Raw genomic sequence first — 72,089 nt, 5'->3', positions numbered from 1 at the left:
GGGAATTTTAAACTTGAAAGTTGAAAGCAAATGATCACAAAAGTTTTCACGAATGTTGTTGCTCTGTGGTTTGTGCTGTTATGTCTGGAATAAACACGAAACTGGCGAAATGGTTCCGAGTTCGGGGAGGACTGCTTAAATATAATACAAAGGGAAGTATTATGGATATTTATGTACAAGATAAGTCAACAGTATAATGCTATGAGTAATATTGAATGTGGATTATGGTTGGACTGCATCTAAAAGTGTGGTTGCATGACCTCCAAGTACACAAGGGTTCCAAAAGGTGCAGGTACTCACGCACTGCAGCTTGTGAGGGACGTAGATATATTAATGACCTGTGGCTCCGACACTATTGACATCACTGCTACAAAGGTTTTAAGGGATGACCCAGGAGATCGACTACCAGCAGCACAACACAGACCGGAACTGCAAGGCCCTATTCAAGTGAAGTACCAGTGGCCGTGTTGGAAGGCTATTCATAGAGCTGGGGTGGGGGGGAGCGAAAGCTGGGTGTGTTTGGAACCAGACAGAGTGCTGCTTGGAGTGGGAATAAGTGCTGTTCATGTCCTTTGTTCTACAGGAACTACAGCGCAGTGTCGGTGAGGGTGCAAAAGTGGCAGAAGATATTTTTGTGTTTGTTTCTTTCCACCAGGGCCTGGAGGAGATCAAGCAGGCCGTGGCCACTGTCTGAATTACTGTCTCCATACCAGTGATATATACAGGATTGAGCATACAGTCAACTGTTTACAGGATTAGATCTCGCGGCCCCCCAAGATCCCAGGTGACATTGTTATATCATTTGTACTATACATACCTGTTGAAGAAGAGGAGAGACTGGGTATGTAATGTGGGACAGACAGAGGTGAGGAATTTTTTTATTTTTTTTTTTAAGGTTTTAGGACTTGTAGTGCTTCCTTGTCTATCTGTGAAATTTGTCTATGATATATTTACCTGTGTTAACAACAATTGTTGAAATTTACTTACCTGCTGTGTTTCCTATACATTCATTGGGGAGGGTCTGGGTGGTCATCTCAAAGTCCAAAATTACCAGTAGGGGAGAACACATGAGTATTCATAAATGTGTTTGTGGCAGGCTGGCGAGTGGATAGAGGCCCAGAGACAGACTGTAGTTCAAACAAATATACTTTTATTATAAATAACACAAAGTAAACATGCACAAGGGCAAAATAAGGGGATTTAAACACAAATAAAGCAATACAAAAACAAAACTTGCAAAATTAAGGTTTCCAGGCTGGGCAATGCCTTCACAAATACAAAAAACCACAAACACCAACCTGCTTCCTCAGCTCCCTCCTTTTTAAATGAGAAGCAGAGGCCTCCTTTTATGTCAGGTGGCTGGGGCGCTGATTGATCATTAAACTAATCATCTAATCAACCCCAGCCACCTGAACACAATGAACCAAGGCAGGTAGGGGAATTTAACCCCATCCCTGCCAATTTCTAAAGAGCAGAGCTGTGCTCTGCCACATACCTCCCCCCCCACGTACAACGTACACCAGCCACAATTATGTCCCTTGGGTGGGCTGTTTTGGTGGGTGGTGGTGGGCGGGGTTGATGTCGGAGCCCCCAAGACTTCTTTGGTTGAGGGGGCCCCGAATCTCCAAGGTAGCACGGCGACGACGGCGGCCCGGCTCCCTCTTGTGGCAGAGGTGGCGACGGAGGCCCGGCTCCCTCTCGTGGCAGAGGAGGCAGCAGACCTTCGGGAGGCCTAAAAAACAAAAAGGAGACACCAGCGACCCCAGGTGATGCGGAAGCGTCATCCCTGAGCGGTGCAAGGCAGGCATCCTTGGGCCATAGCTCCTCCCCTCTGGGCTCTCGGGAAGGCGACTCACCCCTCTTTATTAGAGTGACCGGGGCACCTCCCATGTCTACCGCCAGGTAATTAACCACCATGAGGGCAACCTCTGGGAAGGACGCTGGGTGGTGTTGTTCCTCCCACTGTTCCCACCTCTCCTCATCTCGACACCACAGCGTGTTGATAACTATGGGGAGATCGTGGACGAGGTCTGCCTCAGGTTGCATCAACCAGTCCCAGATCTCCTGGGACGGTGGTGAAGGTGGTGGTGCTGGAGGTAGTGGGGTGGCCCCTGATGCCCGGGGTGAACACGGCACCTCTTCTTGGGCCTGGTTGTAGGGGCATCCTGCCCAGTTGTGGCCGTCCTCCTCACACCGGACACACCAGTTTTCTGGTGGCACGTCTGGGCAGGACCGCCAACGATGGTCCTCCTTCCTGCACCAGGGGAAGAGGCTGGCCGGGTCCTCCAGCGGTGGCTGCAGCAGCTTACATTTCTTCAGCTGCTGCTGCTTTTCTTGCCTTTGCCGCTGTCTGCTCTTCGTTCCCATTTTTATTTTTTTTTCAAAAAAAAAATAAAATTATCCCAAAAATTCCAAAAATGAAAATAAATAAATACTGCTCTGAGCCTCTAGGTGGTGCTATCCCACTCTGACACCAAATGTAGTAGGCTGGCGAGTGGATAGATAATAGAATATACTTTTATTATAAATAAACACAAAATAAACATGCATAAGGGCAAAATAAAGGGATTTAAACACAAATAAAGCAATACAAAAACAAAACTTGCAAAATTAAGGTTTCCAGGCTGGGCAATGCCTTCACTGGATTCACAAATACAAAAAAAACACAAACACCAACCTGCTTCCTTAGCTCCCTCTTTCTAAATGAAAAGCAGAGGCCTCCTTTTACGTCAGGTGGCTGGGCGCTGATTGATCGTTAATTAAATTAATCATATAATCAACCCCAGCCACCTGAACACAATGAACCAAGGCAGGTAGGGGAATTTAACCCCATCCCTGCCAATTTCTAAAGAGCAGAGCTGTGCTCTGCCACAGTGTTATACTTAGCAGTGTTAATGATGACCCCTGACTTTATCTTACTTCCCTGTCTGTGATGCATTCCAGATGGAAGTGGCTGAGATTACTGTATCCTTTTCTTCTAAGTCATGTGACATGTACTGCACACCCACAACTTTTACATTTCCAGCTATTCAAAGCACATCAAAGAACAGGAACTGGCTGAAACGGTGAGCCCGCATTGCCAAGTGTAACTCCATGGATTCCAGCCAGCAAATCTTGTCGTCAGGGTATTATTAAAGCAAAAGGACCCTGATTAGGGGTCCAAGGTAATATCTGATAATGGGGGTGTTATAGCAAAAAATGGTTAAGAATGCCTTTTCTTTTAAAGGTTCATTTTAAATGTTTTGTTTTTCTTTCATAATATGTTGTTATAATATATATATAAAATATAATTTTGTTTTTTAATGCTAATATGTCTGTAAAAAGGCAGAGGCCCTGCACATGTGTTGTTGAGTTAATCTCTCCCTGTCAGCTCTAAGTGAGAATGTGGCTGGATTGAATAGAACAATTGATGATTAATTAGGCTCCAGCCGCAGGTGTATAAAAAGGCAGTTGGGATCATTTGTTGTGGGAGGGGTTTTGGTAGGGTATGTACTGTGTTGGTGAGACCGTGAGTGAACGATAATGCCCAGCCTGATGGTAAAAGTATTTGTATTTTTGTTTTGTCTAAACCTTTTGTTTTGACCAGTGTGCCTTTTTTCTTTGTTTATTGTTAAATAAAACTGTACAACTGCAGCTTCTGTCTCTGGGTCTGTGTCCTGACATTCACCTGCCTTGGCTGTGATGTTATCCTGTCACAGTGCCCTCTACTGGAGATTCTTGATTGGTGGATGTGGCAGGGTGGAAGATAAGTCCTGCACTTTGAGGGGGCAGGACAAAGCCTTGCATATAAATGTGTAATTTTGTATTTGTTTATTATTATGATTTAGTGCGGCACGGTGGCGTGGTGGTTAGCGCCACTGCCTTGCAGCCCCAGGGTCCTGGGTTCAATTCCATCCTCTGGGGTCTGTCTGTGTGGAGTTTGCATACTCTCCTGTGTTTGCGTGGGTTTCCTCCCACAGTCCAAAGACATGCTGGCTAGGTGGATTGGCCTCTCTCAGTTACCCTATGATGGACTGGTGTCCAGTCCAGGGTGTAGTCCCGCCTTGCACCCCTATGTCTGCCAGGCTAGGCTTTGGCTCACTGCAACCCTCTATAGGATTAAGCAGTTACATATAATGGATGGATGGATTATGTTGATTTATGTATTGTTAATATGACAGCAAAAAGTCATGTTTTGTATTATTATTTGGAAGGATGAGCAAGGTGCTGTCCGACATTATTTGTCATTGTTGTAGTTTTAGAATACCTCATGGGAATGTGTGACTGTCAGCTAGTAATTGTTGAATTAGCTGGCAGTCACGAATAATTATTAAACCGTGCAGACTATGGCCAAGGGGTAATAAGATAATAGCTAGGTAACCCCTCTACCATAATATGAAAGCCATGCACTTTGGCTGCAGAGGGTGGGTGTTCAAAGAGGAGGAACCATTTATTTTGCTCTGTGAGCAGTGTTGTTTAAATATTTGATTTATTTTTGTTAAATAAATACGCGCAGCAGCACAAATCCTGTTTGTGCTGCTATGATTTCCTGGCCCGAGGTTACCGCCCTGACTACCCTGTCACAGTGGAATTTAGATAGCATGTAAAGTACAATTGCTTACTGGATTGTTTGATTATTGTTTAGTATTGAGCAACAGCAGTTTTGCATGTGAGTGAGTGTTCAAATAAAGAGCCAGTAATTTTTCCAGCTAAATTAAACTGACACTGGAACATCAGCAAACATTTCAAAAGAGCCTGGTGACATTGAATCCTACAATGTTTCAGTGTTTATCTGTTGATAAACATTAACATTGCTATGATTACAGTCTCATGGCTTTATATACATAACACTTTGTATACATACAATTATATTTATTTTTTTCACCATTATATGCCGTGATTGAAAACTGTAATCCCAGTATTTAAGCTATAATCCACCAAACTCTGCAGGCATTACCTTACACCTGTTTTTATGTCTCTCACAGTTACTCTCTGATTTCTATTTTATAACCAGTTCGATATCTAATTTCATGTCCACCCCTGTGTTCCTGCTGATTTTAATTTACGTATGAGTCTTTCATGGGGGACTTTATCAAAGGCTTTTTGAAAATCAAGAAAAATTGTATGATAAGCATTGCCATCATCTACATTAGCTGTAACATCCACAAAAAAGCCAAGAAGGTTAGTAAAGCATGACCTCCCTCTTCTAAACCCATGCAGGCTGTCCCCTATAATACTGTTGCTGTATAAAGTCTTCAAACTTACCTCACAATATTGCTTCCATCATTTTGCAAGTTATGGAAGTTAAACAAATAGGTCTAAAATTATCTGGGAGTGTCATATCCCCCTTTTAAATAATGGCACAAATTTGCAAGCTTCCAGTCTTCAGGGGCCCCACCTGTTTCTATAGAACTATTCATGATAGTAGCCGGTGGTCTACTTATTTCTACACTTATTTCCTTACGCACCCTTGAATATTGTTATTTTTGTAGCTCCTGTAGCTTATTTAATGCCTCCATTTCATTGATGCTAAAATCTTCAATTCCTGTGTGTACACAACCAGACTGCACTGGTGCCGTGTCATTTCCTCTCTGGTGAAAACATAAAAAAAAAATTTGCCTAATACATCAGATATTTTGCATTTCATATTCATCCCTCAATACCTTAACCTCCTCTTTCAGTCATTTTACTTTTATAATAATGGAAGATGTTGTTAGGATTATGTTCAGCATCACTGGTAATATTGCTTTTAGCCTTCCTAACATCCATGTTTACACATTACTGTAACTTATGCCTCCAAATATAAAGTTACTGCAATTCAATGTTTTAATTTATTGCATATTGATACACATTGGTGATCACAGTTTTAAATATTGCATTCATTACCCTACTTGTTTACTTATTTTGGACAGTTTTGTTGTTGATTGTAACAGTTTTGTAATAATTCAGATTTGTTTTGGTAGAACATCTCTCTGGCATTACTAAAAAATAAAAAAGGCTTATAATGTTTTTACAAATGTGTCAATTTAAAAGGCAGCATTACATACTGTGTTTTAAAAAACAGTTGTTAACCTTTGCTAACGTGAAAATAACACACACACTATGGGGAAATACTATAAATTGTGGTAAAAAAAAAAATTAAAAATAAATAGATTTAACAATGTGTCCAGCTGGTTTATCACTGCAGCTAATATATACCCTTCCTCAAAATTGTTGTGTTCAATTAATTGAGTTTCCGGTCTGGCAACCTGTCTCCACTTTCACCTGTGAATATTTCTGAATACTTTTAATATCCACTGTTACTCTGTGTTTTTGTTATCTTTGTTCTGAAAAGATTTTTCATGTTGACAGTACTCCTCATGTTGTTAGTGATAAACATTGATCAGATCCAAGCATGCTGGTTAAGTGTATTGTTTCATCTGTGCTGGTTCAACGTCAGTAAACACAAGGGACCCACAAGGTGAAGGACAGCGGCCATTTTCATATTTAAGTCAAACCTGTTCAGTCTGTTCAACCTCCCCCACTCTTGCCTTTCCCACACTGTACTGTGTGGTCAGGCCTTTGGAACATTCACTGTATGTTCATTGTCTAATTTCAATATATTGTAAACAATGCTCCTAATTTTGGGACTGTTGGGAACAATGTTAACTCACAATGTTCTGGCTCAGACACTACAGGACAGGTTCCCTCTGCCACTGGTCAATATATCACAGTGGTCATCACGACACAAAGGCCCACTATCACTGATTAAGAAAAATCATTTACAAAACAACTATGTGCGATTTTTTCACAAAGCTGTTTATTTGTGTCTCCTAAACAATTTTTCCAGTGCTTAATCTGACATTATTACTGTTAAATGTATGCCAAAATAACTGTAAAATATGTTTTTTTAGGTTTTTTTTTTAATTAAAAATATTATTATGGTAATGTTAAATTACTATTCAAATGCATGACTTATAGTTTACTGTGATTCTGGTAGAATTCAGTAATTACAGTTTCATTCAAATCCGTTATAACTAAAACTTTTAATTAAAAAAAAAAAACTCTTATACAATTGTTTACATTTCTTGTAGTTCTGTTATTTCTGAATACAGATTATTATGTATGAGTTTTGTATGATATACTATGTTGGGAATGTGCAGACTCATTTTTGCATTTTGAAAAAATGAATAATTACCCATCTGGGTAATTTATCTCTGAAAGAAAGATAACAATTTTATTAACTGGAATTGCACAGTATTATTAAGGCATTATAGTTTAGATATTTATAATTGTTAATATATGTATATGTGTGTGTGTGTGTGATCATTTGTATATTTATTGTTTGTATTGTAAAAAAAGAAAACAAAACCTGTTCCACAAAAATAAATACAGTAGAATAACTGATTATTGTTTATAAGTGTGTTAATGACTTTGCAGAATGCTATTAATTCTGCTTTGCAGGATTTTTTGTCCCTTGAAAACTATCAAGCTCATTTTACTTTATTTTTCACTAGAGTTGTTACATGCAGTACGGCTGTGTTTCAGTTGGAATATAATAATGCCTTAAATTTGGTTGGGGTTCTGTTTGGGGGCGGGAGCAGAGCTGCAAAAACAAAATGGGATACATTCCTTTTAGCCTATGAACAAAACACAACCCGTCCCTCCCTCAGGTAAACCCAGCCTGCGCCTAATCAACTTGCTGCAAACTTCTAGAAAGAACGTTATTCAAACGGTAGAGATTCACAACAATGGAGAATTTTCAATACACCCGCGACAATGTCCCACTGCAAATCCAAACCGATAACTACGAGCGGCTGAGAGAAGATCGGGGGGTATGCAGCCCCGCGGTGGTGAACATGGGTCCTCCTGTATACCCCCAGGTTCGGGATCACATTGTTTGGTCAATTTTTAACACCATCTATATGAACTTCTGCTGTTTGGGATTCGCAGCCCTGCTTTTCTCAATCAAGGTAAGTACTCTACAGAACACTTAAAAAAATAGAAAAAAAAAAGTTTTCATTGCAAGTATCTTGCATGTTTTTGTGTTGTCTTAAAATTGCAAGGAATGTTATGGTTTTTGGTTATATTATATATATATATATATATATATATATATAACATTAACTGCGACACGATATTTTCTGGCCGCGCAAACTTGTAGACCTTGATCAAATACCGTGCAAATACTTTTAACATAGTTATTTCAAAACGTACACGTTTTGTGGAGAGGAGTAGGGAAGGGCCCCTCACTAGTTCCACACGCTGGGCGAATTCCAATTTGGCAAGACTGATTGCTTCGGGAGGGGTGGAGTGATTGTAATTTTACGAACATCGTAATATTTATAAAATATACTAATAAATAGGCTACATATATATTCATTATAAATAATAATAAACTGTAAAATACTGTCTCCTTCTGTATCTTGACAAAATATTGTCAAGTAACTATGGAAACATAACACTACCAAAGCTGTAAACAATTAGATAATTATCTAAACGTACAAAGGCATTCATGTGGGTTATTGTTATGGAACACTTAACTCGCACACGCAAATTGAAAATTATGCCTTTTTTTCTTTTTTCTTTAAGCTTTATTAACTCATTTTAAGAAAAGTAAAGTAAAGAAAACACATTATAAATGTATTTATGAAATGTTGGTCAAAGTATTACAGCGTCGGCTGTAGTCGCAGTAGAGGCTACGAAACAAACTGTTTAAAATCCTAACCGTTTAATAATGACAGGTTTAGGAGTTAGCGCGGACTTAAGTTGCGCATAGACAAGTAAATGGTGTTAGTAATTGTAAATGCGGTAAGGTGATTTACCAAAGATATCCCTTTTAAGGATAGTGGTGGTGTTTTTTTGTTTTGTTTTTCTAAGTTGTTTTTTGTTTGTATGCTTAAAAAATAAGATGCTTGAACGAAACAAGAGCCCCGTAATTGTATTTATTGTAACGTTGAAATAAAAGTCAGATGACCGCAGTAAGATCACATTCGCTAAACAACAGACTTTATTCACCACAACACAGGCCACAGCCGCGTGCAAGCAGCCCCTTATACGCGAAAAACATGTAATATTTAGACATAACAAGACATGTTATTGGACCCCACAAATCGAACGAGGCACAAAAATAACCAGATCAGACAACATTCACAAGCACCCTGGGGATGCAATCATGCTTCACACCAACACACAAAAGGATACAACACAAGTACAGATCGCTACAGTATTTTATCATGGTACAGCACTTTTTTTTTTTTTTACCATGTTTATTAAAACGTTTAAAATTGTGACGCTTATTTTTTCATTATATTAATATAATAAAGGTCAAGGATGAGAAATTGATAGAAATGTGTGTTTTTGAGTGTGTGAGTTGTGTAATGTACCTGTCATGTGACAGACTGGTCCATAAATTCCCAGATTTTTGGTAATTCACAACGCTCTACATACACAAAAGTGTGAAATGCATGTGCAGGCATCTCATAATATACCCGAATGTGATACACTTAATCAATTTTGCTAAAGAATGCCCATCCCAAGTTTGTACGCTGCTAAAAATGTGTGGTGTAGCAGTTTACATTGTACAGAACAAAAAGTTAGTGCCTTTTTATATTTTGCAAGCACCAGATTTGAGCTGTATATAGCCAACAAAACAAAAGAAAACTTTATCCAAAGTAGCAGCGCTTGGGATTGACCTTATCTTACTTTAAAGACATTGATCTAAGCAAAGTTACTGGAACAGGCAACTGTAACTGAAGATCAGCCCCTTTCAAATATTCACTCTGGAATAGGCACGAGTACGATTGGCAGTTTACATTGCTGCAGGGTACTGAGGAATTCTGCTGTTTAAAAAGTACTTCATTCTCCACTGTGGTTATTGGTATTTATATTGCGTTTTGCCCTTTCAGTCGAGAGACAGGAAAGTTGTGGGAGATCTGGAGGGAGCTCGCCACTATGGGTCTACTGCACGCTGCCTCAATGTGACTGCCCTGGTCTTGACCATCCTCACCTTCCTCATTATGATTATTCTGCTTGCTGTTGGAGTCCTTCAGATCTACAATATTGCCAGGCAAGAAGCCCAGGACCAGCATAACCTGTTCCAAGGAAATGGAAAGTAAAGAAAGAAGGCAGGAACAAAATTACTAGTTTCAGCTGACTTGCAGCTAAAAGTTTTCCTGCAGCACAAGTTTTTGTAATAGTATCTTTGCTTTTTTTAAAATGTTTTTTTGTAATGTTTGTTTTCACACTTCAGTAAGAAAAAATAAGTCCAGCTTTTAAATTCTCAACATGGTTTTCCATTGTATTTTTAGGGAGGGTCGGGAATCGCATCCATTTTGTTCTGTTGCTATGGGTGACTAGGGGTAGTGGCTGTCGTATGATGTTAACGTAGTTCTTTTTATCAAGTTTCTACAGTGAATCCTTTTCTTTCATTATTTTGACTATAATGACCACATTATTTACTACTTTAACATTTTTTTTGAGTACTGACATAAGTTTAAGCAGCAATACCTATTCTTTGGTAACTTGTGAATTTCTAATTATACCTGGTGCCATTAGTCAAAATATAATTAATATCTTTCACTTAGAAGTACAGTAGTTTAAAATGTTGAGGCAATTGATTTGAGCTGAACTTTTGAATTTAAAATCTTTAAATATATATGAAAAAAAACAGGAAAATAACATTAAATGCAAATAACAATCAATGCACACAGCTTGAACAATGTATGAATACAATTGCAAGTAAATAAATAAGTACATAGATAAAAAAAATGAACTGATTTTTTTATATATTTAAAACCAAGCAGTAATAATATTTATAATTAACTCAAAACATGTGTGCCACATTGAATGTGTTTTGATTCTTTCAAGACTAAAGTCTACTTTTACCGAAAACTATACTAGCCACTGTCTTATTATATTACACTGAAGAAGATGGAACTTAAAATATGAGATCAGCAAAATGAACAACAGTGTGTTAAAGATTAAGTAGAGTGGTCCCGAAAATAGCATTACACATCCCCACGTGTTGCTGCAACTGTTGAAATAACGTATATGTAAATATTCTTTTCATTGTTCACATCCTGATTTATTTTTTTTTTTTATTTTTTTTTTTTAACACTTAAATCTTTAAAGTCTGTTTCAAAGATCTTTTCAAAATGTCTGCTCTGGTGCACTAGGGTTTGAGGTCTGTCTTCTAAATCACTCTGGCTTTTCTGTACCACATCATGGATCATTGCCGTGCTACCTGTTTTGACAATGTGGGTAATAAGCCTTACACTATCAGTGCACTAGAGCGGACATTTTGAAAACAGCTTTGAAACAAACTTTAAAGTTAAGTGTAAAAAGTTGTCAGGATATTAACAGTGAAAATAGAAATTACAGGTACGTTATTTAAACAGTTGTAGCAACACGTGGGGAGGTGTAATGCTGTATTTTTCGGAACCCCACTACTTAATCTTTATATCAGGCCATGTGAAATGCTTTGAAGCAATCACGTGGTGAAGACCAACTGCACACTTAGTGCAGATGAACTTGGCTTTGTTTCCACATGCAGCGCATCTTCTCTGAGTGTCAATTCCATCCACAAGATGATCTCTGCTGTTAAAGTGTACATCTGCAGGGACATGGCAATAAAGGACTTGCTGCGGCCGGCGTCCCGTCTGTGGTCTTACTTTGTCAGATGCTAGATACAGTCTTACCACACAGCGCATCTGCGTAGGTATCAAAGTGAACCAGGTACTCATCAGATTGGTTTACCTCCAGGCCCAGGCCCTAGAGTTCAAAACAGCCCTGTCACAGCCCCAATTGTTATACCCCTCTCCCCCAGGGGAGTTCAGGGTTGATGGGAAGAGGCGTCTCCAGCTTCAGTTTTGCTTGGGACCTCCTCCCTTTCGAGGCATCATGAATACTTTCATCACAGACCCTCAGCAAGCCTCGGTACTTCAGAAGTTACTTTTCATTAACATAAGAACCACCTTCTACAATACATGCTTTTATTTTGAATATAATATATATATATATATATATATATATATATATATATATATATATATATATATATATATATATATATAAGCCTGTTGTTATCACTGCTGGACTTGGCAGCCATCAATTCCTTCATTTTGTACAAGGAATGCACCGAGGAAAATATCAGTAGGAGAGATTTCATCTTGAAGCTAGCCACAACGCTTCAGCAAAAACATTTTGATCAGAAAACTGCAAAGCTGTAGGCTGCAGCAGCTCAGCTTGGCTTCTGTGCTGCGAGTGGCACTCACGCAAGATGTTACTTTCATTTTAGATTAAAAACTACTTTTGTTTTTACAATTTTGTATGTGGATATACCTTTTTACACACTAGTTTCTTTTGAAATGTTATAGTTTTTTGTTTTTTTAAGTAGTGCTTTATATGTGGTAAGTTAGAAAATGAACCCTTTTACGTTTAATTGTTCATTTGTTTGATATGAGGTGCTTGAATAAAACTTCTGAGTTGTATCCGATAGTTTGTCTTTCGTTTTAATATTTCATTTTTATAAAAAACATTTTAAACTTGACAGCTTGTACAGTATTACCGCATTTTGACTTTATTTTGACACTCCTTTCAAGATGTTGTAGTGTGGCTAGCAGGAGACGCTAGCATGGTGAGATGAAACAGTTGTTGCCAGTTTTGCCTATGGGATCAACAGAGAAGATCGGCAACTTGGCATAGCCAGGAGGCAAACCTGCTCTCTCCTGACTGTATGCCTTAACAAGGTGAACCATTCAGGATCCCCGAGTTGCATTATCTTTATATATAAGGATCTATATATATATATATATATATATATATATATATATATATATAATATATATATATATATATATATATATATATATATATATATATATATATATATATATATATATATATATATATATATATGTATATATATATATATATATATATATATATATCTGGGGGGGGGGGGGATCATGTGATCCCTGCAGCACTATAAAGCTGTGAGAGTAGCACAATTTCAAACAGTCTACCAGAAAGAGGCTTGATAGTGGATGCATGCTGTGCAGGTGCCACGGTAGCAAGGACATTCACAGGCAAACCGAAAGGAGAGTGGACACCAAGAGACACAGCTATGGCTGCAAACAATAACATATGGAAAGACTTAGAGAGAAGTCATAAATAATAAAGCGATTGCAGCTCACAAAATAATTTCATAAATCTCACCTATTTTGCTTTTCCTTTAGCGACAGTGGTCTCAAATGTGCAGTTTTGAAAGAAACACATGGCACACATGCTTTTTAACTTTAACGTGATAGCTGATAGGTTAAAGGAAGTTTCAATTTCCTCTGTCTTTTTAACAGATAGTATACCCTTGGTTATTTCAACTCAGCAGTGTCTTCGGGTCATAGCATGTTACTGACTGAAAGCATGTCAGTCAATAGGGGAAGCAGCAGACTTGTTTTTGACAGGAAAGAAGCCACTGAAGGGATGAGGACAATTTCACCCTGAAATGATGAAGCAACACTGTCTGAAAACACTGATATCAAACAGGTTTCTTTAACCAAGTTTACAATAATGTGTTTCTTTCAAAACTGGACATTTGAAACCTATGTAGGATGTCGGTACAATACGGGTAAGATTTTTGGAATTATTTATTTTTATCTACAATATCTTTAATGACTGAATAGATTAAAACCCTGGGCAAACTGTGACCTAACATGTTAGTTAGAGGTCATAATAAATGGATAGGCAGCATGTGTCAGTTGAAAGACTTAAACACACAGTCATCAATACAGGCACCGAACGATTTTTTGTTAAAACGTTTGTCTTCTTGAGTGGGATTCTGTCAGTTTTTTTCGTTACTTTCCTTAGTTACCAAAGTATTATTTTCATTGGACTATAAAGTACAGATATAGGCTCCAGAAAGGCTTTTTGCCATGCCTAAACGCTTAATTGTTTTCTCCATAGCAACACTAGGAAACACATTCCTCTTTGAAGCTGTCCATGGAAACATTATTCATAAGAGACATCTAATTGGATTTTCTCAGCCTAACATATATAATAGCTTCCAGCCATCAAAGCCTCGTACAAAATGTTACAAGACTGTTTATTCAAAAGGATGCTAAAAACAACAAAGAAAGTACCTCAGTATGTGTTACTTTATAAACAAAGATTGAGCTTTTTAACTTCAGTTTAAGAACAGGACACACATTTATCAAAGATGTTTCTCTACTTTTCTTCTGGCAAACCTCTTCCCAAAGCCCAGGTCCTGAATATGTAGTCGTAGTCATCCTGTTTTTTGCCATTCATTTTTAATTCCTAAAAAACATTTTACTAGATCAAAATAGCAAGTAGAATCAAATGTATTTTAGATCAGATAGTGTGAGAGAATAAGCAAGAGCGAGGGCCATCCTGTGATCTGGCACATTTGATCAATTATTTTTATGGCAATAAACGGCTGTGCATTAAATGGTGCTGGTGCTTGTTAAAAGAAAGACTCTTGAGCTGATCTAGCCTATATTACATATGTGAATGCAAGGCAATTTGAACTAAAGAGCAGCTCCTGAAGTCATGCACAGTCTTAACTGAGATTATAATGTACGTAAGTAAAATAGCCTTGAATTACTTCAGTTAGTTTTAATTGGCATTCAAACCATTTACAGTACATAATGTAAACTGTTCTTTTGTAGCAACACAGACCTTACATAGAAATAATGCACAAACTGATTAAAGGTATCTGAATCTTGGGATTTATAGAAGATTTAGGTCATTGTGATCTACTTTTCCATGATACTTCTATTTCTAGTATGTATTTTGACCTGTTTACTCCAGTCGAACAAATACCTGTCATCGATTAGCCAGTCAAACTGGTTATGTTGCATTGATCAGCCAAATACACTGTAAAACAAATGTAAAGTGAATGGTTTAGCCATTAATATAGTCAAACCCCAAACTTCCTTAATTCTTCTTAACACACAATATTAATATTAATTTCTTAACTACCATGTTAGTGTGCTTCATTTTGCAGTCCACAGTGAAGTTAAACCCAAGATTAAAATTATCCAGTACAGGGAGCCATTTAATGTATGGAATACCAACATTTATGTTTGTCTGTGCATTACCATTGTATTCTTCTACAGATTCACAAAATCTGATTAAAGGATATTTTCAGTGAAGATGGTTCCCCTTGCATATGGATACAATTACCAACTGCGCTCTTGCAATTAATGTATTGTATCAACTGCCTTGCCCATCTTGACTGAAACCTTGCAACATAATGGCGTGATGAGTATAATGATGTGATATGAAGGTGCATCTAGCACATAAAACAACTGTCTTCCAAGTGGATACAATCCAAACTCCAGATTTTTTATAGTGAAGGAGATGTGTGTTGCAAAGTACATTGAAGTTATTGGTATTCAATCAGTGAAGCTGTCAGGGGTCAACCAAGGCTGGATGATGGGGCACATCAACCCCCATAAGGGAGGTGTAGCTGCTAAGGAGCTAGAGGGGAGGAGAAGGAGAAAAACTTCACGACACAATAATGAGGTAAGTCCTAGCTTCAGGCGATTGGGGTAAACCAGTGCACAAATGCCCTATTCTGAAGCAAGTGCAAAGGCAACTTTTCTAAAAAGGAATGATACTAGCTAGAAACAAGGCAGTTACACGTAAGAAGTTTGTGTTCAGAGTTGTTTCTTGCTTATTTATACCATTAAAATTGTTTAAATCCTTCTACAGAAGGGGTCTGGCTTTTTCTTTAAAACTGGGTTCATAGTCTTACGATACCAGGAGCATGTCCACTGAATGCACAACAAATAACAGCTCTTTGGACTTTTGTGTTAACATTTAACAAATCCGTTGGAAGTCTAGAGTAGCTTTATAATGTTGTAAAATCTGAGTGCAAAAAAACACATCTTTTAATGACATCTCAGTAGACAATATTTGATCCATATTCACTTTAAAATATGGTAGTCTTCAAGTAATTGTAAATTGTGCAGAAAAGAGCAGCTGGTGGTTGGCCAGCTGCAGATCCCTAACTGGACAACAAATCTTAAAAGCCAAAATCCTCCGATCACCAGGCATTTTAACCATGTGTGGAAGCAGGGTCAGGCTTATAATCATTATAAGGAACAGGGATTAGTTTAGGGATTTAAAATCCCACAAGTATAGTGAGGTGTGTCAGTTGGACCTCCATTGCATAACGGAGACGCACTTGCCGTATTGCCTTTTGTACACTATTTGTATGTCCCCGTGCGGTAACATTGCTGGTAGCATCACATAGTTTTTCATTTGTGTTTGGTGTATATAAATCCTGCACACCTGAGTGTCATTGTGTATGTCACCTTTGTGTCTCTCTCCTGTCAGCCCACACCCCAAGTCACAGGCCCCAATATGTTTTTCTCTTGACTGGCCTTAATAGTGAGGTATTACTGTATTTAAAATTAAAGTCAAATAAAAATAAAAAAAATATTTTAACACAATGAATGTGGACAAGTGTAAGACTTCTGAAATAAAGTAAGGAAAACTATGTAAAGCCTTGTGTAGCACAATTCATATAAACAGACACTCTAACCCTGTTGCATCAGTTATTTATCTTTAGCAAGGGTTCATTATTGCTTTGTCATTTGTGCATGTCAGAGGGCTAAGGTTTGTGGAAGATTTTGAACTATACCCTTTGAAGCCAGGATTTTTTTGTCCTGTCATCAGCAGTCTTATTAAAATCATAAATCATAACTTAAGCCTTTTTGGTTCAGCACCACCCTTAGACCACAGTTGCCATTTACAGCAGTTGAAAGATTCAAATATACAACTAGACTAACTATAAACATGGTCTCAGATATGTGTAAACATGCTGGATATATTTCTGAAAACAGGGTCTTTTTAAATGTCTCATTTTCCATTGTTGGTGATTTTTATTGGCCCATGTGGCAAGTGGTTGATTGTGTGCAGGTACAGGTGATTAAATAACAGACAGACAATTGTAATCCAGGTGAAAAGGTGTTTATATTTTGTATTGTTTATATACACCCACGCAAAACACATACACAAGTCAGTTAGTGCATGATTCAGTGCTAGTGGTGCAAATACAGTTTTGTGACAAAGGTGCAGTGTTGTCCGGTTTCGTGCTGGCCCCTGGATACAGCTTCGGAACTGTGTTAACTGTCTGGTAATGTGCAAGACAAGATGAGACCTTCCAGGTTAATAAGTTCTTGCAACTGAGTCTCGCCTTTTTCCGGACTGACTGACTTCCCGAGCCAGGGAAAGAACTGTCAGATCAGCCCGTCAAAAAAACTCTATCCTCGCTTAATCACCTCAACCACTGAGCAGCTTTATGAATTCCAGGGTGTTGTATAAGATAATCCACTGTTTAAAATAGATTCTCTGTCAGAAAAACTTAAATTGGACATTTCACATAAACTTCTTAATTTCAAATATAATTACACCAGTTGAGGTGGATATTACTAATCTTTTGTAGAGAAATAACCATCATTTAGAGTATGAAAGCAGATTTGTACCTAATCTGTGGAAAAAAAGAAGGCAGCTTTTGCCAGAGGAAATATCTGTAATTTAAAATAGCCGCAGTAGGCCACAAACTAAACGAGGCAACAAAATAATGTACTGTACAGAAGCCCTGTTAGAAAAATGGTATTAATACCATCCGAAAACACTTTCCTATAATATATGTGTGCAGTGTTGTTGGACGCTACTATAGTATTTTCTATATGGGAGTAATAAACAACTCTGTACCTCAGTGTTTATGTCTTTCCTCACTTGTGTTTTTCTGTTACCCTCTTAGAACCATTGTGTTTTCTGCTGTGGTACAAATATATGTAGTATTTGTCAAAGTTCAGGGAATGATAATTCTTCACTAACTGCTTACACCAAAATTGGGTACTAAAATTACATTAAAAACAGATTTTCAAAATGAACAAAACCAGATATTGAAAGCGTAGTAGATTGTAAAGACTTTAGTTCCCTTTGCAACGCATGAGTTCTGAAGATTGTCAGAAGCCATTGTATAAATACTGGTCTAATGTACAGTCTTAAGTTGTGTAGTACATTTTATATATATATATATATATATATATATATATATATATATATATACACACACACACACACACACACATATATATATATATATATATATATATATATATATATATATATATATATATATATATATATATATATATATATATATTTTATTTCAGGCGCACACCCTGGGTGGAGTTTACCTCTAATTGCAGGGGTGAATATGAATAACCACCATAGCATCCTAATGTCTACCAGATGACTAGAGCAGCTTCTCTTTAAACTTCCCTGGTAGAGGAATTGTTTCTATCAGATCACATGCTGAATTGTACAGATAAGTCCAGTATTCATCAATGGTGCTCAACCTTTTCCCAACCTATGTGATGCCAAGTATTGGGATAGGAGAGTAATGCATTCATTAGTTGTTGTCATTTAACTCCCAAGCTCACTAAATATATTAATACCCCCATCACTTCAAATATATAGGATACACTTCAAAACAGAGGTAAGTTAACTACACTTAGTTTCACTGTAGTTAGCATTTACTATTATTGCTGTACATATGAGAACTGAACTCCAAGCACTAAGAATATGTATTTAACAATATTTACAAAGTTATTTTCACAACTAATATTTTCTGATATAGTATTGTTACAGTAAAATTCAGAATATTGGCATATCTTAAGATTTACTGATACATGTCGACATTTACCAAGCAAAACGGTAAATCTCTGAAGTAAACATGACAACACTTTACAACGGACATTTACCTGTGAATCTCAAGAATAACCAAGTGTCTATGCTAATGACTGAATGTCCAGCTTTCACGCATTGTAAGCCTCAGGACTCCTGTGTAATTACAAGTGCCACAAAACACTGCAATAAGTAAATATATCTATTAACTGTCATTCTTTGTGGCATTTTGTGTTTTTTTCTATTGAAAAAAACAGGTCCTAAATTACTTAATTTGCATTTAACAGAATTTTATTTTTCATCAAACTACTACATATTTGGAGTACAATATCTTTCAACACCGTTGTGAATTGTTTTATACACACGCGGATCACAACATTGTTCAGTAGAGTTCCATGTTGAACTGGTTTAAATTGCTCTATTGTGCATTACTCTTAGCTCATTAATGATTACTTTGTTAATGGAAAGTGTATATGCAGAAATAAATATATTCTTCAACATTAACTTTTAATTTGTTAATTGACAATTTATATGCTGGAATAAATACATTCTTCGATGATATACCTGCATTTACCAATAAGCATCGATAAATCATAAGATTAAATCGGTAAATTTCCAAAAAGCAATCTATTTCCTGATAATTTCTGACATTACCCATCTTATTCGGTAAATGTTAATGTTTTGAGCAAGCTGCTGCATAAACCCATTTTGCAGGTAAAAAAAGTGCACATGATCCATGGTATTAAAGGAGTGCTAAATAATGTATAAATTTCCTTAACATTTACACTAGAAGATTTAACAGTTGATTGACCAATAACTAAAGCCAGGTAGCATTGGTACTTTTTAATATCAATTACAACATTTATGTGCAGACTACATGTGTATGAAAAAGCACATTTTTACCTGTTTTTAATTGCAATAAAATCTTGATTAGAGAGCATTCACTTGGTAGTTAATCTTGGGCTGTACAGCAAGCTATTAACTACCACACAGTATTGCCATCTAGTCAGCTTTCTATACTGTTCCTTTAAATCTTCTGGCTGTATCGGTTCTCATTTCTTTTAGTATCCCTTCCGGAGATTTAATCCTATATCTGCAGAACCGTGTATCCAATTTTCATGAAACCTGGTAGTAACATTTTTTAATGGGGGGATAGGGGCTGTCTTTGTCACATATTATTGCATTAGTCTGGAGAATTTCTTATCAAATCATGATTAACCATGCTAATTCTTATTCTACAATACTGTTAATATATGGCTAGCAACATTTTCATCATACCAACAGCTTCAATTTAGAATTAATAGTCACAGCAGGAGATGTAAACATGTTGCTCCCAGAATTTAACCCTTGAAGACGCATCATCTACAAGACTAATACATTCTCAGTATAAAAGCAGCAAATCAAATATCAACATTTAAATATTACTAACAGTCTGTTTTAAATACTTTTTGCTTTCACTTTCTAGGACATCGTTGCAATCATTGGGCGTTTTCTTTTAGAAAGAAAATGGAGGCACACTTTCCAATGGAGCTACAGGTTATTAACCCTACCCCTTGACAATGTACTCTCTCGCGGGCCTTCTGTTTAGGGTTCAGCTTGGTCCTAGGCGTTTAAAATGTGTCACTTAATCAGAACCAAAGTTAAAGCCTGCACACCCATTCCTATAAAATATACAAACAGTAACCAGATAAAAGGGAACAAAGCAGTTTAAAAGATCACTAAGTAGCCATTTCTCCACATGTTTTAAAAGTGCAAAATATAACAAAACCACTTAATAATAACCTTTCTCATCTTTGCATGTGGCACATCTAAATATACAGTTTGTCTGTAATTTGGTATAAAGACCGCCCCTAAACCTTGCCACTATAAAAAAAAAAAAAAAAAAAAAAAAAAAAAGAGTAGTCTTTTAGCCCAAAGCACTGGTGCATTTCATGTAGGAACTTACTGCAGAAAGCTATAGGGAAGAATCTGAGACCAAGATGGACAACGCCACTTCTGCATGTCCTACCAACTCCATTTCCATGAATCCACCCAGTTCTACAGTGATCAATGTGAGACCCACTCCTCCTCCACCTAAAGACCATCTGCTGTGGTCTCTCTGCAACACTCTCTACATGAACTTCTGCTGCCTTGGATTTATGGCCCTTATCTACTCAGTGAAGGTGAGATTTTCATATGTGTTTTAAACTGCATGCAGTAGTAATGGAAGATACATGTGTGTCACTAAGGTGGATCCCCACACACGGCTGTAAATTAAAAAAGCATGACGTGTATCAACAGTACAGAATAGTACAGGATAAGAAATAGTTAGTACATAGTTGAATGAAAAGTGGTACTTAGGATTGGTATTCATTAGTTAGTATCATGGGAAAATATATTACTGCTATGTCTTCAGAAAATAAGTTATTCCACATATTGGAAATCAGTCATTGTAATGTTAGTGTGACATACTGAGAGACAGAGAAACATCCATACTATATATTCCCACAATCTGATACTTTCAATAATTGATGTTAAACAATGTTAATAACAAGTTTCATCATAATTAGTTAAACAGTTTTCCAGATATATGCAAAATTGTGAGTGACACAAAAATACAGACAGACAACCCTATACAGATTCTCTAACTCGGGCTAAATAGTGTTTATACAAAGTGTAATCACATTTGGATAAGTGACTTTCAATATACCTTAATTACCATACACTGTAGGAGTCTCTCCAAACAGAGTCAAATATAACATTAATAATTAGTTTAAATGGGCTTATTGCATTTTTTTTAGAAATAAAAAACGTGGACATCTTAAATTCATTGGACAAGATCCACTAAGCAATTTGGGCCCTAATTTCTGTAAAAGGAAAACCAAACTTGGATTTTAATACAGTAGCACTAGCATGTTCAAATCGGAGTTCAAAGAAACTTCATCAGGAAAATTTGTCTTGGCTCATGTCTGTCTGCCGTCCTACACTGAAGACGTCATGAGAAGAAACTGAGGATTAGTTCAAGCATTCTGAGGTAAAGTTTAGAAAGGTTTAATGAATACCAAGCCTTAAACTGATGTCAGATAATTTATTAGGTTTATTTTTCAGTTTTCTGAATTTCTCAGCTTGCCTTCCATATGGTGCCAAACCCCAGCCATCTTGGATTTATTCCTAAAGACTTACAGTAGATACAGAAATGTTGTATTATTTTTAGCAATGTTCTATGAACTCAAAATTAGATGGCAAAACGAAGGCATCAGTAAGAAGGATGAATTACAATGCACAATCAACAGCCACTCAAAGAGTAAGTTGTTTCCTTTCCTATAGATGTGGCTCTAACTTCTCAGATACTGTTATTTTGATTTTAAGTCTGTGTTCAGGTGTTTTCACGCAAGTTCAGAAGCTGCTCTCCAGCTATTGTTGCCTGCTATCAATATTCCGGTACGTTACGTAGGCTAGATCAGTTTTCTAGTGATCTGACTTTGATTTTGCTGGGATTACAGTATTGTGCACTCGATGCCACTGGTGCTTAATAATAGAAAGACAATGGCTAACTCTTTCAATATTGCATAGACTTAGCAACAAAGAAAACCCACACAACCTCAATAAGAACCACTTCCAATAATTGCAAAAGTAATGTAACAATGACAAAAAACCTAGTTGCAGCTACTTGTTCTTTGAGGGAGTGATTTAATGGACATTATAACAAATGCACCCTTGTTTAAAGCAACCGCCTGCCCCCCCCCCCCCCCCCCCACAAATTGTTATAATATAAGGATAAATTTTTAAAACATTAAGCTTTTTTTTATTTTTTAACATGTATTTATATTGGACAGCGTGACAAAGTTTGCATAATTACAGTAGTAGTAGTACCTGAGTTAAAGGGATGTCTATAAAGCCGGCCCATGCAAAATTAAGAAAATTAAAAGGGGGATTAGTAATTCATTTCGACAAACGTATTGGTAACAATTATGTTTAAAAGCATGGAAATCAAACAAGATGGGGACTCTGAGCCCTTTAATTATTGTGAAAGCCTCAGCCACATTAAAATGAATACGGAAAGTACAAGCCACATATTTAAAAGGGAGGTCTTCTATACAAATAAAACCTTTGGTCTCTTTATGACCCTAATTACAAAGTAGTTAGGTTCTTCCCTATTCAATAAAACACACAATTGCAAGAAAATTAGACCTTGCATGTTGACATACATATTTTTGTAAGACCACATCCAAAAACCTGTAAAATCCATACAGCTTTTTGCCTGCGGTGGGTGTTGTTAATCTAAGGATTTTATTTAAACCCTAGTTAGGATGCGAGTGATGCAAGATCCTAGAATTAGAAAGTATATTTACAGGAAGGACAACCAGGCTGCAAAACTGAGCCATCGCCCTGTACTGCAGATGAATCTCGATTCTAACTACTAACCCTCTTAAATCCTTCACAAAACATTCCTGAAAAGGTCCTTAAAGTATTGTGAATAGGGCTGTGAGCTGATGGGAATGCTGCAGTGGCTACTTGCAGCGCTAGAAGGTTATAAGTTCAGCTGATAACATCTTACAGGAAATGACTGACATTTGTCAGGAATATTATTTTAAGATGTAAGTTTGTAACAGGATATTTATTTATTTCTTTTAATTTGCTGGGCTAATGGGTTAAATATGTATAAAAAAACAAGCCGTTGAGTGTATCACAATATGGTGTGTTTCTCACACTGTTTTTAATGTATCTAGATAACTTTTTGCCCAGTTCTTTTGAAACATACTAACACAAGGTATAGAGCATTTCAGAATCTAGCGCTATAAGGAGTCTGTCTGTATGTCATGTTTTTACATTGAGAGAACCTCTTATCCCGTCATAAACTTTAAAAGGACATTCTTAATGATCAAGTATCATAATCAGGGGGTATATGGAGGCATGTGTCTGATTTCCTTTTTTACAGGAGCATGGAAATTGTAAGTCATGCTAATGTACTTTTTCATATTACTGATGGTGCTAATTTCATATTTACAGCATGGTGAGATGTGAAGGTCCCTGACATGCTTATAAATAATAATAATGAATCACCCTTCAAACATTTTTTTGCCTTTCCTTTTCCAGACTAGAGATCAGAATGTTCTTGGAAACATCAAAGCTGCCCACCTCTATTCGCACAAGGCTAAGTGGTACAATATTCTGGCTTCAGGGTGGAACGTCATTATTCCTCTTCTCATCATCGTGCTCGTTGTCACTGGGATTGTCCACCTCTCCAATGCCAAGGGGTCTTATGACTTCTTCGGTGAGGAAGGCTACAATAACTTTGGAAAGCTCTTTAGGAAATAATCAGCATCTGAGGATCCTTCCCAATCACACTGAACAAGAACACCACCTGGACAGTGCCTTTCCAATGAAAACATCAATACAACTTGTATTGAAGGCTTTCTACAGTCATTAAACTTCATATTTCACAACCAGTGGAATATTTATATGTCAAGTTCCCAAAGAATATGTTTTCAAGTCAGTGCAGTTTATAGATGCATAACTTCAACATGTCCCCCTTACTTTTGGGCAACAATTTAAAGTTGCTTTGAACAACCACCTAAAAGATCAAAGGTGGTCTTCAAATCATGTACTTTACCATGGGACGAGCCTGGTGTCCATCTAATGTAGGGTATATAGGTTGTATTTAACACTGAAGGCTATAATCTGTATTATTGCAATACCAAAGCAGACTGTTTGACTTGCAAGTCTAGTAGGTCTGCTTCAGGGTTTGGAAAACAGTTAATTGCATTCAACCAGGTTAAATCAAAGCTCTATCTCTGGGGAAACAGTTTAGGAGAACCACACTTATATTCTACATGGGTTATTCTTCCCCAATTTTTTTAAATGGTCAAATATAAATGGCTAAAGATAAAGAGTACATTATTTAACATTGACAATATTACAACTTCATGTGCAAATACAGTATTATACATGCAAACAACAAAATCAAAAGGGTGGACTTGCCACCCCTACAAACATTAATATAGAAGAGACAACATATACGATGAGGTTTTTCCAAGCACTTAAATTATTTTACTGTAGATTTTATAATTTACTTTTACTCCTTGTGTCCACAGATTAAATAAAATAATGGTGCAAGACTAAAAACCTATCTGTGTTAATGTAACAGTGAATTATTGTATGTGTTTGTCAACCTCTTTTATCAAAGAAACCTTTTTTTTCAGTTTCATAATAAACTAATTTAATGCAGTGACGGAAATTTTACCTATATATTATATATCTTATATATATAATATATTCTATATATATATATATATATTATATATATATATATAGATATATTGAAGGAACTTGAAGGACTTTTTCATAATTTCTCAAATTGTTCTCACGTATTCGTCCGACGTTCGTTACGTTTTGCAATTAACAACATTCCACCCGGTTAACAATAAATAAGTTTTATAACCGTCTGCTATCTTGCGTTGTTTTATAACGTTGTAAATATGCAGGGCGGTACCCAGTTAAACTTCAGACATATATGATAGGCAGCAACAAATATTGCAACATCTTATACTTTCCCGTCATTCTTATCCCTTGAAGGGGTGTATAGGATAAGTTTGGGTATGAGGGAATTACATCTCTTCGGTTTAACATCAGCCAACAACTCACAGTGCAGCAGCACTGCACACAAGAAAACCAAAACGGCTACTGTGGGTTTAATTCATTACAGTTTACAATGCCTGTCAAGTCAATTCCCCTGTGGTTGAATTGTAATAGATGTAAATAGTGACAGGTACATAGCAATTTCATGAAACACTGTCCAAAATGATTCTGAACACATTTATTTTCAGACATTTGTTTTGAATATGCCACTGGGAGCTCCGGTAAGTAGTCGTTAGAATAAACAGACCAGTCCTCTAAAAGGTGGTATCTGCAAAATAGGACCTGCCCTGTAAAGATGTAAAACAGGCCAAGTTAGAGACACAACTGGGGGTATATTAGACTCCATTTCCTTTTTCATTCATGTTGCTACTCCTCCCTCCTACTGCAATGCAAATGGGGGCCAAGTTTGCTCCAGTTGTGTTTTGTTTAACTTTAAATAAAAAATTAAACCGCTTTAAAGCATGCAGCAGTTTAAGATTAGGATTTTTTGATAGTTTGACTGGTGTTTCATTGATTAACATCAAGGCTGAAGAAACTGAAATATTTATTTTACTAGCCTTGCATGCAGAGAACAAGAAATAGGTGATTAAATTAACAATTTAGAAGTACATTATAAGAAACTAGTTCAAAATTGAAGCTATTCCAGGAGCACCCTGCACATTAGTTACAGTTACTTTGCTTAAAGGGAAGCTTTTCCCTCAGAGAAAGAGTGACCTGTTCAAGCACAGAAGTGCAGTAGATGTGTTCAGTGTGTGTCTCAATACTATAGGAGGCTGTGGGCCAGTGATAAAAGAAAAGGGCTTGTAACCAAGAGGTACCTGGGTTAAAATCCCTGCTGACTCACTGTGTGACTTTGAGTAAGTCACTTAACCTCCTTGTGCTCTGTCTTTCGAATGTGATATTGTTGTAAGTGATGCTGCAGCTGATGCATAATTCATACCCCCTAGTCTCTGTAAATCACCTTTGATAAAAGGTGACTGCTAAAAAACCAAATACTAATAATACCTCCAGAGCCCTCTACAGTGGTTGAATTGAGAACATGCACATTAGTAGTGAGTCTACTGTATAGCTTATCTAGAACAACTGTGCTAAGTTTAAAAAGACTAAATTATACTTAATACATTAAAATGACAAGGTTTTTTTTTTTTAACTTTGTCTTTTTCAATGTATTCTAATGTCTATCATTGAGATTATTTCGTTTTTTAGTATTTCTAGACTTTGTAGCTTGTAATGGGGGAAGAGGGCTACTTTTAAAAATTAGAAAGGTTTCCTTACAGATTGGTTTACAATGTAATGTAGATTTCTCATTGGCTTAGGCAAGGTTGTTATTTTTATGCGCAAGATCAATAAAAAAGGATAACCACCTTTTTGTCTTACAAAACCTTTAATTCTGTGTGCATTTTGAAAATAAATATTAAACCAATGCCATTGTCCTTTATTTCATCAGAGTATGGGATGTTCCATCAGTAAACAGCGGTCAAGGCTGGTCAGCGACAGGAAAGTAAAGCCAGAGTCAGCAGCTGTAGTTTTAAAGCAATGTTACACACACAAAACACAAAAACAGGAACAAAGGGGGCCAAAATAAAAGGTTCAAACAAAACAGTGCATATACTTTCAAATATACAAACCTTTGGTATTCAGGCTGGACAATGGCCTTCGCTGCATTGTCTTTTGTCCAATAAAAGGATTTCTCTTTTTTATACCATGTGGCTGGGACTAAATTGGATTATCCAATCATGACCCAACCACATTCCACACTTTTATTTGGCAGAGATGGAATTAACCCCATCTATCCCAAACTTAAGCCCACACACCCCTCCTCACTGAGTTTAAGCCTTCCTGTGCTTACGCCTCAAAAGTACCCTTTTTCTCAGTCATGCCATGCTTAAAAAGTGCCCTTTTTTCTCAAGGATCCCCTGCCCTTTTAATGTCCTCTGCACGTTACTGGTCTGTGTAACACATGGAACTGCTAGGATTTGAATTTATATACACTACCAGTGAGTCTGGGGGTATTCACTGCAGATGCAGAAACACATTTTTGGGTGAAAAGGGGAACCAATTGATGGCAAACGGATAGCACTTGGGTTACCACAGCAGAATTATTTTGCATATATATAATATCTATTAAGTGGGGTAAATGGACAATGAATTACCCATCCTCAGTAGTTCTGCATTTATCAATTATTTAATTCTTTTGCTACCATTATTTATTATCAACACATTTATTGTATAGATTTCTGCAGTAGCAAGTTAACACCTGGAAATATTTTTTGGGGGAGGGGAGGTTGCTTTTAGAAATAGAACACACATTTATAAATTGTGCTTATTTATCACACTGACTTGATAGGGCAAACAGAAAATTTTATATTTTTAAAAATAATTTATATGAAGTTGCCAGCACACAGGTTCTAGAGGCACATCATGCCACGATCAAAAGAAATTCCTAAAGACCTCTGGAAAAAAAAAAGTTGTTGATGCCTATCAGTCTGGAAAGGGTTACAAAGCCATTTCTAAGGCTCTGGGGCTCCACCAAAGCAGTCAGAGCCATATTGTCCAAATGGAGAAAGTTTGGCACAATAGTGAATCTTCCCAGGAGTGTCTGTCCTGCCAAAATCTGTCTAAGAGCAAGGCGTAAAATCATGCAGAAGTCACAAAGAACCTTAGAACAACATCCAGGGATCTGCAAACCTCTCTCACCTCGGCTAAGGCTAGTGCTCATGACTCTACCATCAGAAAGACACTGGGCAAAAATGGGACTCATGGCAGAGTAGCAAGGCTGAAATCACTGCTCACTGAGAAGAACATGAATGCTCATCTCAAGTTTCCCAAAAAGCACCTGGATGATCCTCAAGCATTCTGGAACAATGTTCTATGGGACAGATGAGTCAAAAGTGGAACTTTTTGGCCAACATGGGCCCAGTTATGTCTGGCGAAAACCAAACACTGCAGTCCACAGTAAGAACCTTATACCAACAGTCAAGCATGGTGGTGGTAGTGTCATGATTTGGGATGCTCTGCAGCATCAGGACCTGGACGACTTGCCATCATTGAAGGAACCATGAATTCTGCTCTGTATCAGAAAATTCTACAGGAGAATGTCAGGCCATCCATCCGTAAACTGAAGCTGAATCTGAAGCACAGCTGGGTAATGCAGCAAGACAGTGATCCAAAGCAAAAACAAGCCTATATCAGAATGGTTGAAGAACAAGAAATTTAATTTTTTGGAATGGCCTAGTCAAAGTTCAGACCTAAACCCCATTGAGATGTTGTGGCAGGACCTGAAACTAGCAGTTTATGCTCAAAAACCCACAAATGTTACTGAGTTGAAGCAGTTCTGCATGAAGGAATGGGCCAGAATTCCTCCACGGCACTGTAAGAGACCAATTAATAACTACAGGAAGCGATTGGTTGCAGTTATTGCTGCTAAAGGTGGCATAACCAATTATTTAGTCTAAGGGGGAAGATTACTTTTTCACATGGGGGCACTGGGTGTTAAATGAAATAAGTATCAATTTTGTGTTATTTGTTCACTGAGGGTCCCTTTTATCTAAATATTAGATTTTGGTTGAAGATCCGATAATTCAGCGTCAAATATGCAAAAAAATTGTGATTCCTCATCCACATTGCTCCGGCATGTTTCCTAATTTCATCTTCCTGGAGGTAGTCTTCTTCATCGCTTTATATCTCTTGGGATCCAGTCTAGTATCTCCATGATCCAGTGATGATCTGTTCTTGCTATATGTCCAGCCCACTGCCATTTCAGTTCTTTTGCTCTTATAATAACATTGCATATTTTTGTTTGCGCTCTTATGCATTCCTTCCTTTTCCTGTCTTATTTTCATTCCCAGCATGCATCTTTCCATACTCCAAGTCATTTGTAATTTGAGTCATTATTTCATTGAGGGTCCAGGTTTCACATTCGTAAGTTGCACTGGCAGCACGCATTGGTCAAAGACTTTCTTCTTGAGGCATAAGGGTAATTTCCCTTTCAGAACCATGCTTAATCTTCCAAAGGCATGCCAGCCAATTTTTGCTCCTCTGTTTATTTCACACATTTGGTTCTCTGTTGCCGCGACTAACTGTCCTAAGTATACATAGTTATTGACTTCAAGCTTGATCCCATTGACTTCAATTGCCTGTGGTGTGGTATATTTATTGTACATGACTCGAGGCTTCTTCAGGTTCATTTGCAAACCAATTTTGATGCTAGCCTTGTGTAGTTCTTGTATTCTTGTTTGTAATTTTTCTGGGCACGTTATTTTCTGGGTAAATATGAGGATGTCATCAGCATATATACACACACATATTACAGGACAGTACAGTTTTTGTAGGCATTTCATAAATATTACTGTAGTTATTCCTTGAATGAGGCTACCCAAATAAATGTTGACCACTTTAAATGTTGCTAGTTTTCATTATACATCATAAAATTGACACTAAGCAAGTAACTCTGTTCAATTTATTAAATGTATGCACATCATTAGGTTTTAGCTTTATGAAATTTATTCTCACTTCTGAGAGCTTTGTTTTGTGTGCGGTTAGGTTTCTTCCAATAAGTTGACGATATTTTTACGCACCAAAATTACAGGCCACTCTTCCAACTTTCTATTTTTTCCAGGCAACAAAACACTCCCATATGTGCTTCTCAAAAGATGAAAGACTTCCCTCCCAACAGTCTCCTTTGGCAGTGTCCATAAAATCTCATCCCAGTTCACCAGGATTTAATGCACTCTGTCCCATACATTAATTTACTACTGCAGTACTAAATAAAACTAAAGCAGTACATACTTGCTTACTATGATATCCCTGAAAGGATAAATTTAAAAAGGGGATGATTATCATTTTAATGAGACCCACCCCACAAGTGCATTGGTAAATATCATTTAATTACATACCAAAATAGACTTGCATTCATTTGTTTGTTCATCTTGTATTTTACCCCACAAAATGGGTGTCTGCACCGCAAATGTGTCTGAAAAGACTGGTACATGTATGGATTTAATAAAAAAGTTATATAAGAAAATGAACAAAATACCAGCGAGTCTGTAGCCTGGACAATCACATACTGTAGTATATCAAGAACAGCTCATGCAGGTACTACTGTATTGGGATGGAATTATTCTCTTCATCCATGATATTTGTATATCTGCATGCAAACAACTTTGCTTTATGTAGCTATAGGCGACAAGCAGAAATAGATGCAGTCATGTCACATTACCTTGACATGTTTACAACGCAGTGCTGTAGGGGAATAATTGCATAGAACCATTGCTGTACCTGTCTGTTGCTACTCTGTACTAAAATTATTCACTGAGTTATATGCTTTAAGGCATTTTGAGTTTATGATCTATTAAGTTTATAGAAATAAAGTAAATGTATTAAACTGCAGGTACGTGTAGCTGAAAACCAAACTGTGGGTGGTGTGACAAAAGGAACATGGCAAACCCATCTTTCCACCTAGCCTTTATTGTATTACCTTGTAAATACCTGTCCCCCTTTCTTTGTTACACCAACTGAGTTGGCTCTAGCTTATTGGTTGAAAGGGAAACCACCCTGTCTCTAAAGGTATAGAACACTGTTCAGGTTTCCTAACACTGATGTGTTGAGCTGTTCTCATTTGCGCAAAATAATAAAGCTTTATATCTCTGAATACCTGGTGCAGTTGGCTTGTTTAGTTGCGGACCTGAAAAGTTCCACAACAGTGCACTGAAGCTTGTCAAGGTTTGAACACTTTGTGCATTAAAAACAGTCCATTACAACAATAGGAGGGGCTGTACAATGCGACAGAGGTATTTGGAAACCTATTTTCTATTGAAATAAGTCTCTATTCACTTTCAGTTCACCACAGGTACCCTCTAAGAAACATATGTTCGTGAATAATACAAAATTATATATGAAATTCATGTTGTAAAAATATTTTACACGTTTCAGAACATTTTTCTATTTCTTTAAGTAGACATGTGTTTTCTGCAATAATGAAATACAATGGTTTCAGGTCTCTTGGTCCCAATTTAAATCCTTTAAAAATATATATTTAGATAGCAGAATATTGTATGATGCAAATAGTTTTAAATATTTTTTTAAAAAAAGAACCACATCCTCGTTTCATTTTACGTTTCTTATTTTAAGAAAAAAAAAGGGGCATCTCTAATTTGGTGACCCCCTCATTTGTATATCTGTATTTGTATATTTGATCCTGCAAAAAGTAAAAAAAAAAAAAAAAGAGAGACAATGGAGTACTCATATTTAAGATTAATGCTATCTGTTGTATAGGTGTGTGGCGGAGTGTCCCACCGCTTTGTTTATTATTGTTTTGAGTTATGTATTAATACTACGGCGAAAGCCGTCCGATATTATTATGCATTGTTTGGCCGGACAAGCGAGGCGCCGTCCGCCAGGTTATTGTTTTTATTTTTGAAAACCGCCTGAGGATGCGTGACGGATCAGCTACTGATTATTTAATTAGCTGACAGTCCCACATCCGTATTTAAATCTTGTGCAGACTGTGGCCGAGGGATAATAAGGTAATTTAACTAATAGCTAGTTAACACCTCAGCCAGAACATAAAAGCCAGCAGCTGTCTGCACTCGAGATGGAGAGTGAGGAGAGACGCGAGGGTTAAGAACTAAACTAAAAACAATTGCTAGACGTGTTTGCTAAATCCCAGCACTATACTTGTTTGTTTCGTTCACTGCGGTTTTATTTGTTTATTCGTTTGGCCAACGCGCCCTTTGTTTTGTGTGGGTTTGGTTTTGTTTACTCCTTTTATTTTCTGTTAATCATTTAATAAATATACTGAGCGCCACAGCTCACTTTTCAACCGCCAGCAAAAGCGTGTTTTGGTTTCCGTGTTTTTCCGGGTCTGGCGTCAGCACTAGTGTCATCCTGTTCCTAAGGTAATAGCTTTATAAAGGTATTTTACTTTGACAACTTTAATAGGAGAAAAACAATGATCCAATTAAACTGCAATAGAAAACATATACAGAATAAATACCATGTCATTAAAATTGAAGAAATTCAATATTTAAAAAAAATTGGTTCTATGAAGTAACCATTTCATAAATAGAACTATTGAGATATGTAATGTTTTCATGCAGGAAAGGTCTGACTTGCAAATTGGACACTGGAGGATAGCACAGAGATAGATGGGAAGTTTCTTTGGCAGAAAAGGGACTAGGTTTGCAGCAGTGATCAGCAATAAAATAGAATCTCAGAATTCGATACTATTGAATTGCTACTGTGTAATGCAATGGCATTACAAAGACAACAAGAATTTATTCACAACATTCCTGAAGTAAAAGATTCCACTCTGAATATCACCATGAGTCTCTGCATTCACTTTCAATATAGATCAAACATAACCAAAGTGAAATAAGAACCTGAGCTCTTCCCTGTCGCTTTGACATTAGAAGTCATCCACAATATTTCCATATTGTCCTAGTTTAAGGATTTACAAATCTGGTCACCACTGTTAATATTACTAGCTAAACTTGAGCCCTCCAACTGTTGTACATAAATGTGATCCATACAGGTGATTTTTCTCTTTTAGAGGTAGATGTACTAAAGTGTTGTGGTTGTCGCAAACCAGTTGCAAAGGAGTCAAGGTGAAATGTACTAACATGCGCAATACTGATGGTGACTTTTTGGGGAATGCTTTGCAGCAGCAGTTTCTTTGCAGTTCAGCCTTAGATGAATATGCAAGTATAGGCATTCCTGCATGAATTTGCAAAAAGGGGGTGGTATGCAAATGGGGGGGGGGGGGGGGGGGGGGGGGGGGGGGGGGGGGGGAGGGGGTTCAGTGAGATGTACTAAAACTACCAGCAATTGTGGCATTTACAACTGCATAAATTTGTAAAGAACTTTAACAGCATGTTTAAGTCGTGATTGTTGCTGGCATGTCCCAATTCACTTTCATGTACTTTGTCAGTTATGCTTAATGCATTTGAGGCGAACACCCAAATACCCATTTGCCCCCTAAAAGCAGGGTGTATTTAAAGGCCTTAAAACCAAATCTGACACGTCTGGTTTCCCTACCATGTTGACAGCAACAGACTGCACACGTGCCCCTAACCCCTCCAGGTTAGTCTGAACATCTGTAATAGGAAACACACCTATTCTCTTAACATGCAGGTGGTTCAAAAATAAGTCAACCCTGAAGATCATGTCAAAAGATGAATTTCACATCGATGACAATGTGCCGTTTTGTATTTCATGCAGCAAGGCCAGATTACATTCATAGGCAGGCCGTTATAGAACACATGGAAAGCACTAAACACACTGAACAAAAATATAAAACTCAACATGTAAAGTGTTGGTCCCATGTTTCATGAGCTGAAATAAAATTGATCCCAGGAATTTTCCATATGCTCAAAAAGCTTATTTCTCTCATTGTGCACACATTTGTTTACATACTTGTTAGTGAGCATTTCTCCTTTGCCAAGATAATCTGTCCACCTGACAGGTGTGGCATATCAAGAAGCTGATTAAACAGCATGATCATTACACAGGTGCACCTTGTGCTGGGGACAATAAAAGGCCACTCTAAAATGTGCAGTTTTGTCACACAACACAATGCCACAGCTGTCTCGTTTTGAGGGAGCGTGCAATTGGTATGTCAACTGCAGGAATGTCCACAAGAGCGGTTGCCAGAGAATTGAATGTTCAATTGAGCTGCTTCAATGTAGTTTTAGAAAATATGGCAGTACATCCAACCGGCCTCACAACCGCAGACCATGTGTAACCACACCAGCCCAAGACTTCCATATCCGGCTTCTTCACCTGCGGGATGGACTGAGACCAGGCACCAAGGCATCTGATGGCTGTGGGTTTGCACAACTGAAGTTTCTGCACAAACTGTCAAACCATCTCAGGGAAGCTCATCTGCGTTCTCGTTGTCCTCACCAGGGTCTTGACCTGACTGCAGTTCGGTGTCATAACCGACTTCAGTGGGCAAGTGCTCACCTTCAATGGCCACTGGCACGCTGGAGAAGTGTGCTCTTCATGGAGGAATCCCGGTTTCAACTGTACCCGGCCGATGGCAGACTGTGTGTATGGCGTCGTGTGGGTGAGCAGTTTGCTGATGTCAACGTTGCGAACAGTGTGCCCCGTGGTGGAGGTGGGGCTACAGTATGGGTAGGCATAAGCTACGGACAACAAACAATTGCATTTTATCAAATGGCAAGTTGAATGCACAGAGATACCGTGATGAGATCCTAAGGCCCATTGTCGTGCCGTTCATCCGCCGCCATCACCTCACGTTTCAGCATGATAATACACAGCCCCATGTCACAAGGATCTGTACACAATTCCTGGAAGTTGAAAATGTCCCAGTTCTTCCATGGCCTGTATACTCAGACAGGTCACCCATTGAGCTTGTTTGGGATGCTCTGGATCGACGTGTATGACTGCATGTTCCGGTTCCCACCAATATCCAGCAACTTCGCACAGCCATTGAAGAGGAGTGGGACAACAGTCCACAGGCCAATCAACAGCCTGATCAACTATGCTGAGGAGATGCGTCGCACTGCATGAGGCAAATGGTGGTCACACCAGATACTGACTGGTTTTCTGATCCACGCCCCTACATTTATTTGTTTAAGGTGTCTGAGCAACAGATGCATATCTGTATTCCCAGTCATGTGAAATCCATAGATTAGGGCCTAATGAATTTATTTCAATTGACTGATTTCCTTATATGAATTGTAACTCCAGTAAAATCTCTGAAATTGTTGCACTTTTTTTGTTCAGTGTAAATTGAAACAAGATCCGGCCGAAACAGCAGGGCTATTAAATACAGAAACGGACCACTATGTTTGGATCATTTCGGCGTCTTACAACCGCCAAAGAACAGCAGGAAACTGGTTGCAGATTTTATCTAAAATGTGTATAAAAGCCAACATTCTTCTGTACAAAGTGGATCAACAGCCAGTTCAAGATTTGAGCAAGCATGTTAAGGGAGGTGGTGCCATTTCAAATGAAGACAAAATTGAACCTGGAATGCTGCAGCTCTTTTAACAAGCCATACGGAGGACAAAGACCAACTCTGAGTTAAACTAACATGAATTTTTTTTTTTTTTACAACAGGGAACTATTTGTAATATTTGAAATTGTTTTGTTTTATTGATTATTGGTGCTTTTAATCTTGTAACTTGCTTAGAATTTGAAAAGGTAACCATTTATTTTATTTCTTCAGCAGATGCATTTATCAAAAGCAACTTGCGTGTTCCACTGTAATACAAGGTTACAGTGCAAAGAATAAAGTTAAACAAATAGACACCAGTGTAACAAGAATGATTATAAATACTTATACTGTGCTGTGGCAGGGAAAACTCCTTTTTAGTCTTATTTTACTTGTAGAATAACGCAGATTTAACTTTTTTATTGCACAAAAATCAGGATTCCTGGTAATAAGCAACCCTACACTGTATCCTAGGATACAGCAGACGTTTAGACATCAGACGATCAATTTACATTCAAAAACGTGGTTCTGATACTTCACAAAACACTATCACCTGATTGTCAGCCAATCAAAGTCTGATTGTGGCAATTTCTAGGGACAGTATCTGCTAGCTTGATGAAAAACTAAATTGAAATATTTGCGTAAATGTTTTTAATGGATGAGGAATGGGGAGAATGTTCAGGCTTTTCAACTAACAACTTGGTGTATTCTGGTACCTTATGTGTCTCGGGTACCATTCTTGCCTTTAAGAGAAGCAGGACTACGCTTACCAGAATGCATTGGGTTGCAAGTTGAAAAGCTTGAACTGTGCTGCTGAGCCATATGGGCACCTTAATTTTAATGTACTATGACTATCATATGTATGGTTTATACTTTACAATGAAACTCACTGCAAATCTGCTTGTTTTATATCTTTTACGCAACCATCCCAAAACGAGTAGGCCCCTATATCTTTGTATAATTGCCAAATTTCACAGAAACATCCCAAACCTTAGTTATTTAGCTGACACCAAGGCATCTTACAAGTGTAAAGGGTTACACTTGTAAGGCAGGCTATGGCTTCTACCAACATTTTTCGTTGGCGTAAACCGGGGTAGATTCACAACCACTGAACCCTTACTAATGTTAAATCCTCAATGAAGACAGTAAGAGGAGGGGAAAAAATAAAAAGTCCCTGGCCAATGAGGATTGAAGTTGTGCTCCTCAGGTCAGACAAAAATAGTTTGAAAACACTTTTTTTTTTTTTTTTTTTTTTTTTTAGCCCCAAGACTTCAAGTACAATCCAGATTACTATGGTTGCTTGAATAAAAGATCTGCCAATTTAATTTCAAGACTTTCACCACAGCAATGTATTTGGTTTAACCCTATTAAATCAGTTTGTTTATGGATTGGGAGGTCCACCCGTTGAACACAAATATAGCATTTCAGATATTCTATAAAACGCCAAATGAAATGTAAAAGGAAAAGCTATTGCACACGTTTAACACAACGAAATATGCGACTGAACAAAGACAACAGGAATACAAAATGTTAAGAGGAAAACCAAAAACAAGAAATATAACAGGACTAAGATTTAATTAGGGGGCCAAGCAACAACAACAAAAAAAAACTTTCGATTAATTTTTTTTATTTATTTATTTTTTTTACAAACTTGTTTGATAGGGCACCCATCCTGACCGACAAATGCTACCAAATCAGACAAATAATGTAAAGAGATTATATAAATACAATTAACTAATTGATTTTAAATATAGAAAAAGAAAATAAAACTAAAGATATTACAACAATGCAAAGGCAGAGGTTGCAATTGCAGATTAAGTTGGAAAGAAAAGGGTCCCATACTGCATGAAAGTAAAATTATTATTTCAAACAGATGTGAACCTTGGGGCACAGACTACCCTTATGGCTTAACAGGGGTTCTGATTTTCAGGTTTTTTTTTAAACAAAGTAGAATTGTTTAAATGAAATGTTTAAGCGCAAGGTACAGCAAGAAAACGCAAAAACAATATCATCTTTAAACTGTGTGGTACCCAGCTTGTAGGGCTATTGATTTGACTACACCACCCCTCAAATTATACCAGGAGTAAGGGGAGCTACCAGATCTCCTATATTGTGATCCCTGCTTGAGTCCCTTCATTAAATGAAACAATAAAGCAATGGAAACTGCATGTGGTTTAAACTATCGCACACAGGCAAGGTAATATTTAAAATACAGAAATTGCCAAACAATAAATGTTTGACTTAATACATTGCTAACTAACAGTTATATGCTACGGTAGGTCTAGCCTAATAGAAAGCAAGAGTAGGTTTGGTAAAGCACTGGAACGTCGGGGCAGCCTGTCTCAGGTGCCACTCGCCTGGAGGGAACCAAATCGTGAGTAACTAACCACACAAAAACACCAGAGGGCAGTGTGGTCTGAGGGAGGCTGAATACAGACGTCCTAAGCTTTAGTTTAAAGTTTTTTTACAAACACAACATTGTAGCATACGGCTGTTGAAGCTTTTCTTTTTACCGCAAAAACGTTGTTCTCGAATTTGTTCGCATACAATGTGTTAAACACTAATAGGGTTATATAATCGAGTCGGTGTTTTCCTTTTCTTAGTAGCAAGCATAAAACACGCGAATCTATATACACTAAAGCACAGGGACCACAAATCAAACGAAAGCAAAAGTTACATAGGAACAAAAAATAACCAAACTAAAAGTAGAAACAAAACAGTGGCCAACGCGTCTCCTATAAAAAATAAATAATAAAAAAGAGAAACAAACATGCGGCACCTCAAACAAATTAAAAAGAAACAATTCAGACAGTTTATTTAAAACAAGACTACTACGCTCATTTTATTATACATCAAAAACAAGTAAACTGCCTAAAATCATTTAAAAACAAACCATATATTACCTTGGGTGAACCAAAACTATCATTCTCCTTTCCCGACTGTTCACCCTATAATTACCAATAACACAAGAAAGGATAAAAGTATTTAAAAACGGGAGACCAGCGCACACAAACAAAGCGGGAGCGAAAGAGAGAATTCTTTCTTCCCGTTCAGGGTAGCAGCAGGGAGACCAAAAACATTAGCATAGCAACCACAGCAGTCTTAATTCACTAAATGGAACTGTTGTGTTATATAAAGATGTGCAAATTGTTAAGAGCGCTGTGGCAATAATTGGTGTTGACAATAAAATGGTCTCACCTCCTACATACGGTAGTTTAAACAGAAAAAAAAAAGATTCCAAGACACATTGAAGTATTTTAGTGTGATTCATTTAGAAGGTACAAATAAAAAGCTGTTTCCCGAAATTACTTCAGCCAATTGAAACAAGAGAAATAGCACTATTCAGGGAGTTTTCGGTTTAACCCTAATGCAGAAAAAACCATGGGGGGGGGGGGGGGGGGGGGTTAAATCAGGTAAACCCGTAAAATCAGAACCCGTTCTTAACTCATTTCAGAGTGCTAATAAGGTCAGGGTTACTATGGAACACATATAGGAAGCCATATATGCGCCATCAAAAAATGTCCTTGCCTGTGACCTCTGACCTCAGCTAAAGGTCAATTACAGGTGAAGGCCAAATACAAAAATGTCTTAAGTGCAGTTTTGAAAGGATTGGTCGTTCTGGGAGACAGGAAACTACTGGACTATAGTCCTCCAGGACCAGGATTGGAGTCTTATCTTTCTGCACACTCTATAGAGCAGAACCCCTGCGATATGTTTCCTGGTCTCCACGTATCTGGAATATATATAATGAGATATGTAACGAAAGTTCCATGATACACACAGTATTAAACAATATTACATAAAACAGTCATGTTAGCTTTCACAACCCTTCTTTGTCACAAGTAGCCTAGCTGAGTGATGACCAAACCCTGTCAAATATTGATCAAACCATAAGCCACAGCTATAACAAATATCAATATCGCTTCAAAATAAGGCTTCATGGCCAGCTAACTTTTCAATAATTTGCAATGCTACAAATATAAGGTGGACATTACTTTTATAAAAGTCATTTGGAATCAACTTTCTATGAAGTTGGGTCTTTTAAAGTAGATCTTTAGCGTATTTAATTGTTGATTTTCTACCGTCCCCATCCCTCATCCAAAGCATAATGTTAGCTTTAACTTTTTTTTTTTTTTTTTTTTTTACCTATCCCCCTGCCAACAAAGAAAACGCTTTTTGATAGAAACACATTTTTTATTTGGGGGTAAAGATGGGCACCCCATTATTGAATCTGATGGGATTAAACTATCTTTCCTTATTTATTTGAAAAAATGTCGCACAACTCTCGCAATGCTAGAGATCTTGCAAAAATGACCCACAAATATTTAAATTAGTAATTTGTGGCTCTGTTGTTAACATTTTCTTTTAGTACATATGACAAAATATATATTTTGCATATTGTTGCAACAGAAATGCAAATCATGGTATGTTTGCGCTGCGACTGGCCCATCTTAGTACATCTACCCCTTAGTGTACTGTTCAGTTGCAGGTTGGCTTGTAGACTATAGATATAACTGGCTGCTGCCCCATGGTGGAAGAAGATGAGATTGAGTTACAGATTGGTTTCATAGTGCAAATGGAAACATAATATAAGACTTGCATTCCTGGTTTTAATATGACCTTAATAATCTAGTGTATCAGTAAAAAGCTGAGTACTTTCTTATTTAAGAACATATAGCTATAACTTGAATTCCAGGCATAATGTGCTTCTTCGGAAACATGATGTTCTCAGTGAAGTACATTAACAAACAAAATAGGTGCCAACTTCCAATACCAGCCATGCTTTAGGTAAGTAAGTGGCCCAGGGCTTCTCACTTAGAACTGTCCTGGGAAACTCAAACAAATGCATCAGTCAAGTCATTAGGTTTAAAATGTGTTATGGCTTAGAATTAGACATTTTAAATAGGGCTGTGTGGTCTTGAGGAACATGTATTTTAAGGTTGATGCTTTCAATGAATTTGTAGCCTAACTTTAATTTGGTGGCAGAAAATACTGTAGCCCTAAGGCTTTACACCACTTAACATATTTTAAATCTAATTAACAAAACAATTAGGTAGATGCACTTGTTTGTACTGTAACCATCTTAGTTACTTGTCAATTGTTTTGTAAAGTTAATGGTTTTATTTATACAAAGGAAGATTAAAATAATTAAACAAACCAAAATTACCAAAGCAAACAAAAAAAATCCCTCAAGTTTGATGGTACAATATGGTGTCGTACTTATTTTAAATGTCTTTTGTCCTGTTTCTCTTTCTGTCTCTCACATTCCACTTTTTCAGTAGTATTTCCAGAGTAAAACACTTAACTAAACCAACTAGCAGTCAGAAACTAGAGAATTGTAAACTTGGTTGCTTTTCTGCAAAGGAAAATCTGCCTCTAACCAGTACGTCATCAGCAAGCGCATAAAATCTCTGTTATTCTTTCATGTCTCTCTTTGTTTCGGTTGCTCAGTCAAGCGCTGGGAAGATGAAATGGAAGTTGGCCGCTTAGAGCCTGGCGGAAGGGCTGCCCTTAGCCACGGATTCCCTGAGGTTTCCCCCTAAAAAATAAAATGCGAGTAGGGGGTTTTCCTTACCTGGGTGCTGAGCGGTTCTTATTTAGTTCTGCCAGTTGAGTGGTCGGGTTGGAGAGATGAGGCTCTCTCCCTAAGTGCAGTCATGCTCTGGGGGACTGTCCATGTCTCAGCTGCTGATTTTCATTAAATTCAGTATTTGGGGGATAGGTGGCAGGGTGCCTCCGTGGAGCGCATTAATTATTTATTATTATTTATTCATGGTATGGGGGCCTTGTCTTTTTGGGGTGAGGTGGCCCATAGCCACTTCCTATCTTCGGCACTGGGATGCATGTAACTGTTCATGCTTTTGCAGCCGGCCTCACGTAGGTAGCCTTCGGGCACACATGGATGAAGCCTCCAGCCAAATTTATTTTTCACTCCGGCCCTGAGTGCCCTCCACAGTCATCGGGCCCCGAGTGCATGCACAGCTCATAAATAATCTACAATTGCAATCACATCATTCATTCATTGCCATTCATTCATTGCGGATTCTGCGTGCTGAAAATGTCAATATCAAATATAATTTAGTAAAGTCAAACTGATAATCACACTTTCTGTAATTACATCTGTTGAATATTTCTTTTACCCTTAAATTACATAATTTTTTCATTGCCCACTAACTAGGCTATATACGCATTTCAAATACAACTTAATAACTTATCAAAGCAAATGAACACACGCCTGTGTTCCCTGTAAAATCTTTGTATTAACCCATGTACCCCTCGGCAAAAGCACCAACTAGTGGAACAACCTGGCCATTTGTTATGTACAGTAGGTTTCTATGTACTGTAAGTTGTGTTGCTAAGAAGGATTCAACTAATTTCAAATCCCTTTTCTCCCTGTGTACCAACCGCATTGCTCCACAGGAAGTAATTAAGTTATCCCCTTTGAGATTTAACGTTCTTCTACAAATGGATGCCTTATAGTTCAATTATCATGAAAGACTGCGTTTATTTTGTATAGGTTACTGTAGAATAGCACAGTTGCCTGAGAATTGTCAGCAAAACTTAAAACTGGCTGTGATGGCATTGTTTTCTTTTAATCAGTGTTCTCTTACATCCTGGTTGCCATGGAGTTCTCAATCTAATGAGGGCACTTTTTGGTTGACCTTTCCCCTGTAGAATGAAGCTAATCTAAAAAATTTGTTTTTGCAGATCTATTGAAGTCTGGATAATGTGTTACTATTGGAGGATCTACCATTTACCCAGATGTTAACAAGACCAAATGTGGTACAGGGTAAACCAAAATCAAATACATTTTACAGGCACGGAATTCACCTTTGCATCCATTACAATTAACCAGCATGGGAATATCTTTTTTTTTTTTTCTTCTGGTTTTCACATATTTAATTATATATATATATATATATATATATATATATATATATATATATATATATATAATATATACACACACACACACACACACACACAACACACACACACACACACAGATACACAGCTCGGGGGGAAAAAATTGAGACCACTGCAAAATTATCAGTTTCTCCTGGTTTTACTATTTATAGGTATGTGTTTGGGTAAAATTAACATTTTTGTTTTATTCTATAAACTACTGACAACATTTCTCCCAAATTCCAAATAAAAATATTGTCATTTAGAGCATTTATTTGCAGAAAATGACAACTGGTCAAAATAACAAAAAAGATGCAGTGTTGTCAGACCTCAAATAATGCAAAGAAAATAAGTTCAGATTCATTTTTAAACAACACAATACTAATGTTTTAACTTAGGAAGAGTTCAGAAATCAATATTTGGTGGAATAACCCTGATTTTCAAGCACAGCTTTCATGCGTCTTAGCATGCTCTCCACCAGTCTTTCACATTGATGTTGGGTGACTTTATGCCACTCCTGGCGCAAAAATTCAAGCAGCTCGGCTTTGTTTGGCTTGTGACCATCCATCTTCCTCTTGATCACATTTCAGAGGTTTTCAATGGGGTTCAGGTCTGGAGACTGGGCTGGCCATGGCAGGGTCTTGATCTGGTGGTCCTCCGTCCACACCTTGATTGACCTGGCTGTGTGGCATGGAGCATTGTCCTGCTGGAAAAACCAATCCTCAGTTTGGGAACATTGTCAGAGCAAAAGGAAGCAAGTTTTCTTCCAGGACAACCTTGTATTTGGCTTGATTCATGCCAAAGCTGCCCGATTCCAGCCTTGCTGAAGCACCCCCAGATCATCACCGATCCTCCACCACATTTCGCAGTGGGTGCGAGACACTGTGGCTTGTAGGCCTCTCCAGGTCTCCATCTAACCATTAGACAACCAGATGTTGGGCAAAGCTGAAAATTGGACTCATCTGGGGGTGCTTGAGCAAGGCTGGAATCGGGCAGATTTGTCTTTGTGAAGGGCGCATGAATGTATTTACAGTATAATCATAAATCTCGAAAAACTACTCACTTCTAAATCTTTTGTAGTCATTTTTGTATTACTTTAGTATAAATGTTAATTTGGATTCATATGTTGTTGTTTTCTGACTTTATGTGAAGGAAAAGACACATTTGCCCGTTTTTCCATTGGAAATAGTGATATTTTGAACACTGTCCTGGTAACAAAAGCAAAGTTTGTGGGGAATAATAGCCATTTTCTATACTTTTGAGGCATAAGCAATTAGGAAATAACGCTTACTACCCAGGAACAAAAATTGTGTTACATAGTGTAATGCAATGGACTTTCTGCTGTTTATGTATGTGAACGCATGTCTGATTTTTAGATTACTGGCAACTACAAACTTAGCATGTACTAAAATGGAAAAGACAAAATGTTCATTTGTCATAGATTCTTCACCAAACTTATCATCGATGTCTTGGAATGCATTTACCTATAATCTGATAAACTGGCTAGTATGGAACAGATGGTGATAAACACTTCCAACAAATCACTAATCTGAACAGGTCAGTTCCACACTGTTTTAGATTAGTGGGAGTCTACTGTATTTGGTACGATATAGTGTTTTGGCCACAGTTATATAATATGATATGGTATGTGTGTGTGTATATATATATATATATATATATATATATATATATATATATATATATATATATATATATATATATATATATATATATATATATATATATATATATATATATATATATATATATATATATATATTTGTGTTTGTGCAGGTGAAGGGGTTAGTTCATTGGTGAGACACCCCATGATTTCTGGTGGAGTTTTCTCAGGCTCCAGAGTTCTGCAGCTTCGTACATTGTTGCTTAGGTTCGGCAGTACAAACAGGTTATGCAAGTTAGATGTGCTAGCTACCACACCTCTCGCCCAATTCCAGGAACGTTCAGCGAAGAAGTCACCCTGTACTATTCAATACAATATCCTGCAGTAAAAAACATAACAAAGAAAATCTATCTCCCATATGAATCGGGCATATATCTTACTGTATTATTCCATACACTAACCTGCCATAAAACATGTAAACGGTTACAAAGGACGTTGGGACTGTGGAATTTTGAGGAAAATGTTCATTATGGTTGTTTCATTGTTTTGATCATTGTTCATTTTGCATTTTTGTGGTTTTTTGTGCTGTATAATTCTGAGACTCTTCACTCTGTTCTGTGTTTGCCCCTGTTTCAAATGTGTGTCATCCTGACAGACGGTGTAGCGCTCTGGGATGGGGTGGTGCTGCCTGTCATAATGGGTGATGTTGAAATCATTCGGCTGGCTGGTTGTCCATCTGCTTTAGCTTGAATGTATGCAGGAGTCTGTTTCTTTCAGGTAAATCCCACAACAGTGTTTGTCAGCGCTTCAATATTTGGTCTTCTGGTATCTGTTGTCTTTTGGGGTTGAAACTCAATGATCTGACAGTCATTAGTTCTGTAAATGATATAAATGAATTTAATATCTAGTGTGTTGGATGAAATGGAATAAAACTCTGAACTCCTTGATATTATACAGTCATTTTGTTACTGTTTCAGTAACAAATGCACTTTGTAGAGAATCAACAATCCTAACGTATTGAATGTTTAACTGAATGTAGTCCAAATAATTGCATATTTCATGTAAATTGTTTCTAAATATATGCATGATAATTCATATTAAATGTGCATTCCACACCTTGCGTTAAAACCAATGTAAAACTCTTTCCATGTTACATTGACACACAGATTGAGTTACTGGTCTAAAATATGATGTCTTCAAAAAATGTAACTTGTCTACTAGGTGGAATATCATAGAGCTCATGTACTGAATATAAGAAAACATATTTTAAATTGCTAATTTTGAACAAGTGCTACATATACCTGCATGACAGGGGCTGTTTAATTAAAAGCTACATTGAAAAAAGTCAAACTAAATACGTTTGCAAAGATAACCAGAACAGTTTGTAAAAATTCAAAGCCCTCATTCCCTAAAACTGTTTTGTGCAGCTCATGTGAAGTGAAGACAAACACACATGGTAGTGTTTTCAAACAAAGATGGACAAAGGTAATACAAATGCTTAAATAATTTTGTAACGGAGGAAAAAAACTTTTACCTAACCAGCCACCCTTGTGACCCACTGTTTTCCCGGAGAAAATCAATGGTGCTGCTTAATTCATGCTCAGCTTATCTCTTTATAGTGTTAAACCAACTGACTTGTTATTGCTCTGGGAGTTTCTAAAGAGGCCACAACCTTGCCTGGAAACGCCTGTACTTGTGTAGCTCATACACGCATTCATTCACCGACTCTGTTTGTGCAACCTTTAAAGCCACATCGCACTCAAAATGAACAGGTAACATCTTACTACATTTGTTATAATAACTTCTTTTTTTTCTTAGCACAATAGTTGTATCAAGGTTTTATTTTATGTTAATATTGTGTGCATGTAAATATTAAAATGTAAATACTAGTCTATGTACTAGAAATGTAATGGAGAATACAAACTTGATAGGGTTTTTATCAATTTGTTTAAACCAAGCTATATGTTTTAATAAAATAGTAGATTAAGGTTAATAAATCAGATAACATTTTTAAATAAATGTTTATTATCCTCTCACTTGCTGTAATTGTCAGATTTTTGTTTAGCCTAATGCCTAGATACAGTATTACAGATCTCCATTATTGTCCCATGTGTTTTTTTGCATATTGCAACTATATTCATAAAAAACTAAATGTTTTTTTCATTCATTAATAACTCAGTATTGTTAAAATACGCTACTTTGTTATGTATACATCAGTATATTTTTATATTTCATATAATGTAATCATAGATATTAGTATAAATTTAATATGAAGCAATGTGTTTCTATCTGCAAATTAAAGAAATGCTGTACATAATTATGTACTGTATTACACCGTGTAACAATTTATTATTTATTTTTTTTTTGTTCCTGGGTTAAGTGTTATTCCCTAATTGCTTATGCCTCAAAAGTATAGTAAATGGCTATAATTCCCCACAAACTTTGCTTTTGTGACCAGGACAGTGATATTTCAAAATCTCACTATTTCCAATGGGAAAACAAGCAAATGTGTCTTTTCGTTCACATAGTCAGAAAAAAACAACATATGAATCCAAATTAACATGTGTTTATACTAAAGTAATACAAAAATGACTACAAAAGATTTAGAAGCGTAGTTTTTCGAGATTTATGATTATACTGTAAATTTACACATTTGCTTGTTTTCCCATTGGAAATAGTGAGATTTTGAAATATCACTGTCCTGGTCACAAAAGCAAAGTTTGTGGGGAATTATAGCCATTTTCTATACTTTTGAGGCATAAGCAATTAGGAAATAACACTTGCTACCCAGGAACAAAAATTGTGTTACATAGTGTTTTCGGTGCTCGGGTGTGGCAAAGCGGTTTGCAGTGTGCAGGTTTAGTGGTGATGTGATTGGGAAACAGAAGACAGACAACAAAGTTCATGATCCAAATAGGTTTTACTTTGTAAATCCTGGTCTGGTGACCACAAAGAATAATCCCAGGCAATACACAGCAATGTGCATAGCACTGTTCCAAAACAACGGGTTACAGACCCGAAAGAATAATACAGCTCAAAATGAATAAACAAAGTAGAACACACACAAAGACACACACGTTCATACACAAGTCCAGAGTGAATGCTATAGTGCTCATGGTGAAATGTAATTGATTCATGTGTAGTGTTTTCCAGGTTTAGTGCTGGCCTGTAGCGACAGCTCAATTGGGTTAGCCGTCTAATAATAACAAACAAGTAGATTTCTATACACGACGAAACGCTCACAATAATTCATGTTACTCCTTCCGGTTCAGCTTAACCATAACAGAAGGAACAGATCACCTCACCACATGCCCTTACGCACCGTCAGTCACGCCCCCTTGATTAGCAAGTGCAACTGTTTCTTCTCCACTCTGCGGTTTCCACATCGCTTCCCTTCCGGGTTGATGGCTTGGTGTACCATAGCGCCGGCCCCTTTAGATGACAGAGAGCCACCTAACCCTGGGAATGAATTGTCCGGCCATCCAGTCCAGGGCACTCTGTTCCCAAGATTTATTCTTTCTCTGTCACGTGGGATCACAAAAGATTTCACTGGGAAGCCAGTGTTTGCTTATCAATGTTATTCGCATCTCTATTTACAACCGCTAAAAGATGCTTAATCAGTTCATGGTCGGCCATTGTTTTTTCTGCAGTGGTTTTAACTGAAATCTTGCCATTTAGTTCTCTGTAGCAGAAAAGATTAAATTAGCCCAATAGAAAACATAGATGCCAGTTATCAGATCTAACCACTAGGTTATATATATATATAAGAAGCAAATGTTTGTATCGAAGATATGTAAATACACAACCAGGCAGCAACAATCACTTGCACTATGATGTCACACTGACACATTCCATTATGAGCCATATGGATTCAGGTTCACCGTGGCTCCAGTTTTTTATGAACCCAAGTACCAGACAGAGTATTTGTTAAATCTGGGCTGCAAAATTCTTGCATATCATGTGTAAAACTAGTTTACATTGGTTTGCATAACTGGGTGGACCATGTCTTAATGCAAATCTACATCGGGTTTGGCTCCTCTTTGTCAACAGTGGTATGACATTGTTAATATTATAGCTAGCTAAACTCGAGCCCTCCAACTCTGTTGTACATAAATGTGATCCATACAGGTGATCCTTTGACTTTTAGAGGTAGATGTACTAAAGTGTTGTGGCTGTCGCATAGTCGCCAACCAGTTGCAAAGGAGTCGAGGTGAAATGTACTAACATGCGCAATGCTGATGGTGACTTTTTGGGGAATGCTTTGCAGCAGCAGTTTCTTTGCAGTTCAGCCTTAGATGAATATGTAATTATGGGTGTTCCTGCATGAATTCGCAAAAAGGGATGGAGTGCAAATGGGGGTGCTCAAATATTATAGTGAGATGTACTAAAACTGACAGCAGTTGTGACATTTACAATTGCATCAATTTGTAAAGAACTTTGACAGCATGTTTCAAACAGTCGCAATTGTTGCTGGCAAGTCCCAGTCCACTTTATCTCATGCGTTGCCAGTTATGCTCAATGCATTTGAGGCAAAAACCCAAATATTTCCCCTAAAAGCAGGGTGTACTTACAAGCCTTCAATAGACTGCATATGCATGCCGCTAACCCCTCCAGCTCATTCTGAACATCTGTGTAGGAATAGGAAACGCACCTATTTGCAGGTGGTTTGTAATTGTGCACAAATTAGCACGTCACCACTGATTAACTTATAATAAAAACTCATAGTATACATTTGGCTTATAGGCTACTCATGATAATACAAATTAGTGGTATAATGCAAAATGTGTTGCTGGTCCGTCGAAATTGTGTTAACGAATATCAGAACTTGTCAATGCGGCACCATGATCTATTTTGTGTTAATTGAATAGGATAAGCATAATAATAATTTATTTTAAAATATTTTATTTGCATTGTACAACAATGTATACAATGCAGCAGATTGATTTATTTTGTGTTTCCGGTAGCCTACAGGTTAAAGTAAAAAAAAAATTACGCTAAATCTTTTGATTTTACTACTGTACTGTACTTGGTGTTCCGCATTTTCGTTTTTTATCTTTAAAAAAAAAAAAAGTGAATTTTTGGCAGTTTATTTTACATATTACAATTCCGATAAAATCGGTAATAGTTTTAAATTGAAACGTCGGTGGTAAAAATAAATAAACAAACAAACAAAAAAAAATCAGGCGGGTGAGTAGGGCGAAGTCTCAGTAAACACACTTCACATGTGTAATATGACGCGTACCAGTTCTGATTTTCCCATGTAGCTGGTACTTGGCGGACGTTTGGGCAATCACAGTGCTGACAAACAGCTCCTGAAGGTATAAACATGACCATCACCAGAAAACAAGCCAGGTTTATTCGCTTTCAGATCGTAAAAATAATGGACAGAACTGGGCGGTGCAAGCCATCGGAACATATTGCCATCAACGCGTTCCATAAGTTTACCAAAGCACCACCATTTTCTGTCAAATGTTTACGATTAAGATTGCCAGTGTTTTAGCTGTGATGGACAGTACCGTTGCAAGACGTCACCAAAACATAGCTCTGCAATAAACTGGCTGTCCAGCAAAGCACAGCGCTATAACAAACCCATTAACGCAGTCATTCTACGCTCTCTTTTAAAGCTTGTGTACTGATTGCGTGTCTCGGTTCACTTTAATTATTTTGTTTAACGTGTCGCTTATTTGTCAGCGTGTTTTTTGTCAGCGCGAACATCTAGCTCAATGCAGCAGTATTTGCAGTGCTATGCACCTTCTGCCTCATCTGACCCACTTCTGCTACATTCGTTTTCTTTTAAATATTCATAAACTGATTTACGTTTACTCCCCATTCTTCATCCACTAAAAATATTACATTTTCGTGAACTTCAATTTAGTTTTTGATTAAGCTAGTATACCACGCCCAGCAACTGCCACAATAATCAGACTTTAATTGGCCAACAATCAGGTGATAATGGGTTTGTGAAGTGAGGGAGAACCACGGTTATTTGATCCTCTGACGTCTAAACATCTGCTATATCCTAGGACTATATTGTAGGACTGCTTATTACAGTGTCAGAGTCAAAATAAAACAGCATTTTAATCAAAATATTGTATTTCCTAGAAAATAGTACCAGGAAAATAGACTAAAACGAAAATCGGGTATAATCAGTAAAAACAGATGCCCTGTTAAAAAAAAATCCTGTAATTTTTTTTGTAAAATTCAGAATAAACCTGGAAGGTGGAACACTATGTATACTGTTTAGATTTTTTTCATATGTAATGTGTAGCCTACCCAAAGCACATTAATGTTATTTCATTGCAATGATTTAAACTTTTAAAATACATTGAGCACTATAAATGTATGTGTGTGCGATTTTATTGTATTTTTTTAAAGCCGACGCCTCCTTATGTCTGACAAATATATCCAGTTGTAAAAAGTGTATGGACAAGTTATAGAAATGTTAAGTTTTAGCAATATAAGAAAGTACTCGGCATTTTACTGATACACTGGATCATTAAGGTCATATTAAAACCAGGAATGCAAGTCTTGTCATGTTTCCATTTATACTATCAAACCAGTCTGTAACTCAATCTCATCTCGTTCCATTATGGGACAGCAGCCTGCAACTGAACAATACGCTAAGAGAGATGTACTAAGATGGGCCAGTCGCAATGCAATGCAAACATACCGCAATTTGCATTTCTGTTGCAACAATACGCAAAGTAAAGCAAAGTCGCAATATACTAATTTTAAATATTTGTTGCGTCATCTTAGCGATCTCTAACATTGTGTTGTGCAACATTTTTTTGAATAAATAATGAAAGGCAGTTTAATCCCATCAGATTCTATAGTGGGGCCACCATCTTCATCCCCAAATAAAAAATGTGTTTGTCAAAAAGCTTTTCCTAAGTCATGGAGATAGAGGTCTACAAGTGTAGTCTAAACAGCTGGGTCTTGAGGAGGTGGTGGAAGGTAGAGAGAGACGGAGCTGTCCTGAACTTCTATCAGAAGGGCTACGGAAGAGAAGGAGCTGGCATGGGAGGATGGAGAGTGGATGGAAGGCATGACCATTTGGCCTGTAGAGGAGGAATGGAGGGAGCGAGAGAGGGTGTAGGGAGACTCAAGGGAGTTGAAGGTAGGGGGCAGTGTGGTGAATAGAGCGGTAGGCAAGAACAAGGGTCTTGAATCCTTGCAGAGATAGGTAGTCAGTCGAGTGGTTATGCAACAGTTTGGATTTGATCGGATCATGCAAAATGAAAAAGTCAAAGTCAATAGTCAGAGAAATGTTACAGCTTGAGGTTGCGTGGGTGCAGTAGCTTGCACTGATTCTGCTATCCAGGTAGTGTGTTGCCTTACTAAAAAATTGCATTCCAACATTCCCAAAGAAAGGTGGTTTATTTGCAAGACACAGGTACAAACCATCTGAATGTGTTCAGGGTCAAGCCTGCTCTCCTGAGGCATGGCCATTAGCTGCCAGCTATACAGAGCTCCTATAAACCTGTGGGGTAATCGGTCACTTAAAGAAGCAACAGTAATAATCGCCATCATCCTTTCAAAGTAGAAATACAGACCATTGATCTTCATCTAAAAATAATTTGAGAGTGCAAAATGCAGAACCACTAACCAACCCCTTTTGTACTACTAATTCTGAATAAAAACTACTAGCTTCAAATATTTGTATCCTTTTTCTAACAAAGACAATGACTGCGTGCCATTTACAATGGATTTCTGCAGTCTTGATGAATGACAGGACTGGTTTCACAAATAATCTCATAGTTCTTGACAGTCCAGCAAATCTTATTCAAGACTCTGCAAACAATTTGGGTCCCAAGTTTAGGATTATGGCATTATGTACTGTGTGAATGGAAATAGGGTTTTAAATACATCACAAGAAGAATAGCTAAACCAGCCAATTAACTTCACCTGTCCAGGTGCATTTGAAATCCAACCCAGCACTATTCAATGTTCATTGTATTCTGTATTCATGACTCATTGTAATTTTAACTTATCCAGTGTAATAGGAATAGGCAAGGCCTGAAACAAGAAAAAAAATCTAGGAAGCATGTTCATTTGTATTGTCTTAATCCTTCCCAAGAGCGAGAGTGGTGTCAAATTCCATCTGTTTAAGTCCTGCCTCAGCTGCTTTTTATAGACATTTGGGGATTGTAATCCTTATATTTAATTCTATTCTGATCCCATTTTAACTGGAATTTATTTTTGATCTCTTGAGCCAAAGATTCTCATAACCATTACTTCTGATTTTTCTTTGTTTAATTTATATCCTGAAAGATTATTGGGGATGGATTTTACCGGTTTTAAGGTGTATATACTTACATCACCTGCATACAAAGCCAACTTGTGTGTTTCTCCTGCTATATAAACTCCCTCTATCTTTCTGTTGTCTTATACTTCCTGCTAATGGTTCTATACTGAGGGCAAATCAAGGGAGATAAAGGATCTCCTGGTCTTGTTCCTTTAGGTAAGCTGAAACTCTCCGACAGTGTTCCATTAGCTTTTATTCTTGTGTTTTGATTGTTTACACATTGCCTGTGGCCTTAGTATAAAATCACTATGGAAACCAAACTGTCTACATGTCTCAAATATAGAAGGCCGTAGCACCCTGTCAAACGCTTTTGCCGATTCAAGAGTCAACGTCATTATTTGTTGTTTTGTTGCATAATTCATAATAGAGTATGTTGGACATTGTCTGACAGTTGTTTGTTTGGTATAAATGCTGTTTGGGTTAATTATCATTGGGACAATGTTTGCTAGTCTACTGGCATAATTGATGTAAGTATTTTCTGGTCTCCATTTAACAGGCAATAGCCTATATGATGTACAGTCAGTGGGGTCCTTGCCTTGTGTCACTGTTATGACTGATTTCAGGTAGGAGACCATTATCTAAGGCCCAATTAAATAAACTTAAAATAGGGGTTAGTTGAACTTGTAGTGCCTTATATAATTTTGCCGTCTTTTAAAAGTTTAATCGTTTTTTTATTTCATCTTCAGTAATTAGTGAGAAGTTGCTTATTTTGATCCTCTGTTACTTTGGGAGTTTTTGGAGACAAGCTTCAGTTTTAGACATCATATACAGTAGTTTTCTTCGTTTGTGCTGTATAAGTGTTGATGATATTTAGCAAATTCTACAGCTATTTTTTTCGTTTATCTGGTGTCTTTTTTTTTAATTTTTAATACAAGATTTCTGTTTTTGTTGTTTTGAGCCTAAACGCTAGAATCTTTCAAGCCCTTGGACCACTTTTCATAATATCTGTTTAGTGAATATGAGAGCTGTCAGCCTTTTCTGTATCAACTATTCTAATACCGCTCTCTCATTCTAGCCAACACAATGAGGTGCACCAATGTTGGTTTATGGGGGCATGTCCGTGGCAATCCCTGCAGACTCCAGGAGCGCTTGACGCTGTTTGCAAAACGGAACCATAATCCCGGGTTTTCAGGTTCTCGAATACAGTGGTTTATTAAGCCAGGACTGTACACTTAACAGGTAAAGCGTGCTGCTTTACCAATCCATGATACAGCTACAGCTGAACAGTGTAGTGCTACTCAGACTGTGACAATTAAGAAAAGAAAGTCCAAAGCACACTGTTTTGATCGTGAGCTGCCCCCAACTAAGTGCAGGTTCTGATTTGTCTTTCTTGGTTCTCTTTAGTCCCGCTTGGCTGTTTCTTTTCCAAATCTTTCTCATTGTTCTTCAGCGCTCTCGTTTGTCTCAGCAGCCCTCGCTCATCCCACTACTCTTGTCTCTGCAGCCCCAGTTCTCTTTTGTCTCCACAGCCCATTCATCAACAGCCCTTGTTCGTCACCAGCACACTTGCCTCTGTCTTCACACCTATTTCTCCCCCTGTCCAGGCCACATGCCTGGTGCACCAGCTACAAATCCTAAAAATACACAACTTCTCGCTCTCGATCCCTTGATTGTTGCAACCTCTTATCCCCTGATTTGTGACAACAATGTTGTTTCTGATTGGTGGTGATTCTCCATCTCTGGCCCTGAACACCTGCTGCAGTTGAACCTTGACTCTGGGTCACAGAACCTTCCCGAACGCGGCTGCAGCAGATCCACGGTCTTTACAGTATTTAAGCCCCTTTCACACTGGCATGCTCTACCCGGGTCAGACCCTACCTGGGATTTTAGTGTTTTTTGTAGAAGGATGGTTGACCTTGGTGACGGAAGCAAATACACAATGTGCATACGCAATGCCCCGAAAGCAGCTTGTTACAGACACTTCCATCCAAGTTTCTCTGGATTGAGTCCATCTGCCCAAATGTTGATTAGAGCAAATGTTTCTTCATCCCTGCTGCAATCTGGCTCATGGTGTGTCTCAATCAACAGAAATATGGCTAAACAGAATAAACAGAAATGTTCTTTTCTGAAGTGAAACCTTCATGCAGGCGTTGCTGTTTGTTACTTATGAACTCCCATCATACATTTTGTCTCGCTCAACCCTGATCATAGCATGTCGATGTAAGTATGTGGTTTCACACTACAGAACCTGGGTCACAACCCAGGTAGGACCCTTATATATACAGTGATCCCTTGCTATAACATGGGTCTCGGGACACACAATATGAGCATTATAACTGAAGAGCGTTATAAACAGGAGAGGGGGTGGGGGGTACTGTGGGACACATCACACATCTGACTAAAATACAAAATAAAATAACTCCCTCCCTATAATGCAAATATACTGAAGCAAAAATGTAACTTTCCTTTAGTTAACCATGCATAAAGCACCATTTAATCAACGCTATATTTTTTACAATAAACAAAGTAACATTCCCACTCGTGGATCATTTTAATTAGCAGTTTTTAAACTATAAATAGCCTGGCTAAACGGCAGTCAGGAGTTCAGTTCGAAGCAACAGACAAGCAAACCAAGTGCAAGAAGGGGAGCGGGTTGAGAGAGGGGGAAGAGGGAATGGGTTCACCCCAGGTTCGGAGGCCGGAACGGGGCTGAAGTGAGGCTGAAGCGTCTCATCGCCTGGAGAAAGCCACATCTCCTCTCGCAGTAAAAAAGTAAATACATCAGGAAAGGTAACCACGTAGTAGGCCTAATATTTATATAGTTATAAAACTAATGCTGAATAAGATGTCTGTTAAAGTGCCAGTGCAGCTTTTCTTCAGTTCAGATACTGTATCAAAAGGGAGAGACAGAGACTGATAGACTGAGAAGTTGTTTAGTTTGAACAACACTAGTACTGTATTTACTGTAGAACTACAGACATTTTAAAGTTGTTATAAAGTACATATCGGTGGCAGTATTGTTTGAATACTGAAGCGCAACTACATCCTGAATTTCAGCAGCACACCACTGGATTGGAATGTAAGTAAAGACACATTGGAAACTAGTCCTGGTAAGCATGTTATCCCAATCATGTTATCCCTCGATATATATATATATATACCGAATATATGGCCCTGTTTCACTAGTTAAGCAATATCTTGATCATCACTGATAGCAAATGCTAGATTCTGATGAACTGTATGGACATACTGTACACTAGCACAAGGGGCTAATTGTGGTTAGTGATTAGTCGGGCTAGAATGAGAATGTAGTTTAAGAGGACCTGCTGGCTTCCAAGACTGCAAGATTTTATTTCACTGAAACAAGTTTTGGGTGCATGGGTGTGTTTGTCTTATGTTTCTTGTAGGATACAGAACAAAGAGACATCAAGTCTGATTGACGCCTTAGGTTGTCTAATTATATGCTATGGTTCATGTTTTGCAATACATTCATAGCTGTTAAAAGATTACCTGATTTTTTTTTTTTTCAATTTTAGTAATCCCCTTGTTTTTTGTACATGCAGTACCTAAAGGTTTCCAGGTGAAAATCTGTGATGTTTTGAATAGTTGGACAGCAATGGAATGTATTGTCGTGTGAAGGGTGAGAAACTAACCTGCAAATCAAACAAATGTAATCTGTTTATCTTTTTGTCTTTTTTTTGTTACTGATGGTGGGGTCCCTGACATGCATACTTTATTTCTTTATTGAAATTATTCAGTCCTTTAAAGTTCAAAACACTGTCAGAAATATACATATTCTTTTTATTATGTTTTATTTTTTTAAATATATATTTACCAAGATTTATTTACCAGCTTATTCCCATTTCACCTGGCTTTAGCTGCATGCTTAATGTGTGTTTTCTTTTTCATGTACATTTTTTTCTGTGCCCTCAATGACTCCAGGCAGGCCAACCTTTTATTTACCAAACTAATGGTGCATGCTGACCTTCGCTCCAGCGTCCAGCCGTTCCAGACTCCTCGCCAATGTACACGCACAGGGAGAGCGGGGTTACTGGGTGCAAACAATTGTAGTGATGATTGAATTGGTTGTAAGTCACATGCAACCTGTGGTCTCTTATCTTTAGAGGGAGTATGTAGCTGTCTACTTTGCGAACCCAAATGCCTGTAGAATCAACTAAGTATTCCAGGATCTGGAGATTTTTAGAAAGATGTTTTAAGTTGACCCTACACTCTACTGCTTAATTAATATGATGAGACTCCCCTTACCCTTCAGGCTTTTGTGGCTGGGAATGTTTAAGTAATTATTCCAAACTGGTATTCATTAAACATTTCTGACTGAGGGGTCATTGGTCTAAAGAATTAATCGATGATGGCTTGTGCAGCAGGATAGCATCAGAAATAAGTCGGGAAGAGCTGTGCACGTTTAATTGACCACCACAAAACACAGGAACAAAATGATGACCAAAATAAAGATTCAAACAAAACAAGCAAACGTAGGCTGGGCATTCGCCTTCATACTAAGTTGCAAACAAAACACAGCTACACTCGCCCAACTCCCTCCTTCCACGTAAAGGATTTCTCCCCCTTTTTATAAAGGTAGCCGTTCTTCAATTAGCACTCAGTTACCTAACTGGACAATGGCCACACCTGTGACTGCTGGCAGGGGCAGACTTAACCCCATCCCTGCCAACCTTACATTCCCACACACACTGTTTAAACAGATAGGGCTTGTGCCCTGCCACAGCTCGTCTGTGGGTACACAGTTTATTGATGCACCAATATTTATCTTTTGACAAAATCTGTGCTAGAGTTCAAAGGAAGCCATAAGGTACCTCAGTGAATCTTTTATTGGAACAATTGACTATTTTTAAACATGTTTCAGGGCTACCATTCATAAGAATGCTTTCTTTGTGGGTAAAGCCCTCATGTCCAAAAGCATGGCTTGCTACTGTAATTGAGCCATAGTACTTTTCTAAAGCATGTTATATAAAAATAATTTGCTGTAAAATGTTCAGTATAAGGAATATGTGTGTAAAAATCAAGGTATAACAAAGCTTTATAACTACTTTGGTAGTTGTGCAGTAAATAGTTAGCTTTAATGCAAGCAGGATATGTGGTGTTCCTATGGTCAAGATTCTCCAATCTTGGTCCTGAAAGGCTGGTGTCCCCCTTTTTGGTTTTTCTTGCCTGTACCTTAAATAACTTAATTGGAGCAATTAAGTGCTTATTGGAAGTCAAACCAGAAGGGACACCGGCCCTCCAGAACTAGGATTGGAGACCCTGCTGTAGATGAAGCTTCACTCAGCGGGTTGTGCTGCCCAACGGTCAATGGAAAACAATTACAATGTGGAACACTCATGCCATTTGCCCCGGGAGTCAAGTTAATTTGTAATAATCCCAATATTCCAGAGCTGTATGTAATGGGAGAATAGCACAAGGCAGAAAGATTAGAAATTTGCTTAGGACTCAAGTAAAGTAAACCCTGTTGAGCAGTAAGCATATGGCAGGTATTGTGTTTTGCCTGAAGCAGTCACTGTTAAGGCATGCAGATGCGAAAAAGAATCAAACTGCTAATTATCTGGCCCGTTTCTACCTTTCAGGTGCCTTGTTCTCCAGTCCGAAGTCCAGAGCTTCATTGAGAAGTGCATGGTTGCCGCAGGAGCCAAGCCTTCACATGCCAAATCCCTGGCAGACGTTCTAGTAGAAGGTGATTGCAGAGGTCATTACAGCCATGGACTAAACCGAATGGGTCAGTACAAAATCGCTGTTTCTGTATCTGTGGAAATCACTTTGGAATGGCTAACATCATTTGAGATGTGGATCCACTTATAAGGCATGTGTGGTTTGCAACTGTAAAGTAAGCATTTAGGAGCTAGAAGCCAAGAGGTCCATTAACTTGTAAGATTCAAATTTTAGAAGACTTTCTAGAGATTTCTACAGGCTGTACAGGGATGGCCTAAAGCCCATTTCGCAGGGGACTAAAAATCACGTAACCTGTGGTTTCAAAATTTTTACCAAAATCAGTGAATCCATTTATTTTATCCCAGATAATTAAGAGGACATCGGGACCTTCTGTAAAATGTCAAACTCAGGCACCCTGTCTTTTTACTCCTGTGCGAAGCGACCATGTTAGGGTTATGTTAGAATTGATACAGCATTTCCGGGGTGTTCGCCTCAAAGCAGCACCAGACTTAACAATAAATCATAATAAAATTGTTTCAATCTGTTCGATACAGTTCAGTAAACTGCAAAAATTGGGTATAACCAAGTTGGATAGCAGGGGGAAAACACAAAACATAATTGGAGACTGCATTAGAAATAGTCCCATGTTTTTTGCAAATACAAAATAGCCCAAAATAAAATTAAATGCAACATATAAAATGAAATGCAAATATAAAATGAAAAAAAAAACTTAATCATTATAAAGTAAACATAGAATGACATTTAAGCTGGAAGGTTTATACAAAAAATACTTTGAATAAATACTTGCAATCGTAGATGTCAAGGCTCAGCCATTACCATAGTAATACCCAGGGTCTATATATATATATATATATATATATATATATATATATATATATTATATATATATATATAATCGCTTATGTTGTATTTTTATAAAGGGTATGGCCAGTATTTACTGTAAATAGACAGTTAATTAAAAGGAGTGGCGGACTGTACATTATCGTTACTACTGCTAATGAAAAATTATAGTAACTAAATTATTTTTCTACGTCAATGTTAAACTCAATTTAATAAACATAATATTTTATACTATTAGTTGTTTTATTAGTGTATCTGTAATAAAATATGTGAAAAATAAAACAATTTGTAAAAAATAAAAATTCTAAAAAATTAAAAATTTCATGGGGCTCTAATTAAAAGGTATGTATGGAAATACATATCACTCAAGGGACAGTGGTTATTCTAGCCTTTGGAAAAGAAGGCCCAATGAAATTAGTTGTTTACACCTTGTTCATTGTTTACAAATCATGCACAAAAGCGCCCTCTCTGGCCACAACATCGTATTTCATTCAATTTTTACGACTTTTCCTGATGAAAACTAATCCACATCTGGAGGTTACTAGACGTCCTTTGACAAATTCTGAGGAAACTTGGTTTCTAGTCCTGTATGAATCCCGTTTAAGGCACACCTTCATTGTGTCATTACCTACCTCGGTGTAGGTAATCTGTAGGGCATAGAACAGTATTCTGGGCTATATGTGCCTTGAAGCAATTACAGATAATATATGATATGCGTTCTGGTATTTCTTTTTAAGGTCCTGGATTTGAATAAGTCATTAATGTGTTGCTTCCAGTCTGACTTCATCCAAACCAGTCTTGGAGACCCTTTATGACCTGTCTGTTTATCTAAACTTTATGGTGTCGTTTATCACAGTATAACAAGGTTTGGACGTGAATGGCAGATAAATAGTAAAGCTTATTTGTTCTACTTTAATTTCCTCAGATATGTATGTAAAAGATATCCAGACAGGAATCTGTTCAAAAGATGGGGAGCCCGCTATTGAAAAGGAGTCGGTAGCCACAGCGCTGGTGAATGGTGAAAATGTTCTGGGACCAGTGGTTGGGAACTTCTGCATGGATCTGGCGATTAAAAAGGCAAAAGATGTTGGCATAGGCTGGGTGGTAGCCAAGGGTAAGTATCATCCACAGTGAACTAAAACAAGAGGTATAGATGGTAGTAAAAATGCACTTCTGTACTTGAATAATCCCAAACACTATCAGTTCTATTCTAATACAAGTATAGTTTCTGCAATCTGTTAAAGTAGTGTGGATTGCTGTGAATTTAATGTGTGATCTTTGTTTTTCCAGGCTCAAACCACTATGGGATTGCTGGATATTATGCCATGCAAGCTCTAGAACAAGACATGATTGTGAGTTGCCCCCTTTATTCAAATTAACTACAACATTTCACTTCATCCTAACGCATTGGTTTAATTCTGCTTTTGTTTGTTTAGGGTATGAGTTACACCAACACATCGCCATTGGTGGTTCCTACCAGAGCAAGAGAAGTAAGCAGCTCTTTTTTTTTTTTTTTTTTTTTTTTTTTTGTGTGTGTATGATGCTGTAAGTGGATAAGAGACTTTGTCCTGTTCACTGGTCTGATATACAGTGGCTAATTATGTCAAGATCACAAGATAAATTTGCACAGGATCTCAATTTCAAATGATCGAGATGACAAGATAAATGACCTCAACATAACGTTTTAATATGTCAAGGTACTGAGAGGATTTATCTTGTGATCTTGACATTTTAAATGTACAAATGTAAGACACCGTACAAAAGTCTTCCAAATCCTAAACATTGAAATACATATACAACTTAATTGTATTGATTTAAAAAATATCTATTTTTTGTTCAGTGCACTTTGGGGACCAATCCAATCAGTGTGGCGGCACCTGCTACCAATGGTGACAGCTTTGTACTAGACATGGCGACTTCCGCAGTGGCATTGGGAAAGGTACTGTGAAAATACAGGCTTTGTCAAAAACTGGTTGTCTTTAAGCATATGATATACTTGCACATTTTTAATATAGCCCTGAAGTTGGCAACTTAACCCAGGAATGGAAAGAAGACTCCTATTGTATGACAGTTTCACCCATTCTAGGTTTTAATACGTGGTTGATTAGACAGTAGATAAGTTCAGGTGTACATTATTAAACCCGTAGTAAAACCAGGAATGGATTGAATGGCTATGCAATGGGAGTCTTATTTCCAGCCTTGTAACCTGAGGTTATTGAGTTTTGTATTGTTTTGTGTACCAGCTGCATCTCGAAAGGCAGAACTGGTAATATAACCTATGCAATAAAAACTAATTATGTGGCAAGATGACACAATAACTTGCGTCATCTTGCCACAAAACCAAGGCTTTAATAATCAATTCTTACCTTTTATTAGCAAGACCCACCTGTTTAGACTGCACTTTTAGATCTCTTTAGCTATCCCTCCTACTATGCACTGTATTCACCTGATCTATGCACCACGTTACTCGATCCTCAGCTGACTCACTATCCTTGCACTACTAATATGTCATTGTTGATATAACTTGTAAGCCTAACTTGTTGCATCCTACTTCATATTGTATAAAAGTAGTATTATTTGCACTTACTATAAACTACACTGTTTAAATATTAATTTTGCATTGTAACCCTGTACTGCCCTATTAGGCCTGTAAGTCACCTTGGACAATAATTATCAATATTGTAGGGTTAGGCTCTTTTGAATGTTCCATGTGTAACGGGCAGTGTTGTGTGATATGCTGCAGTTACAGATTCTGACATTATAAGCTCTATAATCTGTAATGCAGACCACCCTGGCACTTCTGCATAGATGCTTACTTGTAGTGTGCATGGTCGCTGGTTGGTGCCCAGCCTCTGCCCTGTTACACATGGAAATTGATCTTTTACCAGGAAGGGGATTAATCTTCTACCTGATACCTATATTCACTGTTTCTGTAACCTTTTATAAATCGAATCCAAATCCGAAATCTTCCCTGCCATTTGACTGCAGGTTGAACTGCATCACCGGAGTGGTGATACCATCCCCGAGGGCTGGGGCTGTGACTCCCATGGTAAGCCGAGCACCGACCCTGGGAAGGTGCTGAGTGGAGGGGGGCTAGTGCCCATTGGGGGCTGTGAGGCTACAGGTGAGTCCAGAAATCTGAAACTTGAACAGTGGTGGCACCAAACGTTAAGAGTCACTGTACCAAGTACCTAACTTTAATTAAACAATTTGGACAATACTGAAGGTGAATCAAATGAAATACACATTTGATAATTCTTTATTTAAAAATGATTCTGGAAAAGGAAATAGATAAACTGTAAAGACACATGGCATGGATTAAATTCATAGGTGTGAATTGAGCTGTTTGGGGCTCAATATTTGTCCTGTTTTTCACAATAGCTTGGGTATGTTCAATAGAAACGTGACCTTTTTGTATCATTTCTTTTTTGTCTACTTGCAAGGTGGTTACAAGGGCTTCGGTCTGGGGATGATGGTCGAGGTGTTCTGTGGCATACTGGCTGGCGCCCAATACAGTAAACACATCCGTACATGGAAGGTTACAGACAGTGTAGCAAATCTGGTATGGAGTGAGATCCACCATTATAATGGGTTAGCAGGGGCCCGTGCATTAAATGAATACTGCACTGTTTGAAACTGAGCTTACAACAGTCTTCATTACCACTACTGGCCCCTGCTGTGTGTTTCAAGCACTGCAGTCATTTGTTTTTTGAGCTTGGTTGTTCCTCTTGATCCATTTGTTTTGCCATAGTTTATAACTGCTACACCCTAGCAGTACTGTGGGGTCCCACCATGCCTGATTGTTTTTTTTTTTTTTTAGTGGAACTGAAGTAGACACACCTCTTTTGAAAGGACCTCATTTTGCCAACCTGTACATGAGTTTTAGAAGGAAGAGGAGGAATGTTCACCACTGTAGACAGGGTTATATATATTAAAGGCAGTTTTGTGTACTGTATGTTTTACACAATATCCAGTTTTATAAATGGCTGAGACTCAGGACTTTCTTGAATCCTGAGTGACTTTCTTCGCAACTATTCAAATGGCTGAAAATACAAAGATTCCTGTCAGTCTGTCTTTGTTCATATTTATTTTACATGTAGTTGATTGTAGGTGATGGTGCTCTTTTCATAATAGTTTCACAGTCGTGCCAGGGATGTATGTTACTAGCATACTGTTTTTTTTTTTTTTGTTTCTTATTCCAATGTAGAGAATATTAAATGCTCAAATCCTGGACATTTTTTACATTTCTGTAAGTTTGGTAAGCTTGGCTATATCTACATATATATTACGTTCATGGCTATATATGTCTATGGCTCTTGTTTTCAGGGCCAGTGCTTTGTTGCTATAAACCCTGAAAACTTTGCTCCTGGATTCAAGGACAGAATGTCTGACCTGCTCACTTTGCACAGAGATTTGGAACCTGTAAGTAACCCATTCGACTAGCCACTTACTGCAACAGCTTCATTTAGGGGAGGGTTTTTAAATACGAGTAATTAGATCTGTTGTACACGTGAAACATGGTATTCACTTTAAATGTAAGGAATGCAGTGTTCTTGGGAAACAATACTTTTTATATTCCAGTATGTATTCATGCATGTATGTGTGTGTGTGTATGTGTGTATGTATGTGTATGTGTGTGTGTGTGTGTGTGTGTGTATATATATATATATATATAATATATATATATATATATATATATATATATATATATATATATATATATATATATATATATATATATATATAATATAGATCACTAGTCAAAGATTCTAAATTTAAATGTCAGATGTATTTGTCAATAAAAAAAATAATTGAAAATTGTATATTTAATAGATAAAACATTTAAAACAACATAATCAAATTTCTATAAATTAGTTTTCATTTAAAGTATTTTATACAAGGAAAAAGTAAAACTGATTTATTTTGTCTTTTTATTTTTTTATAAACACTGCTTTTGATTTCCACAAACAGTATTCAATTACACTCGCTTAATGTGACACGATGAAACATTTTAAACATTAGTTTTAGTAAAATACTGATCTCTTTTGCTTTATCATTCACACTACTGCAATCTTTCCACTGGCTTATAAAAAGTAGCATGATCACACTTTATACAAGATGGTAGTGATGCAGAATCTAAACTGTGCATACAGTCAATAAATATGTATTAACACTTACATGGGCTCACTGCAACCAGTTACAAACATAACATCTAATTTGCTGGAAGCAGTCCTGAATGCTTCCCTGCTCCATATTTCCATGTGAGTGGAGCTCATGGTGTGACTCTTAAATGGCAGGCTGAACCTGGGATCCCAGTGATGGTGCCAGGAGACCCAGAGAGAAAAAACATAAAGAGATGCAAAGAACTAGGAGGGCTGCCTTATCATATCAATGTCATCAACCACATGGTAGGTGCAATTGTTAATGCCAAAGCAGCTTGTAAGTCAAAGAATCTTACTGGCTGGTTATTTACAGGAAGGTCTGAAAGCATGTCTTGCAAACAATTTTCTTTTACAAAGTATTAATCAATCAATTAATTTATATAGGGCTTTTCATACCACAGTATTCCAAAACGCTTTACGTGTCAGTTGAAACAAAGTATGCAGTATCAAGTAGTAAAAATGAAAAAATAACAATAAATAATTGTAATAACAAATAATAATACCAAAATAAAACATGACCTAAGTATTGGCACCCCTCCTTTTGATTTTATTATAGATCTCGGACGTTTATGATCATTCTTAACCAGTACTGTATGTTACATGTTGATGAAATCTGGACCCATTCTGCCTTGCATATTTCCTTCCACTCGCACAGATTGGATATACAATGCTTACTTACATATCGGTCCAAAGCATTTCTATTGGATTGAAAGCTGGTGATTGCAAAGGCTATTCCAGAATTCAAGTTAACTTAGCCATATGCTTTGGGTCATTGTCTCGTTGGAAAATTAAACTGTCTGCCAATCAGCCTTTGTCTTGATCATCTGCTGTGTTGCCAATACACTGTTCTTCAACAGAAGCTGGAAATAACCTATTTTGCTGGCTAATGACTTTATAATGCAGCTTAGTTACTATGTAATGGTTTTCAATTAATTCTTTTTTTTTTTAATTAGTTATATTACATTTTCAGACACTTAATGTAAAGGTGCCAGTACTTTTGTCATGAAAATATTTGAAATTGATTTTGTTGTTTTATAAAGATTGTTTGTTAAACTACAATAAATTGTGCATTTTGGTCTTTGTCATATTAATTACAATGCTTGTGTTTAACATGTTTTCTTCGGTTATCTTAAATTAAGTGTAGGGTGGTGATACTTTTGTCTGCGACCATATTATTATTAAGCAAGATATATACTATTAAAAAATAATACAAGGTGATTTGAGCTGGATTATTAAAATTGTTGTTATTGTTTATGTATGGATTCTTATAACAGACGCCCTTATCCAGTGCGACTTATAAAGTTCTTATAAAAATCTGATCAGTCCAGACAGGGAGCAATAGCAGTTTGATAAGTGGGATCCAATACTGAGAAAGAAAACATGGTACTGTAACAGATAACAAGAGTCAAAAAATGTAAAAGACTGTAAAAGAATTGGAACAGGTAGCATGTACTCATTTTGACACCTGTCAAAATGATGGAGACAGAAGTAGAGAAATCATAACCACTTCCCAGCAAACAGCACAGCATAGATACATCTGTATGAATTCCGTTTAATCTGTGAAGACCCTTTAAACATTTAGCTTATTAGCCATGCTAATGCCTGTGTGCAAATTTAATATGCTTAAGCACAAAAATATTTGAATTGCTCTGAAGGCCAAATTTGAATGAAATGGTTAAGTTTTGTGATAAGTGTGACAGGCTTGCAAAGTGCAGAATTTTTCCATGACATTGTCATGTAGTATCCCAATTCTGCTCATTCACACCTAGCTCTTGTGCATTTCTGCTATATTGGTATTGCATGCGCAGGTGGTTTTGCAAGCCACAAACACATTTGCGATTTGAGCAAAAAAAAAGTTTCCAATTTTGCGCAACTGTTTTATGCTGTGTTTGGAAAATATCCATTTTTGTGCAAACGCACTAATTTTTTGCGAGGCACAAATTTTGCGAGGGGATTAAGCGTCGATTCAAGTATCTGGGCCTTGGAGTTTAATTTGATTCTACTCTTAGTTTTCAGCATCACATTTCAACTGTAGTGAAGTCTGCTTGGTATCATTTGCGGAATATATCTCAAGTCCATTTGTATCTTGCAGTATTTGATGTAGAAATGTTATTTCATGCGTTTGTTTCATCCCATCTGGACTATTGTAATGCCCTATTGGCTGGTCTACCTTTAAACTTATCAATCGCTTACAACAGGTTCAGAATACAGCTGCACGAATTCTGACAGGTACAAAAAGATTCCATAAGATATTACAACTGTTCTTGTCCACTTGCATTGGCTTCCGGTGAAGTACGTTTATTGAGTGAGTTATTTTTAAAATGTTGTTATTGACATTCAAGGCTGTCTCTGGAAATGGCCCTGCTTTCATTAATGATATGCTTTTACCTTCTGTCCCTGGACACCAGTTGAGATCTACTGATGCTGGGCTCCTGGTGACTACAATGATAAAACACAGCTCTTGTAGTGGAAGAGCCTTTAGTCATTATGCACCTGTATTATGGAACAATCTTCCAATTGAAATCTATAAAGCTGACTTAATATATGCATTTAAATCAGAGCTTAAAACACATCTCTATGCAGAGGGCTTTTTGTAGATTGGGATGGCGTATTTTAGAATTTTGTTAATATGTATGTTATTTTTTTCCCCATTTGTTTTTGGATGTTTTTCAATATTGTATTTGTAATGTGAAGCACTTTGGCATGCTTTGACATGAAATGCGCTATACAAAATAAATTTGATTGATAATCTGAAAGCTGCTTTTATTTATATATTGTTTTTGTTTTTCAGAATAAGGTTGCTAAGACCCTGGGTGTAACTCCTGAACTTCCAGTGGACCGACCCCTGGCTTGATAGAGCTGTTCTGATTGCCTTAATTTAGTTTTATTTTTTTTTATTTTTGTATCCGTATGCCCATACAAAAATAGTAATTGTTAAGGCTGCTTAGAACTGTGTTTTTGGATGCACATTACAAATTTGATGTAGACATTTTTTATCCAAACTTTACTCAGGTCAAACTGTTTTAGCTTTCCTGTTATAGTACCTTGGGTAGTTTTGATACAGAATTGGTTCAGTGGTAATGCATTTTTATAACTTAAATACAAACTGCTAAACGAATATCAGTTTCTGTTCAGTTCTGATTCTGGTTAAACATTTTAATGAAATAAATAGAATAATAAAATGTAAAACAGCAATGAATGTGTGTTTTTAAATAAAATTGACTTTCTATGTACCTACATAGATATTTACTGTCCACCCATGGATTTCAATATTATTCTCCTGACAGATTGTTGTTCAGCAGGCCAGTGAATTATATTTTCTTAATCCAATGAAGCACGATTGGGTCCCATTCCCCCAGACTTGGGCAAACTTTCCTACAGAACGAATGGAAGTACACAACAGAAAGATTTATAGAATTTTGTTGGCTGCAATTGTTTTTAGCTACATTTTGACTGCCACAAGCCCTGTTCTGAACACCATTCCTGATAAGGATGCTGTTGCAATGATTGCCCTCCCCTCCGGCTGCATGCAGGTTCATTCAGTTCTCGGAGAGAATGTTTGGAAATAATTTTCAGGGTAGGTTCAGTGAGCACACAGGGCACAAAACAGGAACACATTTCAGCAGTGCCAACTTTTTGGAGTGACTGGAGATCCGGTTTGTTTGGAAAAAGATGACTTAAATACTTATTTGATTCTTTATATATTACAGATTCTTTAATTAGATAACTGATAAAATTGAGAACGTTCTATACAAAACATAACAGCTAATACTTCTGCCTTCTGTGTTAGTGGGTTTAATGAATACATATCGTACCAAACACTCAGAAGTGGTAAATATCAATAATACAGACAGTCTTTGACCAATTAATACAGAACATTTTCTACTGCAGAATTTGCAAATCCTCACAAAGCAATCTATTCCCCGTTATTTATTAACTTGTACACATTGTTCTTTACATGATATTGTGCCTTTTGAATTAGTGGGAGATACCAAACAAACAAATAATAGCACCCACTTGTATCAAACACTAGTCAGTTAATATTATTATCCCAAGCAACTTTTCATTGCAGGGGATTTGATAAACCCTGTCAATATTCATCTCAACAGGTAAATACAGGTTTAGACAATGACCAGTACATCTTCAAGTGATTTCTGCTTTAGTTGAACCAAAGAAACAGAGAAATGTAATTATCAACTGCAAATTGGAGTTTTTATAGATAAAAACAAAGCATCCCCAGTAGCATACTCTAAGGCAGAGTGTTTCAACTGCGGGTTCTGCATTTTATTTTAGTAGTAATGCTCTGGTAAACAATTAACAATACTTGTATTTTTTTATGTATTTATTAGGCATGGCTGCATTTTAGTAGCAGCGATAGGGAATGGTTGAATTTGTTTCCAATGAGTACTTCCAGATTATTCTGTATATCGTTTCTCAATTGGATAAATGTCTTACTTGCAAAAAAAAAAAAAAAAAAAAAAAAAAAAAAAGAAGAAGGAAGCAAACACAAAAAGCACAAAGTGACAAAGTTATAGCGAGTCCTTTTGAATAATTGTTATGTTGGCTTTAATAAAAAGTTTATCGTTATTGAGGTTTTTATCTTGAGGTTAATGTTTTTGATGTTGCAAACATTAAATGGCACACAATTACGCTGAGCTGGGAAGTAAATGGTAACGTAAACATTTACAGTTTTGTATTAACAGTAACTGAACAGAAAGCTAATGTGTTTCCAGAGAGATTTCCAAGTACTGTATTTTAATTTCGGGCATCCAAAGACTAAAGTTTTAAGAATTACACCCATCATTTTTGTACAGCATTCATAGCCATGGAAGGTTCTGAGATCATACAGTATATTAATTAAAATCAGCTTGACAGACCCAGCAAATGTAAATGCCATCTATCAAAGCAACACAAAACTAGCCAGAAAACTAGTTCAACCTAACGTGTACAGCGGGCCGCAAATGACTACAGGATAATCCGAGTTTAACCCTTAGCTGCGCATATATATATATATATATATATATATATATATATATATATATATATATATATATATATATATGAGGCAATTTCTAGGATCACTGTTAATTATTTCGTACTGCACGATCACAAGCAAATATACAAAACAATTACAAACAAAGCATTAATATCGTTCTGTTATATCGTATACACACGCATTGCACAATAATACAAAGCAAATTAAACATCTACATGCTGAAGCAGATTTTATTTTAGCAGGTAGCAATGTAGCAAAAGCCACAAACCAGTGACGTCAGCTCTCTAGCAACAAGCCTTTTATGTTGGGAATTGATTTTCAGTAAAGCGGGTTTATACATTTAACTAACAAAGGAGAGAAAGTCAAAGCCCTCCGCAGTACGAATTAAAACGGCATGCTGCTTTTTATGCGAAAATTTAGAAAAAGCAAGTTAACATACGCGGGTTGTCCCAATTAGACAATTAAGTCCATCACAGTATTGTACTTATAAGATTTTCACTAACTATTTCCTTACAAGACCATACATAAACTAGTTCCACATTTCCATTCTGTAACATACATGTCACAGTCGAATTATTGAAAACACATTACTGTCTCCGGATACATCCGAGGTACGTCTCTGCACAGCTCTTCGCCCCCCTTACACCCGGGAGATATTGCACGTACAGCCCAGTAGGTGGCGCAAGTTGCCTATATACGTTCCTTAAAGGTACAGTAACGAATTAGTAAAGATGGGCTAGAGAATTATTACATTTTGTACACCCTTGTAATTCACTTTTAAATAACTAGATTTGACACTTTTATAACATAATTATGATATTGAAGTTTGGTTTCTAATACAGCTATCAGCATTGTATTGTGTAGCACAGTTTTGGTTATAGGACAATTCGTTTTATTTATTTATTTATTTATTTATTTATTATTAGCGATTGCCTGCTGTAAATTAAACATAAGTGCTTTAAAATTGTTATTGTTGGAAAATCTTTCCTTTTAGGGTGAACTGGTAATTCTTATGTAGATTCTATATATTCTGAAGACTGTGGTTTCCAGTTATAAAATGACGATTGGATAGTTGTGTCTAGTTCAGTGTTTGATAACAGGTCATTTATAAGCTGCACAACTCTATTTCACTATCTGGGTCGAGTTCTTTTTTTTTTTTTTTTTTTTTTTTTAATATGCATTATATGCATTATAAATACTGCAGTTATTGAGAGTGGCATTATTAATTTAGACCAGTAGAGGGCACTAGATTATTACTGTTTATTGTAAAATATAGCTGTAGAAAATTTTAGCATCTTTGATACCCCAGCACTTTAATAAAAAAAATCTTTTGTAAAAAAAAAAAAAAAAAAAAAAAAAAAAAAAAAAGTTTTAAAATTTCAGGTCTGTATTAACACTGGGTATTTTTTGCTAGTGTATAATACGCAGTACCAGACGCTGTCTAAATATCTCAGGTATCGCACACCCCTCCCCATCTGACCAGACAAATTCAAAAGAATGAGATTGTCCCTGGTTGCTCAAACAATAGATAACCTTGTTTGTTCCTGTTCGTGTTCAATCCGTGTCCGTGGTAAATGAGCAGTACAGTAGACTGACACTAATCCCAACCATGCTATCATAATGTAATGCATGCAGATAGGCACTGTAGAAAGCATATTCAGCATCACAAATCTATGATGAGTGCAGTGGCACTGGAACAATTTTTAAAGTAGGGGTGCTGAAAGCCATTCAACTAAACTGTAACCCCGTGTATATGATGGAAGCCATGCAAAGCCAAGGGGGTGCTACTGCACCCCCAGCACCCCTAGTTCCAGTGCCCTTGGATGAGTGTATAACATTTATAACTGTCTGTTTTTCCCCAAGGCTTTTTGATTTAATGTAATCTGTGAAACTATAACAAAAAACAATAAGCTGAAAAGATATTTTATTATGACAAAGACTGCACTCAGTAAGTAAATTTGACCAGGATTCCATAAAAACAGAATGAAGTAACAAAAATATATAAAATCCACATGATACCAAATAAAACTATTATAAAAAAAAACCTCCTAAAGTAACTGTAGCTCAATCTTACCCTCAGGGTGAAATGTCCAAGCAAGTGTAACCCTAACTGAAAGCATGGCTTACAAAGACGTCCACCACTAAGCTGATATCCTTGAAGTCAAGCACACATTATATACCAAGGTACTAGGCGATACATCACGTTTCAGAACGGTGCAGAAAGTAAAAAGGTTCTTTTGATAAACATCAGAACAAAAAACTTAAGAAACTATTCCAACACGACTAGAATGAGAACTGCCTGACATCTGACAGATAAACAAGTGTGTTAGTGTCATAAATGAACTGATTACTGCAAAGTAAAATAAAGCTATAGCAAAGATATCACATCAGTACCATGTGGGTTTCAAGGATATATTTCTACAATTGTCATTCAAACAGTTCTGCATGGAGGTCTATTTTTCTATTATAAAGACTGCATTTCCTGTATTACTCTAACTAACTTACTTAATCTAACTAACTGCCAAAGACACTTTTAACATTGGAAATGAAGATTTTAAATGTATGATAGCGCTGCTGTTTACATAGTAACTGGTGATCCCCAGGGAAACATTGCTTTGTCAGCTGTCCGGGTCATTTCAAGGAGATCTTGTCTGTGCAGGCACCATATGCTGGCATTAAAGATAATGCAGGCAGAGGGTCCTCTGAATCCTACAAGAAGTTAACAGCAAAATGTCTCCTGAAACTTCTATAGGAGGCTAAGAGAATAAAAGTTAGGTTTAAATTGGTGCAAACTCTATACAGTTTGGTGTTCACCATGCAGAGTGTGACAGGCAAAAAGACATGTGGGCCAAAATACTTCGTAATATTGAACATACTAGATACTGTACTTTATAGAACACTGATTCTATCCATATAACACTTTAAATGTATATGTATTATACTGATAGGCATGGACTACATGGGTATTTGTATATATTAAGTGGAGCAACAATCTATACTAAGCATCAAAAGAAACTTATAACTTATATATGACCATCAAAAGAAACGTATCACTTATATTTGGATAAAATTCAGTAGATGTGATCGAAAAATGACAAACGCTGTTTTAGAGCAGATGCAGTGACTTTTTATTATGCCGATTAATAACTGACATCACGAAGATGCTGCAAAATGATCTGTCAATCTTGGGCAGGTGTTGTGACTCTTGGTTTCCCAGTTTGTGGCCTGTTATTGACAGTGTGTTAGGTTACATTGTCTCGCCAGGTTTGAACTTGCTGGTTGTGAGCACCCAAGACAACAAGCCACGGTACACTGCCCTAGTCCAGCCTCCAACATGCCGATTGCACGAAGGTGCTGCT

General features: G+C 37.1%; 3 protein-coding genes across 4 annotated transcripts; all 3 read left to right on the top strand.

Annotated features, from left to right (window-relative positions):
* The first annotated feature begins 7,546 nt into the window (after positions 1-7,546).
* On the top strand, positions 7,547-10,728 carry LOC121330403 (dispanin subfamily A member 2b-like). The gene is made up of 2 exons (XM_041276902.1): positions 7,547-7,931; positions 9,867-10,728. The coding sequence occupies exons 1-2, from the start codon at positions 7,710-7,712 to the stop codon at positions 10,074-10,076; spliced, it is 432 nt and encodes a 143-aa protein (XP_041132836.1). The 5' UTR covers positions 7,547-7,709; the 3' UTR covers positions 10,077-10,728.
* Positions 10,729-19,232: 8,504 nt separating this feature from the next.
* On the top strand, positions 19,233-24,884 carry LOC121329645 (interferon-induced transmembrane protein 5-like). The gene is made up of 2 exons (XM_041275344.1): positions 19,233-20,843; positions 23,758-24,884. The coding sequence occupies exons 1-2, from the start codon at positions 20,661-20,663 to the stop codon at positions 23,977-23,979; spliced, it is 405 nt and encodes a 134-aa protein (XP_041131278.1). The 5' UTR covers positions 19,233-20,660; the 3' UTR covers positions 23,980-24,884.
* Positions 24,885-45,424: 20,540 nt separating this feature from the next.
* LOC121330329 (uncharacterized oxidoreductase YjmC-like) lies at positions 45,425-66,990 on the top strand. Of its 2 annotated transcripts, XM_041276778.1 has the most exons (12): positions 45,427-45,556; positions 55,593-55,669; positions 57,630-57,778; positions 59,498-59,686; positions 59,863-59,924; positions 60,009-60,062; positions 60,413-60,511; positions 61,561-61,696; positions 62,016-62,134; positions 62,899-62,994; positions 63,870-63,980; positions 66,526-66,990. In XM_041276778.1, exons 3-12 carry the CDS (start codon positions 57,676-57,678, stop codon positions 66,586-66,588), a joined length of 1,032 nt encoding a protein of 343 aa, XP_041132712.1. In that variant the 5' UTR covers positions 45,427-45,556; positions 55,593-55,669; positions 57,630-57,675; the 3' UTR covers positions 66,589-66,990. The 2 variants fall into 2 exon arrangements, with proteins under 2 accessions (XP_041132711.1, XP_041132712.1); XM_041276777.1 differs by lacking the exon at positions 55,593-55,669 and having other exon boundaries at positions 45,425-45,556.
* Positions 66,991-72,089: the final 5,099 nt, after the last annotated feature.

This window comes from Polyodon spathula, chromosome 17 (assembly GCF_017654505.1).
Source record: "Polyodon spathula isolate WHYD16114869_AA chromosome 17, ASM1765450v1, whole genome shotgun sequence".
Taxonomy (NCBI): domain Eukaryota; kingdom Metazoa; phylum Chordata; class Actinopteri; order Acipenseriformes; family Polyodontidae; genus Polyodon; species Polyodon spathula.
Note: the sequence above shows the minus strand (reverse complement) of the source record. Positions and strands in the feature narration are given on the sequence as shown.

Coding starts and splice junctions, on each gene's coding strand:
- LOC121330403 (XM_041276902.1), top strand. CDS start 7,710: ATGGAGAATTTTCAATACACCCGCGACAATGTCCCACTGCAAATCCAA. Junction 7,932..9,866: donor CCCTGCTTTTCTCAATCAAG/GTAAGTACTCTA, acceptor TTGCCCTTTCAG/TCGAGAGACAGGAAAGTTGT.
- LOC121329645 (XM_041275344.1), top strand. CDS start 20,661: ATGGACAACGCCACTTCTGCATGTCCTACCAACTCCATTTCCATGAAT. Junction 20,844..23,757: donor CCCTTATCTACTCAGTGAAG/GTGAGATTTTCA, acceptor TTCCTTTTCCAG/ACTAGAGATCAGAATGTTCT.
- LOC121330329 (XM_041276777.1), top strand. Junction 59,687..59,862: donor AGGCTGGGTGGTAGCCAAGG/GTAAGTATCATC, acceptor TTGTTTTTCCAG/GCTCAAACCACTATGGGATT. Junction 61,697..62,015: donor TGGGGGCTGTGAGGCTACAG/GTGAGTCCAGAA, acceptor TCTACTTGCAAG/GTGGTTACAAGGGCTTCGGT.